The sequence below is a fragment of the Musa acuminata genome, chromosome BXJ2-1 (assembly GCF_036884655.1).
Source record: "Musa acuminata AAA Group cultivar baxijiao chromosome BXJ2-1, Cavendish_Baxijiao_AAA, whole genome shotgun sequence".
Taxonomy (NCBI): Eukaryota; Viridiplantae; Streptophyta; class Magnoliopsida; order Zingiberales; family Musaceae; genus Musa; species Musa acuminata.
In genome coordinates, this window is record NC_088338.1 from 38,890,803 (window position 1) to 38,951,750 (window position 60,948).

At 36.1% G+C, this 60,948-nt stretch overlaps 5 protein-coding genes and 1 pseudogene across 14 annotated transcripts in view; 2 read left to right on the forward strand and 4 right to left on the reverse strand.

Moving 5' to 3' along the window:
- Nucleotides 1-218, reverse strand: part of LOC135599179 (importin subunit beta-1-like) — a 6,923-nt gene extending 6,705 nt beyond the window's left edge. For 3 of the 5 annotated variants that reach the window (XM_065094020.1, XM_065094018.1, XM_065094016.1), the window contains exon 1: nt 46-218. The gene's annotated coding sequence lies outside the window, so the exon portion shown is untranslated. Of the gene's footprint in view, nt 1-29 lie in introns of all 5 variants that reach the window. The other 2 variants (XM_065094019.1, XM_065094017.1) reach the window with 1 other exon arrangement.
- A 4,539-nt stretch (nt 219-4,757) lies between these two features.
- Nucleotides 4,758-21,039, forward strand: LOC135598265 (protein AMEIOTIC 1 homolog). Its single transcript, XM_065091798.1, has 8 exons — nt 4,758-4,890; nt 8,101-8,181; nt 8,274-8,467; nt 18,015-18,368; nt 18,457-19,478; nt 19,571-19,661; nt 20,109-20,816; nt 20,887-21,039. The coding sequence occupies exons 1-8, from the start codon at nt 4,758-4,760 to the stop codon at nt 21,037-21,039; spliced, it is 2,736 nt and encodes a 911-aa protein (XP_064947870.1).
- Nucleotides 21,040-24,906: 3,867 nt separating this feature from the next.
- On the forward strand, nt 24,907-31,253 carry LOC135599181 (cell division cycle 20.2, cofactor of APC complex-like). The gene is made up of 3 exons (XM_065094021.1): nt 24,907-26,699; nt 29,837-29,923; nt 30,965-31,253. Exon 1 carries the CDS (start codon nt 25,240-25,242, stop codon nt 26,521-26,523), a length of 1,284 nt encoding a protein of 427 aa, XP_064950093.1. The 5' UTR covers nt 24,907-25,239; the 3' UTR covers nt 26,524-26,699; nt 29,837-29,923; nt 30,965-31,253.
- Nucleotides 31,254-33,660: 2,407 nt separating this feature from the next.
- Nucleotides 33,661-35,537, reverse strand: LOC135598269 (UBP1-associated protein 2C-like; annotated as a pseudogene).
- Nucleotides 35,538-36,362: 825 nt separating this feature from the next.
- Nucleotides 36,363-50,794, reverse strand: LOC135599182 (zinc finger CCCH domain-containing protein 37-like). Of its 4 annotated transcripts, none has more exons than XM_065094023.1 (12): nt 50,407-50,794; nt 43,868-44,115; nt 41,965-42,024; nt 41,773-41,871; nt 41,602-41,661; nt 41,328-41,522; nt 40,088-40,125; nt 39,948-39,994; nt 39,691-39,821; nt 39,537-39,590; nt 38,883-39,026; nt 36,363-36,667 (listed from the first exon to the last, which is right to left on the reverse strand). In XM_065094023.1, exons 1-12 carry the CDS (start codon nt 50,693-50,695, stop codon nt 36,506-36,508), a joined length of 1,527 nt encoding a protein of 508 aa, XP_064950095.1. In that variant the 5' UTR covers nt 50,696-50,794; the 3' UTR covers nt 36,363-36,505. The 4 variants fall into 4 exon arrangements, with proteins under 4 accessions (XP_064950095.1, XP_064950094.1, XP_064950097.1 ...); XM_065094022.1 differs by having other exon boundaries at nt 41,602-41,667; XM_065094025.1 differs by lacking the exon at nt 41,328-41,522.
- Nucleotides 50,795-51,817: 1,023 nt separating this feature from the next.
- LOC135581061 (uncharacterized) lies at nt 51,818-60,699 on the reverse strand. 3 transcript variants are annotated; one of them, XM_065094027.1, is made up of 21 exons: nt 60,423-60,699; nt 59,201-59,280; nt 58,967-59,053; nt 58,733-58,783; nt 58,504-58,621; nt 58,242-58,346; nt 58,081-58,145; nt 57,875-57,958; nt 57,720-57,770; nt 57,557-57,619; nt 57,417-57,463; nt 57,225-57,294; nt 57,022-57,084; nt 55,373-55,462; nt 55,250-55,288; nt 54,885-55,112; nt 54,719-54,804; nt 54,564-54,612; nt 54,369-54,449; nt 54,201-54,294; nt 51,818-52,335 (listed from the first exon to the last, which is right to left on the reverse strand). In XM_065094027.1, exons 1-21 carry the CDS (start codon nt 60,538-60,540, stop codon nt 52,115-52,117), a joined length of 1,890 nt encoding a protein of 629 aa, XP_064950099.1. In that variant the 5' UTR covers nt 60,541-60,699; the 3' UTR covers nt 51,818-52,114. The 3 variants fall into 3 exon arrangements, with proteins under 3 accessions (XP_064950099.1, XP_064950100.1, XP_064950098.1); XM_065094028.1 differs by having other exon boundaries at nt 58,242-58,298; nt 60,423-60,680; XM_065094026.1 differs by having other exon boundaries at nt 51,973-52,335; nt 58,242-58,358; nt 60,423-60,680.
- Between the last annotated feature and the right edge of the window lie 249 nt (nt 60,700-60,948).

Sequence of the window (60,948 nt, forward strand, 5' to 3'; positions counted from 1 at the left end):
CAGTGAGATCGACAGAGGAAAGGACGAACCCTTGAGATCACTTACGCGGGTAGGTCGAAAGTGTCGGCAGCGGAAGAGGTCCCCGAAGCCGATCGGAGGGCGACGGAGTTGGGCGGCCGCGGAGCAACTCGAGTCGGGAAACCCTAGGAAAGGGGCGAAGGAAAAGCGACGCGGAAGACGTGGACACGCGACGCCCAATTGCTTAACCGGAATTTGGGGGTGCTTTAATTTTTTGGACTTACATAATTCACCCTCTCGCCACTTATTATATTGAGATTAAATTATTGCCAGCGTTTTTACGTAGGCACCCTTGTGAAGTTTTGAAATTACGTATATGCCTTTCTAAATTATCATATATGGATAAATATTTCAGGTATTATCAATATTAGCTAATCATAAAAATATGTAATTTTAATTGATATTCAAACAATGATAAAAGCTTGCAATATATATGAAATTCTCATCCAAATGTGTTAACTATATTTCAAAAAGAACTAGTCTTGGTTATAAAATGTATAAGTATTATAAGAGTTCACGTTAGCACATATATTATTAGGGAAAAATATCATTGTCGTCTTGGCAACCGAACATAGTTCGAACCCGTACCCATATGCGTAGGGTTGTCTAGGGTGTTTTCAAGATGGAAACGTAGAGCTCTTAAGGTAATATCTATACGAAGATCGAGATCGAAAAATATTTCCTAACTCAATCCCTTTTATGCTCAAGTTAGTAAATCGATATCCCCAAATACAAGTTTGAGCCTTCAAAAAAAAGAGTCTCCCCATGTTTGGAATATATTTTTATACCTTAAATAATAAGAATGATATTTGTGATTCATTGTCAAAGAGAAAAATTTTATAATTACCTTTATTATCATAATGAATGAAAAGGAACCTTATATTTTCTTGTTTTTAATCTTAGAATGGTGAGTTAGATCTCACGTGTCGACTGATGATAGATTCACTATCACATATCTAAGTATATTTTAATTGAATTTATTATATTATGTGATTCTATTTAATTTTTGTCAAAATATATTAATTAGATTTTGATTAAAAAAATTTATCAATAAAAATAAAATATATTTATGTTATGATATTTTAGAAGATTGTCTCGATGGGAGGACTCTCTTAATTATTTCTTCTACACCAGAGACATTCTATCGTACCTAAAAGATATGTCCCATCTTTCTTAGACTTATAATATTTATGATTTTGATCCTTATAATAAGTTATTTTATATTAGAGTTTTTATGTTTTTAATTTATATAGAACAATATCATTAGAATTTAAGTTATGATAAATCATTAAAAAAATTAAATCTTATAGTATATTAGATCTATTTTTAATATACCATATTGTTTTTTCTCTTTTAGGCATGCACCACATGATCCATGTCACGCCTCAGCCTTAGAGGCAAAATTGTTTGCATATTTGTATTAACAATCGAACACAACAACTCTCTGTTCGATTGTTGGCAAGGGTGCCACCCTTCTTTAGGTGGCGGTCTTGTCAATGTTAGTGATATGCCATGGGAGGCTTGCTATCCTTGGTGGCATAGCTTGCTATGGTGTCCAACCGGGGGGCTGTGATCACACTCGACATGGCAATGGGATGGGTAGGCGTTGTTATAAATTGTTTAAATTTAAAAAAAAAAGTTTTTTTTTTTTAAAAGAGTTATAACTTGTATTTGAGAGTAAATTATGAGCATCTCTTTTAGATTATTTTTCTTTCTTGATAAATCTGTAAATGGTTGAATTAGACGTTCTCTATTTTGAATATTCTTTATTGTTTATTCAATACATATTTTCTAAAGGCTTATTATATCTATTAAAATTATTTATTAAAAAGATGATGCAAATATCATTTTTAGGAAAGTGTTTATATACGTTTGAAGCTTAAATATATTTCCTATAGTATTATTGTACCATCAAATTATTGAATCAAGATTTTATTCGTTTGGATTGTTTTAATAGAACGAACTTTACCCGTTGGCAAAACAAGATGAAGTTCATGTTGGTTGCTTTGAAGATCTTCTATGTGCTTGATCTAAATCTTCAACAAATTTCTGATCCAACCGACAATAACACTGATGAAGTTAAGACTGAACAAAAGAAGAGAAATAAAGATGAAGTTATGTGTAGAGGACACATTCTCAATGCTCTTTCGAACCGGCTTTATGATCTTAATATAGTGGAACCATATGCAAAAGCAATTTGAAATATTTTGGAATTCAAGTATCATGATGAGGAGGAAGGTATAAAGAAATTTTTAATTTCTAAATATTTTGATTACAAGTTTGTGGATGACAAGTCAATCTAGGCACAAGTGCATGAGTTGCAGGTCATTGTTAATCAACTGAAGACTAAAAAAATTAAACTTCTTAAATCTTTTCAAGTAGAGGCTATAATAGTCAAGTTGCCTTCATATTGAAAAGGGTATAGGAAGAAGATTTTGCATGACTCTAAGGATATCAATTTAGAGCAAATTCAAAAACATCTTCGAATCGAGGATGAGAGAAAGAGTGAGAACTATTTTGACAATAAAACATCTTCAAAAACATCTGTGAATCAGCCTAAGAATTCCAACAAAGACAAGTAAAATAAGGAGAATCATTTTGCCCCCCCCCCAAAGGGATTAAGAAAATTTTAAGAAGCTAAATAGTGGAGGCTATTTTGTTTGTGGAAAATCTAGTCATTTTGCTAGGTATTACATTTTATAGCCATCAAAATGACTTGAACTGAAAATTTATATTATTATATTAGTTTTATAGCCATCAAAATGACTTGAACTAATAAATTTATAAAATTATATTAAAGAATTAGTTTTAAATGATATTAAACAATTATATTACATATATAATTAAGAGATTTAGATAATTTCAAAGGAGAATTTATTTCAAAAAATTATGTGATAAGATAAGATAAACAATTGTTTCATATATCTTGTAGTTTACGGTTGTACATTTGAACATAATTATTATTTTACAAGGATGATATTAATCCTTCATAATTATAAAATTTTAAGCGAACACCAAATATATCAATATTTTAGCTAAAGGTAAAATAGAGATGATATCAAGTTCATTATTTCTTACAAACTTAAAATATTAATATTATATTATTTTTATTATTAATAGTGGTAGTTCATTTATTATATATATATTTTTATGTTTCTAATATCCATATAGTTTATAGATTAAATTATTCTAAGTGAATTGAGCATATATAATTTACATTTATTGTTAAATATTAACCTTATTCGTCGAAATGATCACAAATATAACCACTAAAAGTTATGTGGGATAGATAATTGATTCAAAAATATCCAATATGCTCGGTTTTATGATTATCATTAGTAATATTTTGACTTCATTATTGTATACAACCAGTGCCCTAGAATATTTAAAAACTAATTTAGATTTATTAATAAGTCATTGGTTGACAGTTTAATGAAAGAACGAACTACAACTTAGTATTATAATATTTAAAGAATTCTAGAATATATCCTCATTATTATTGATAAAACTATAAAGCTCAAAATATTGGTTATGATGAGTCATCATATATTTGATTCTTAATTCACTTTCTTCTTAGTTTGACTTATTTAAAATTCACTATAATACTTTAAAATATAAATAAAACTTAAATTTAGCTAATTAATATATGCATTTAGAAAGAATTAATATTTAAGTAGGAAAGACTCGTAGTATGTTGACTACCATTCAAGGAGTAAGTAACAATAAAATAAAGTTGAAGAATAATTTACTAAATAAATCGATGAGTTTGGAAATGTTATACAAACTTATAAACGAAAAATTTTCATAATAAAATGTTACTTCTACTATAAGAAAGATCATGTTAAAAAGTACTATAAGGTTTTGTTCAATAGAAAAGGGTATAAACTTTAATCTAATAGTCATGTTAATATCACGTATCGTCTTAGGAAGGCTAATGTAGTTGCTGATGTCTTAAACAGAAATATTTTTAGTCTTGTAGCCTATATGAATATTCAAAGAAATTCTATGATGATAGAGCATCGTAGAATTGGTAAACTTAAAACTTTAACTTTTATCGGAGATAAATAAAGATTTTCTTGCATGTCTGATAACATAATTATATTTGGTAAAAAAGGTTAAAAAGGGTCAGAAAGAAGATGCATATCTTCATATGATAGTTAAGGAGATAACTCAAGGATCTAGACCCGAATTCCTCTAAACCGAAGATAGTTCTATTACATTCCACAACTGACTTTGTGTTCCTGAAAGCCATCTAGTAAATATGCAATTATTGGAGGAGACACACAGATCAAAATTTAATATCTATCCCGAAACTACTAAGATGTATCGAGATTTATGCCAAAACTACTAGTGGTGTGGTATGAAGAGAGATACAATACAGTTTGTTTCTAAATGTTTGATATGCCAACAGGTGAAAGCAGAACATCAAGTACCTGCGGAAAAATTGCAAAGGATTTCGATTCATGAATGGAAGTGAGAGCAAGTCACTATGGATTTTATGATAGAATTACCCGAATAGATATGACAGAATTTGGATAGTAATATATAGACTTACTAAATATGCTCACTTCCTCCCTATTAACAAGAAGTTTTCATTGGATAAACTAGCGGGCTTATATATTAAGGAGATTATTCGATATAATGGAGTTCCAGTTAGCATTATCTCAAATAGATATCCAAGATTTACCTCTAAGTTTTGGAAAAGTTTACAAATTAAGCATTCGGATGGCGACGACAAGATGCGTCTAGTGGCCGACTTTAGAGTCAGGAAGAACATCCATGTTGATATGACAATCGATGTGGAAGAAAAATCAGTCTTTGCGAAGCAAAGTGGTGTCACCGACGCTCCCGAGGAAGACAGGAGATTAGATGGTTGGTTGTCGAGGGAAAAGAAAAAGCTCACTTCTTTGATACTATAATAGAAAATATGTTTTTATGAAGTTTATTGATATATTCATCTTATTTATATAGATTATGAGAGAGGATTTTTCTCAACAAAGTAGTGAGATTTTTTAGTACCGGAGAAATCTTATCTAAAATTTTATTATTTTATTGAGGGTAATCCTCTATCCTATATAAATAAGAAGAATATATCAATAAATTTTATAAAATATATCTTCTATCAACTATTATTAAAAAATAATTTTCTTTATTATGTGTAGACTGATAGGATGTTCCATCACTGGATGCATCATTAATTATTTGACATGTCCCCCTTTATTCTTTTTGGCTTAGTCAAATCTGCAACATGATCTTAAATATGAAATTAGCCAAACGACAATTATTTGTTCATAAACAATAGAAATCTTATTTGTTACAACACATTTAAACAGTCACGCATACTTGAAGGATTTGAAATCATCGTAATTGTGGAAGATAATCTTTTCTCGAGGAACAAAGCCTTCATCAGGAATACATTTGTTACAACCCAAGTGATCATCACTTTGCATCAGGTACTACATAAGCAACCATAGAGATATCTGTCTCATTAAACTGTGGAGCTTAGACCATTGACCTAAAATATTTAATCTCAAGGTAATCATAATAAACTCATTTTGGTTCTTATAAGTTTTGTCAAGTTTTAATCAACTTCTTATACTTTCTCACCTAAGAGTTCGATGTCCTTATCGAAGATTAACATAACGTATGATGATGCACATTAGATATAACTCGAACTAATATAGTTTCTGCTTAGTAGCAGCTCCATGGTGATGATGGAGATGATGTGCTCTCTAGCTAGCCTCATTAGTAAGTAGTTTATTTCTACTTAAACCTCTCATAATATTGAATAAGCTCTAATATTATTTATGGTGATTTGACTCACAATACAAATTGACTTATTAATTTATTTAGCGTAAACTATAATCAAATCAAATATTTAATTTAATAATCAATTTTTATTTTCTTATTTATCATTATAATTTAAAAAATATTAATCTTATTCCCTTATTTATCATTGTGAATTAGAAAATAACTATTAAGCATTTCAAATACGATAATATCATATTTGTTAATATATTAAATAAAAATAATTTATATTAAATAAACATAAAAATTAAGTAATTTTTTATTTTAATGGAGACTCACCTCGTCCTATCTAAGGAGAGGGGTTTCAATCTTTCATTCATCACCTATCCCAACAACAGGAGGAACAAGGAATTACATCATGTTGAGGAGAGATAGGTTTTCATATATTTCTTGAAAATAAAAGTTTTTATTTTGATTCCTTAAATATTAAAATTTTTATAGTTTTAAAACATTTATCAACCCTTTTAATGTCAAAATATTTATTATTAGATTAAAATATATTATATAAAGCTTTTAAGGGATTCTTCAATCCTCTTTAAAGGTTTTTATTTTGGATTTAAACATAATGAAATTATACTGAATATAGAATATTTAATTTTTCATATTTGGATTAAGAATGTTATTTACTTGGATTGCAGTTTATCTTTTAATCTTATTTGGATTAAAATATACTATGAGTAGTTCAAAAAAAATTTTAATCCTTTAAATATTAATTTTTTTATTGTTAGATTATAATATATTATATAAATTTTTTTATCCCTTTTAATATTTAATTTTTTATTGTTTGATTCGATCATGTTGAAATTATTCATATCATATGTATTGAAAGTATGATTTCTAATTAATTAAGAATATCATTTCCTTATATTAGAGTTTATCTTTCAATTTTATTTTTTAATCTGTTATTATGTTTTAATATATTATTATTAGTGAATATATGTTGTCATAATTCGATATTGATGAAATTCGATAGAAATAGGGTTAAAACAACTCACAAGCCAAACCCAACCTATAGGTCAGGTCATAGCCCATTGGTTCGGCCTAGTCAGCAAACCAAACCCAATCCATAGGCTAGGCCCAACCCGTGGGTTAGGCCCTAGCTCGTAGGCTAACCTAGCCCAACCCAACATGGGTAGTCATGTATGGCGCATATGACCAGTCCATGGGCCAAGAGTGGCCCAACCTGGTGTGATGCACATGACTAGTATATGGGTTGGCCTAGTCTAGCCTAATATTTTTATTAGATTTGAGCCCAAATATTGATTGAAACTAAATCGGACTTGATTAGTCTAGATCGATTCAGGGTGATTCTGAATTGATTGACTTATTCAAATTAGTTTTACCTAATTTGAACCTAATATAGTTCAAATTATACTAGTCTAGGGTAGTTCCAAACTATTTAAATGAGAATTAGAGATTAGTTCAACTAGATTCTAGTTAAATCGAGTTTAATGTGATCGATTGATCTATGATTCAAGTCAATTGAGAGCTATTGGTAGTATTTGACATAAATGATGTTTAAAAGAGATGCTTATGATGTGTTATTTTATCTCGACATAGACATGACCAGTATATGATAATGTTTTACCCTGTTGAGGGTAGGTAAGGCGATTCTATTCGGGGATTAGTGGGCCATCAGACATGACGGTTGGACGATTCCTCCATCCGTTGTTGGGAGGAACGTGTCCCCACTTTGGCAGGTGAGGGACACCACTCCATCCGCTATTAGGAGTGCGATATGAGTTTGCCTCCATCCGCTATTGGGAGAACACAAACTCATCCCATAGGATAAAGTCTCTTTATCTACTATTGGGGGAGTGTTCCTTCGGGTATTTGATATACACTAATGGGATGGTTAATTTTTTATTATGTATTCATTTTGAGTTAACTTTTGAGGTTCCTATTCAGTGTTGTTAAATTTTTTTTATTTTTTATTTTTAGAGCAACCTTCCACTAGCACTAAATCAGATTCTAATGGAGAGCGAACCTTCCTCTACCACTAGGTAGAGCCACTTGGATGATTCACCGAGTTAACATCACTATGTTTACTTTTAAACTTATGATTTGATGAATAAATTAATTATAATAAATTTTTATAAATTATGAATAAAGTGATGTTTATCTACTTAGCTCTGAATGTGTGGAAAGATGTGATCCTAAAAAAAAAATCCTAGATGTGATATCTTTTTATGGTATCAGATCATGGTCTAGAGTCTGTAGGTGTTGAAGTCCCTTGATTGATTTTGACCGATAATTGTCTTTAACCTATTATAGGAGTAATGGAGCTAATTCTAGAGAATAGCGATCTTGTCGGTCAGGGTGCTTGTGGTCACAATGCTACTAGTCTACCACTCGGTGAGATATTCGAGCAAACAATAACTTTGAAGTTCCACGTATCATAGAGCAAACTCAGTCCTCACGTATACTTATCACTGATTATGTGCCAGCTTCTCCGACTTCACAAAGTTCATCTCATGCCCTAACACCCATCAATGTTCCAAATGACATACACAGAGTCCTCAATACTATTAAGGGATACTTTGAGCGTCAAGAGGAGCAAGATGGAGTTCCGCGGGGTGGAAATAATACCTTGGATTACTTTAATAGATTGAGACCACCAGTTTTTGAGAGCAAACCAGATGTAATATTTGCTGGACGTTAGATTCGTCAAGTGGAGAAGATATTCGAAGCTATCAAATGTAAGGAAAATCAGAAGGTGTCTTTCGCTTCTTTTCTTTTGGAAGGAAAAGCAAACACATGGTGGATCTAAGAAATGAGGATGTTAGAGGCTGGAGGTAATATGGTAACTTGGGAGCAATTTAAGGATGCATTTTATGAGCAGTTCTTTCATGATTTAGTTCACTTTGAGAAGCAACAAGAGTTCTTTAGCATCCACTAGGGAAGTAGAACTATAATAGAATATGATCATTAGCTGGCCCAATTCTCTCCACATATTTCTTTCAATGAAAATCAAAGAGCTCGTTATTTTGAGAGGGGACTTTGATCATCAATTAAAAAATCCGTTATAGTATTGATTTAACAAATATATGCTGAAGTGTTAAATCGAGCTCTAGTGGTGGAGAAATTAGATAATGAACTACAACAAGCAAAGAATCAAAAGTGATCTTTTAGTACTACACCATCTGCCTATGTGGGATCACATTCTAGACCCTCAAAAAAAGGCAAAGGCAAATAGTTTGGGCATCAATAAATAGGAGCTCTTAGTAATTAAGTCATCATAAGATGTTATTTCTATAGGAAGATAGATCATGTTTCCACCTCATGCCCCATGGGATAGTATGTACGTTTTTATTGTCAACAACCGAGGCACATGTCAAAGGACTACCCTCGGAAGCAACATCAATACCGAGCTCCACCCCAAACAATTAGACAGCAATAGCTAGGACCTAGAGAGGGAGGTAGATCGAGAGTCTATGCACCGACCCATCAAGATGTTGAACCGTCGGGATCTATTATTTAAGGTATCATCATACTCTATGGTATGCCTGCATCTATGCTTATCGATTCTAGTTCTACGCATTCTTTTATATCACCTTATTTTGCTATGAAACTATATAAGAATCGTGAGACAATCAGTAATGCATTAATAGTAATAACACCAGTTGAAAACTTTTTGACAGTTGATTAGATATATAGAAATTGTATTATTACCATTGAAAGTCACAATTTGCTAGTAGATCTTATTCTATTAGAATTTCAAGATTTCGATGCTTAGTTATGGATTGGCTTTCAGCATACCATCCAAGTGTCGATTGTTTCCAGAAGACTTTCTCATCCCTAGATCAACCACCTTTCAAGTTCATTGGGATTCAAGAAAAGCTCCCTACTATTATTTCAGCCTTGAATGCTATCCAACTATTACCGAAAGGATGTCAGGGGTACTTGGCCTTCATTTCTGGAGAAGAATCTAAGAAGCTAGTATTAAAGGATACCCCCATTGTATGAGATTTTCCAGATGTTTTTCCAGAAGATTTACTTGCACTGCTACCAAACAAGCAGATTGAATTTACAATTGATCTTCTACCTGGTACCACACCTATTTCTAAACCCACATATAGAATGACACTAATTGAATTGGAGTAAAAGAAATAGATCCATAAGCTTTTGGACAAGGGTTTTATTCAATCTACTGTATTACCTTAGGGTGCTCATATTCTATTTTTGAAGAAGAAAGAGAATCCATGCAGCTATACATCAATTATAGACAACTCAACCATGTGACTATAAGGAATAAATATCCCCTTCCTCGAATAGATGACATATCTGATCAAATTCAAGGTACTTAGGTATACTCAAAGATTGATTTGAGATCCGGGTATCATCAATTAAAGATAAAGGAAGGAGACATAGCAAATTGCTTTTAGAACAAGATATAGTCATTATGAATTCTTAGTAATACCCATCGAACTCACAAATGCATCGGTTGCTTTCATAGATCTCATAAATAGGTTGTTTCATCCTTATCTTGATAAATTTATAATTGTATTAATTGATGATGTCTTGATCTACTCTAAAAGTAGGGCAGAACATGAACACCATCTTAAGATAGTTTTGGAAGTTGTAAGATAAGAGAAACTATATGTCAAATTAAGTAAGTGCAATTTCGGGCTCAATGAAGTTATGTTTCTCGGTCATGTAATTTTGAGTGCTGGTATATCTATTAACTCTCACAAGATTGAAGCTATTATAAAATGGAAGCAATCTTCTAATGTTTCAGATATTAGAAGCTTCTTAGGTTTAGTTGGATACTATAGAAAATTCGTAGAAGGCTTTTAAAAAATAGCAACACTCTTGACCAGGTTCACACAAAAAAATATAAAGTTCGTGTGGGATGATAAATGTCAATGAAATTTTTAAGAATTAAAGAATAAATTAACTAGTAGTCCTATCTTAGTGATTTCTTTAGGGGGAGAAGGTTTTGTAGTATATAGTGATGCCTCACTATAATGGCTTGGTTGTGTTCTATTGTAAAATGAGCGGATAGTTGCTTATGCATCTAGGCAATTAAAGCCTCATAAGAAGAACTATCCTACTTATGACTTAGAACTAGCAACTATTTTTTTTGTATTAAAAATTTAGAGGCATTATCTTTATAGACAAACTTTTGAAATCTTCACATATCATAAGAGTCTCAAATATATTTTCATACAGAAATATTTAAATATGAGACAAAGAAGATGGTTGGACTTTTTAAAAGATTATGATTTTAATATCACCTATCATCCTAGGAAGGCTAATGTGGTTGTTGATGTCTTAAATAAAAATACTTTTAGTCTTGTAGCCTATATAAATATTCAAAGAAACTCTATGATGACAGAGTTGGTAAACTTAAAACTTCAACTTTTATCGGAGGAAAATAAAGATTTTCTTGCATGTCTGATGACACAATCATATTTGGTAGAAAAGATTAAAGAAGATAAAAAAGAAGATGTATATCTTTATATGATAGTTAAGGAGATAGCTCAAGAATCTAGATCTGAATTCCTTCAAGCCGAAGATGGTTCTATTACATTCCATAACCAATTTTATGTTCCCAAAAGCCATCCAATAAAGATGCAATTATTGGATGAGGCACACACATTAAAATTTAATATCTATCCCGGGACTACCAAGATGTATCGGGATTTATGCTAAAACTACTGGTGGCATGGTATAAAGAGAGATATAATAGAGTTTGTTTCTAAATGTCTGATATGCTAGTAGGTGAAGGTAGAATATCGAGTATCTATGGGAAAATTGCAAAGGATTTCGATTCTTAAATGAAAGTAGGAGTAAGTCACTATGGATTTTGTGATAGGATTACCTAAGACTGTGAAAGGATATGATGGAATTTGGGTAATAATAGATAGAGTTACTAAATCTGCTTACTTCCTCCCTATTAACAAGAAGTTTTTATTGGATAAACTAGCAAGCTTATATATTAAAGAGATTATTCGATATGATGAGGTTCTAGTTAGCATTATCTCATATAGAGAATCAAGGTTCACCTCTAAGTTTTGGGGAAGTCTATAAAAATCTTTAGGCACACAATTAAAATTTAATATAGCTTTTCACCCCCAAATTGATGGCGAATCTAAAAGGACAATACGAACTCTTTGAAGACCTCTTAAGAGTATGTGTTTTGGATTTTGGTGGAAGTTGGGATATGCACTTACACCTAATTAAGTTTTCTTATAATAATAGTTACTACTCTAGTATACAGATAGTCATATTTGAAGCTCTTTATGGAAGAAAGTGCAGATCACTTGTATACTAGGATGAGGTAGGAGAATAGAAACTTTTGGGACCTCAATTAATTTAAAAAGATACTAATAATATTCAAATTATATGCTAAAGATTATTAACCATTTAAAGTCACAAGAAAAGTTATGTAAATCAAAGGAGAAGAGATCTAGAGTTCAAAGTTGGTGAGCACATCTTCTTGAAAGTATCACCAACCAAGAAAGTCATGAGGTTTAGTCAAAGGATGAAGTTAGCCTCTAGATTCATTGGCTCATTTGAGATCTTACAAAAGATCAACCCTATGGCATACAGATTGGCATTGCCCCCGGTTTTGGCTTGCATCCATAATGTATTTCATATGTCTATGCTTTGAAGTTATATCATGGATCTTTCACATATCATATCTTACCAACCTCTATAACTAAGAGATGATGACACTTTTGTAGAATAACCAATCGAGATCTTGGAAAGAAAAAAATATGTTCTAAGGAATAAAATTATAGATTTTGTAAAGATTTATTGACAACATCATTCAAACCAAGAGGCAACGTAAGAAAGAGAAAAAGATATGCGAGAAGGAAGAAATATAATCAAATCAAATATTTAGTTTAGGAATCAACTTTTATTTTCTTACTTCTCATTCTAATTTAGGAAATATTAATCTTATTTCCTTATTTATCATTGCGAATTAGAAAATGACTATTAAGCATTTCAAATACGATGATATTGTATTTGTTAGTATATTAAATAAAAATAATTTATATTAAATAAATATAAAAATTAAGAAAAACTTTCTTTAATGGAGACACACCTTCTTTTATTTAAAGAGAGGGATTTCTTTCTTTCGTTTCTCACCTAGCCGAGTAGTAGGAGGAACGAGGAGTTACATCTTATTGAGGAGAAGTAGGTTTCTCTATATTTTTTTAAAGTAAAAGTTTTTATTTTAATTCCTTAAATGTTAAAATTTTTATAGTTTGAAAATATTTATTAATCCTTTTAATATCAAAATATTTATTATTAGATTAAAATATATTATCTAAAGTTTCGAAAGGATTCTTCAATCCTCTTTAAAGGTTTTTATTTTAGATTTAAAAATACTAAAATTATACATGTTATTGTTATGTATTGAATGCATGATATCTAATTTTTATATTTAGATTAAGAATGTTATTGCCTCGTATTGTAATTTACCTTTTAATCTTATATGGATTAAAATATACTATGAGTAGTTCAAAAATATTTCTTAATCCTTTAAATATTAAAATTTTTATTATTAGATTATAATATATTATCTAAAAATTTTTTTCCCTTTTAAGATTTAGAATTTTATTATTTGATTAGATCATGTTGAAATTATTTATGTCATATGTATTGAAAATATGATTTCTAATTCTTATAGAATTAAGAATGTTATTTCCTTGTATTGAAGTTTATCTTTCAATTTTATTTTTAAATTTGTTATTATGTTTTAATTTATTATTGTTAGTAAATATATATTGTCATAATATTGATGAAATTGAATAAAAATAGGGTTAAAATAGCTTGCAAGCCAGGCCCAACTCACAAGTCAAGCCACATCCCACTAGCTAGGCCTCGTCAACAGACCAAGCCTAGCCTGTAGGCCAAGCCCAACCCAACATGGATAGTCATATGCGATATATATGACTAGTCCATGGGCCAGGGTTGGCCCAACCTAGTGTAATGCATGCATAATCATGTGTAGTGCACATGACCAGTATATGGGTTGGCCTAGCCTAACCAAATATTATCATTTGATTTGAGCCTAAACATTGATTAGACTAAATTAGACTTGATTAGTCTAGATCGATTTATGGTGATTATGAATTGATTGACTTATTTAAGTTAGTTTTACCTAATTTAGTCCAAATTATACTAGTCTAGGGTGGTTCTAAACTAGTAGAATTAGAGATCGATTCAACCATATTCTAGTTAAATTGAGTTTAATGTGATCGATTAAACTAGGGTTCAAGTCAATTGAGGGTCATTAGTAGTATTTGACATAAATGATGTTTAAAGAGATATTTTTGATGTGTTACTTTATCCTGACATAGATATGACCAGTATAAGATAATGTTGTTACCATGCTGAGGGCAAGTAGGGCGATTCCCTTTGGGGATTAGCGGGCCGTCAAACGTAACAGTTGAACGGTTCCTCTATCCGCTGTTAGGAGGAACGTGTCCCCACTTTGGCGGATGAGGGATACCACTCCATCTGTTATTGGGAGTGTGATATGAGTTTGTCTCTATCTGCTATTGGGATTAGCGGACCGTCAGACGTAACAATTAGACGGTTCCTCTATCCGCTATTAGGAGGAATGTGCCCCCACTTTGACGAACGAGGGACACCACTTCATTTGTTGTTGGGAGTGTGATATGAGTTTGTCTCCATCTGTTATTGGGAGAATACAAACTCATCCTATAGGATAAAGTCTTTCAATCCATTATTGGAGGAGTGCTTATTCGAGTATTTGATACATTCCAATATGTATTAATTTTGTGTTAACTTTTAGGTTTCTACTTAGCATTTAAATTTTTTTATTTTTGATTTTCAGAATAACCTCCCACTAGCACTAAATCGGATTCTAGTAAAGAGTGGACCTTCATTTACCGCTAAATAAAGCCATTTGGATAATTCATCAAGTTAATATCACTTTGTATACTTTTTTTGATGAATAAATAAATTATAATAAAAATTTATAAATTATAATAAAAAATTATAAATTATAAATAAAATGATATTTATCTAGTGATACTGAAAAAAAATAATAAGATGTGACAGAATATTATATTTTGAGGGTATGCAACTAATAAAGAAAAAAATAAAAAAATGGTGTGTTATAACTTTTAAAATATTTGTTCTAAAAATTGTGATAATTCTCATTCTTTATCAAACGTACTCAGCACAAGAACACCTATCATTCTTTTTCAGGATTGATACAAACATCAAACCCGAGTAGAAGATAATTTGTAATGACAGAGATCTTAAACAATTATTTGGTATCTCAATAGCAAAATGCAGTTGAACTTTCTATCTGTCATGCTCCACCAGAATGACTGGAATATACAAAACCTTTCTTTAATGAACTCGCAGAAACATACCAACCAGGAGAATCTCATATCAGTGTCTAGTAAATAGAGCTACCAAAGCTTTTATGATAACACCAATATAATGCTTTCCAGATGATTCAGAAGATTGCTATATGTATTTGGAGCTTTATGCTAAATCAACAATTAACATGGGAATTGCATTGTATAGTATTTTTTTTGAATACTTAAGTCACTAACCATTTCAAAAGTACCCTATAAAGGTAAAACCATCATCTAAATGCAAACTTATATACTGAAATTTAGGCACATAATATATATATTATGAGGAAGAAATAAGTAATCTTGAGTGTAATGATGTTAACAAAAGGTATAATAATGATTATAAACAAGAAATACTGAGAGGTCTATGGTGACTATCAGCTGTAGTAACTTTATTTGTTCCACAATGAAAAAGAATGTCTTTTAACAAATATATATTCTGGATAGTTGTATAATATATTGAGTGTATATAACATCATCACAATGTCTCGGCATTTGTTTGAGCCTTCATTTGATTGTATATAAAGCCATTTTATTTAGTCTTCATTTGATTGAGCCAGCCATCATTTCATGTAACGCATTTGGAGGGGCGAGATCGTAGTTCTACAAGATCTTTGAGGGCAGATCCGTCAAAGATCTTGAGAGCAGATCTTAATTTAGAAAAAGGTTATAAAAAGGCAGCAACGAGGTAGATCTTGAGAGCCACGGGATTCCAAAGAGAAGAAGGAGAACAAGGCAGAAAAGGAAGAGAAAGAAAGGGAAGAAGACAAGGACAACGCAGAGAGACTGTTCTCAATCATCTAGTAGTGTTCTCATCTCAGGTTAGATCAAATCTACAGTAGACTCTTGCTGTGATTACTTGGGGAGGTTTTAGATATTGTGGGCAGTGACGCTCTTGCTGTGATTACTTGGGGAGGTTTTAGATATTGTGGGCAGTGACGTGATCCTTGTATCCCAGTTATTCTCTTGTGGTTGTTGCTAGGGTTTAGGACAAGAGATTGAGATTTGTATATTCATTATTCTCATAGTGGATTATCTCTAGTTTGTCCCGTGGTTTTTACCCTTCACATTGAAGGGGTTTTCCACGTATATCTTGGTGTTCTGTTTGATTGTGTTTCTATTTAATTCCGCTGCGTATTATGGTCTTATAGTATTTGTTCATATACAAAGGTTATTGCTCTATATATCCCTATCATTTGGAGGGGCGAGATCATAGTTCTACAAGATCTTTGAGGGCAGATCCGTCACTTCGGAAGCAAACGATTGCTCGAAATAGTGGCCCCGGCACGTGAGCCTCTGTGCAGCACGTGCGAAAGCGATTCTTCTCGTGGTTTTTCCCGTACCCAACCTGTTGCTCCCCTTAGGTGGGTCCAAAAGAAACTTCATCATTTTGTCTAATCACTAAGCTGGTAGATTAAATGGTATCGGAATACAAGTAGGTGAAGTTCTGCTCTGTGGCGTATTCCTCTATTTAACCGCTCCGCTCCTCGTCTTCTTTTCTCACGTTTGTTGGAAGATGTTTCTGCAACAACCTATAGCTACGAACCCTTCTCTCTCTCTCTCTCTCTCTCTCTCTCTCTCTCTCTCTGATCTGATATAGAAGAAGAAAAAGAGGAGGAATCAAGAGAGGAGAGTTCGTATTTCTTCATCCGGATCGACGAAGAAGCTCCCAAGATTGCTTCTTTCTGCGGTATTCCTCGACCTGCTCCCTCGAATTAAGCTTGATTTCGTATTCCTTTTGCTCCCGATTACAGTCTTGCAGTCTTCTACACTGTGTCTTTCGATCTTCGTTCATTTTTAGCTCTCTGTGAGCTGATAGATGGATATACGATTGCTTTGCTAGTTGGTGGTGTTCGACGGATCGGATCGGATCGTCTTGGATGGAGACGCCGTGGGAAAAGGTCCGTCCGCATCTTTGATCGCTTTGTTTCTGTCCTTTTGTTTTGGTTGATGTGTAGATCGTACTATTTCCGGAGCATTTCTTCTTTCTTTGGACAACTCTAAGCAGATCTCCGAGTTCTTTGTACTGATCATAACGCGATTACTTCATTACGCTGTTCTTTTACCCCATCGATGTCATGCCATTGGATCTGCTCAACATCCTCAAGTTCTCTTCTTAGACCGCCTCTTGACTTCTCTGTTCTTTTCCATTTCTTCGTTAGACTCATCACGAGTCAAGATGAGCTTTCTTTACGACGACACACCATTTATTTGCTTGAAACAAAAAAAGACAAGAAACCATCTGATGCTTCTTTCTTGTCGGATTTGTTTCTCAATTCATACAGAGAGCGTAACAACTGCATTTGTTCCTTTCTCAATCCCAAACCAGAGGAAATCACAGAGAACGTAACAGCTGCTTCTGCAGCTCCGAAGCTCTCTCCCCCTATTTCCCGTCGCAACTTCTAACACTAGAAAAAATCTCTTTTCTCTTCGCCTTTTCCTCAGAGGAAGGGATCGAAACCGTCGGATCAAGATCCTACGGCTGGTCAGCTGTGAATGGACTGTCCCCGCGAGCAATCGCGGTGATGATTTGGGTTCGTGATTTTGGGTTTGTGGCGAGTCGTTATCGCGACGGGAAGATCGTATATTCCCGCAGCAAACGGAACCGAGAGAACGTGTGAGACGACGGGACTTGTGCAAGCGAATGCTTTACCTGCGTCACGATTTAATAAAAAATGAGGTCCATCTGGGTCCCATATGTACGGCAACTGGGTACCGACGCATGGAGTAGTAGGAAAAGTGCAGTTCTTTTCTCTCATTCGTTTGTTCGTTTGTTCCGTTTGCGTTGTCTGATGTGATAATGATATTAATAATGCTGATGTTTGTTTGTGGGGACAGCTGAAGTACTATTACTCGAAAAGGAATGACTCCACCGTATCGAAGGAACGGCAAGGGCAGTGGGCTTTCGGCGGACAGGCGCTGGCGGATGCCACTTCGAGACATGCATCCCCATGCGACGGTACGACCCCCCTTGACATCATCCGACCATCTTATTCGATACCCTGGTGGAGATCAATGCAACAGTGGGATAGGATGGGGGCAATCTGGGTAGTAACCGGTGGTACTCATCGATACATGGCGTTCATACTTTTTTTTGTAGGAGCACTCGAGCTGGACGCCTTCTACAAAATCGATCACGAAAAGCTTCCTCCCAAGTCCCCGATCCAGCTGAAAGCCATTCGAGTCGTAAAGGTTTCGATATTTCTTTCTTTTTAGTTCTTTGTTGATTGAAGCCTGTGCTGTAAATTGTGGTTGCTTAAAGTTTGTAGCTGGAACGTAGGTGTGCGAGGCGACGAAGCTGGAAGTGACGGTGAGCTTTCCGAGCACTCTTGCGCTACGGAACTACTTCGCTCTTTCGCCGGAGCCCGGCCGCGAACCGGAGCTGGACGAGAGGTTCGTCATGAGCTCGAACCAGGCCGCGAGGATACTTCGGTTGCCTGTGCCGCCGTCTGATTTGGAAGTACAGAAGCACTTACTTAGTTTCTGGCTGTCGAATTCCAACCTGTACGATTCTCCTCCATTTATAGGCCCCCCGGAATCGGTAATGGAGGTCGACGAGGTCGATAATCAAACATCACTTTTGGGCCACTGCCTCCTGACCATCAAGCAAGCAGGCTTTGTCGGATGGGGGATACGAAGGAAGGTTAAGTACATTGGGAGGCAGCGGGACATTTCGTGGTCGTCGCCTGAGGAAGAGAAGGAGGAAGTGCAAGCGGACGAGGAACAGCTGCACTCTGAAAAGAAGAGAAAGCGCGAGGTCGTTGAGGAGGAGAGGAAGAAGAATAATAAGAATAAAAGGGGAAAGAAGGGCGAGAATAAGAAGGAGAAGAAGAAAAAGCCCCGGCGCGACAGGGACGACAAGAGGAGGTACGAGGAGAAGCAGCAACAGGGGAAGGGGACGAGGGACCGGTGGTCGTCGGAGAGGTACGAGACGGCAGAGATGAAGCTGCTGGAGATCATGAAGGAGAAGGGGGCGGAGCTCGGGAAGCCCATAATGCGGCAGGCGTTGAGGGAGGAGGCGAGGAAGCACATCGGGGACACGGGCCTCCTGGACCATCTGCTGAAGCACATGGCGGGCAAGGTGGTGACCAACGGCACCGAGCGGTTCCGGAGGCGGCACAACTCGGAGGGCGCAATGGAGTACTGGCTGGAGCCAGCGGACTTCGTGGAGGTCCGCCAGAAGGCTGGGGTGGCGGACCCCTACTGGGTCCCGCCACCCGGGTGGAAGCCTGGCCATGCGCCTGCATGCCCCTGTGATGGTGAGATAAGGCAACTCAGAGAGGAATTATCACTTCTGAAGAGGTGCCTCTCTCTCTCTCTCTCTCTCTCTCTCTCTCTCTCTATACTCGTCTTAGTTGTAAACGTGCTTGACGAAGTAAAAGTGGCGCATGCAGGGATATGGACCATCTGAATTCACTGAAGCAATTGGAGAAGGTAGTTAACGAAGCCCAACCTGAACCTGAAAATGGCGGGAATACTTGGCAGGTGATTAAGCTTTCTTGGGCTTAAAATGTGGAAGATTTATTTCCAAGTTGCACGCAAGTTCACAATACTTGTCTTTAATTTCGAGTTCTTTATTAAAACTTAACTAAGAATAATATACATCAAGAACAGGTGAGCTTGTATCAATCCAGGATTACCACATTCATGCTTTTGCTTCGGTGGTTTATTTATTGTTCTCCTTTACCAATCTCCTTGACGGGTTCCAGGAGAACTGCAGGAGCTTGATGGAAAGGAATACCAAACTTGAAGAAGAAATAAGTGTCATTTTTATTTGTTTGCAGGGTTTGAAGGTACATTTACACGTGGTTTATTGCTTTGATTTCATTCAACACTTCTCCAGATGATTCTTTCTCTCCTTTTTTTTTTTTTGATTAATGCTCTACAGTGTATTTACCATAGTTCATTTCGGTTGTGTGCCGGGTAATGCAGGAAGAGATAAGACTTCTGAAGGAAGAGAAGGAAAAAAAGAACATGGAGATGGAGGCAATGAAAGAAGACAAAGGCGTGCAGTACGAAGGAGATGACACCATGCAACATGATGGAAATGAGAACAAAGGAGATGAGGACGCCAACGACGGCAACAGCAATTCCAATATCACTGACAGTATCATGAAAGACACAAACAACAACAGCAATAGCAACATAAGCAACCTATCCATTACAGCCGTCGATATAACTAAGAGTAGGAGCGCCACCACAAACAGCAAGAGGGTGGCGGCACGCCGGAGTGGGTTCAGGATCTGCAAGCCTCAGGGTACGTTCCTGTGGCCGGACATGTGGAGCAGTACCAGCAGCAGCGCCGCTGATGGTGGAGCCGGGGTGTGGCGTCCGCCGGGTTCGCAGGTGGTCCCCAACCCCATGATGACCACCATGACGACAGCGACCATAGAGGAGCATCTGATGCTGCTGGGTGGGGTCCCCACTCCTTCGTCGGCCTCTACCGCCACCTCGGCGCCCAGGCTCCTGCTACTGCCTTCTCCGGCGTCCCCAGCCCACACACATCCTCCAGAGGTCATGGCGGTCCCCCCGCCTCCTCCTCCACCTCATCATCACAACCACCATTTGCAGATGCTGCAACAAACGGGCGGCTCCTGCGACATCTGCCCTTCCGTCGTGTACCGTCACATGGTGGCACGCGTACTCTCTCTCTCTCTCTCTCTCTCTCTCTCTCTCTCTTTCTAACATTCTGTTGTAGGTTTGGGCGCAGACAACTTCACCAACAATGCTGCCTAGAGTTGGGGGTGGGCCGGAGGGGAACAAAAGATCCGAGGCGGCGGCTTCCTGGGACTCACACGAGGGAGGGAGAAGCGACATCGCCACTGATCTCTCCCTCGCCACGCCCTCCACCACCTACCGATGAACTAGTGCATCTCTTCTAGATACTTGGTGCTTTTACTACAACTACTACTACTACAATACTGCTCTTAGGGCTACATGTAGTACGTACACGTCCAAAACCTTAGGGATCATACCAGCATGCTTCGTTGCGTTACCCCATTCTGAGCATACTCAAATAGAAAGTCCCAAGGGCGGATGTAGCTTCTGTGATTTCTTACATGCATCTCCACATACGCTTCTGGGGCCTTATTAATCAGAACTAGTGCCTCTATCACGGATACAAATTCGTCACTGTCAAAGCACCTTTTGATGACTCTAGATCTGTGCATTTTATATCATCAGAAGAAAAATTTTCCCAGGAAAAAAAGAATAAGAATTTTCTCGTGATCAGAATGGTGAAAGGGGGCAGCAAGAGCATTTGCAGTCTGCTTGCCTGCTCCAAACATGGAAAGAGCAAAAGCGGTGGAGGAAGAACTGCGTAATCTGTTCGGCTGGGAGCTATGCACACAGAAAGCAGGGAACAGCACGTGCCAATCAGGTACGCCCGCAGGCAGACAACTCAGTGTTGCAGATTGCGTATTTAAACGTGTAGGCTTTCTGCGTGCATAAAAAGAAAGAAAACATGCGGGCTTTACTGCCTCTCTAATAATGCGCGCATGAAGCGACGTTAAATAAAATCTTTTAACAGTAATTAATTAATTTTAATTTTGAACCTAACATCAGTAAGTGAAGCTAAGATCTTTAGCGTTTAATACATCGGAAGCTAATAAGAAGTTATATAAAACGATGTCTTGTCCTTTTTTTCGAGCGTTCAAACAGGTAAGTGATGCGTGTCTTCTTTATTCTGATTCCGCTTTTGGCCGGTGATTGTCGAAATTTTTCATACTTAATTAATTCCTTGAAAGGTCCGCAACGATCATATTTTAATTCTCATCCGAGTTTGTTGGGAAAAAAACATGTTAAAGCGGAATATTCTTTTCCCTCTTTGTATATCAAAATGGATTCCTCATTAACATACCAACTTGATATCCAAACGTAAATATCAACCAGCACAGCATAAACAATAGAGCAAAAATCAATCACACAGTGAAACTAAATCTTTAAACGTGGAAAATCCAATGTAGGAAAAACCACGGGACCGTAGTCCACCTTAAACTTCCACTGTCAATAGTAATGATAACAGGTTTACAGTAGGTCTTCTCTATAATAACATCAAGATCATATATCTTGATTCAAGAATAGCATCGTATAGGATGGATCTCCTCAAAAGAGAATTCTAGGTCTCATAGAATGGATATAGCAGAAAAATACCTTAGAGAGGGTAAACTGCAGATCAACACCGTTAGGATTGTAGAGTTTGTTGCAAGGATTCTTCACATAAAATTTGGGCCGAAACTGATAACGTTTGGCCACCGATCATCAAGCAGAAAAACTCAGAAACCTAATCTTTCTCTTTATTTCTCTCTCCTTTTTCTTCTGCACGTCGTCGCACGCTACACGCTCACCTGCACACACGCACGCTACCCCAAAACCTATCTCTCTCTCTCTCTTTAATTTCTGCCTTCAATTAGTGATTTGGGCTTAATAGGTCTAATTGTTTAAGCCCACGTATGGGTTGGACCCAACAAAATTTACTCCTGTTACGGTGGTGCAAAACATTATACATAGTATCTGGATTCTATTGGATAATTTTGAAATATAATTTTTCTTATATATTTAGAAAGAAAAATGTGGTGACTAATTAGTTGATCGTTAAAAAGTAAAACCTTTATAAATTTTTTTCCAGAGGGGAGTGTTGATTTTCTTGATTTAGTTATACATGTTTTCTTTTCGTAATACAAAACTGTTAACTGGCAAGCTTAAGAGACTGGCGTTCATTGAACAAAATCTTAATAGTTTCGTTGTGGGCGGTATTTGCTGATCACAAAATAAATCTGCATGTTCTTTTCCTTATTGTAAGCCAAAACATACCAATCATCGTTTTCTTGTCCCCAAAGAAATTGTCCACACTTGGATAATTCTTCGTTAAAACATTGTAATTGACTAAAAGAATTGGTGCGTGTCCTGACCAATGGATCAGGATTCTAAGTGGATAATAATAGAAAATGTTTTTAAGTGATCCAAATTCTAAACAGTTTGATCAAAGTTAAAATGTGATGAAAAGTAAAAAAATAATAAATTTTGATCAAAGTTTTAAAAACTAAAACAATCTACAAAATATTTATAAAGGTTTAATGTAGAATGTTTTTGATTTGGAGTTCAATCACTTTACCTAAATAAAATTATAATAATTTTATAAATTTATGAAGTGGTGGAATCTATTTTAAGAACAATGTATCTCATATATTTTGGTTCTAACTTTTATAAACTCTTTTATAATCTTTATAAATATTTTCTAATCTATGATGGATTTCATAACTTATAAATTTAATTTAATTTTTTTGCTCTTTTATCAATTATAACACATTTTAATCAAAATTATGTCAAAAATAGCAAAAATGACTTAAAGGATAAATTAAATTGATATCTAATAACAACTATGATTATTTCTTGACAGTACTATTATATTTTTAATAATTCATACTATATTTATTAAGATATTAATTAAAAGTATTATTTTATTATTTAATATATCATTATAGTCGCATTTGGTTTATTGATAATTTTACATTTTCTTTTGATAAAGAGAGAGAAAAGTATCTCAGTCTTTTGAAGCCATCCTTTTCTAGGTAAAAAGGAAAAAATAAAGAGTTTTTTTAATGATCTTATCTTATAAATAAATATAATTTTATTAGTATTATATTTTAAAAATTAAAATTATGTAAAGATAATATTGATATGCATAAAAGATATTTTAATGAAAGGACATGTCTCTTACAACAATATCATTTAAATGTGATATTTGGGTTGCTTTTTAAGCTTTATAAATAGAATTATAAATAGCTATAGTTTATTAATTCATATTTCAATACAATTTCTTCTCTTTATTTTTAAAAATATTATTATTATTTTCTTTTGCTACTTGGTTTGTTAAGAGAGGTTAGTTAACTAACTCTATAATTATGCTCATAAGAAAGATAATATCGATTCGTGTTCGCAAGGATAAGATGGATTGAATATTGAGATTAGAATTTCAATCAATCCCATATGTAAGGATGAGTTTTTCGACATTGATTACATGCCTTTAAGTTTTTTTTCTAAACTTTATCTTTATATTTTTTATTATTTTAATATCTTATTTGTTTCTTCATCAAAATTTGTATATCATTATTTTGCTCCAACAATTTAAGATAAAATCTCAATGAATTTCGGTTAGAATTACAATAATAAATTAATATGATTAAAACCGATTAATTATCATGTTTTCTTAATAATTCAAGTATTTACTTATTTATCGTCTAAATTGAGAATGGCCAGCATTTACTTCTAGTTTTATCTAATTATTCACTATTTGATCTTTGTTGGATTAATTAGATGCATAATTTATGTGAACGAAGATTGTACTAAATTTAACATTAAAATTAAGATATATTATAATTTGAGACTCAAAACCTAGTGTATTAATAAAAATATTATCAGTTTATAGATATTATTTAGAAATTAAAAAAATCTTAAAATAAAAAAAATTCTTTTTTAGAGACAAATAAAAGAATATCATATCTCATTATATTAATGATAATTTTAGTAGTTTAAAAACATTGCTTCGTACAAAAAAAATGTCACGTCTTGTTTCTTTAACATATAGCTGTATATAACGGTGTGATGTCAAACTACCCGCTACGTAGATTGGGTAAATATAACGGAACGATTTTAGAATGTAACGCTTGGGCCGAGTGGCATCTATATAACCCGAAGGCCCACTCTGTTGCAATCACAACAACTTCTCTGCCCTCGCGCGCTCTCCTCCTCTCGGCTCTCGGCGATCTCGTCGTTCTGCGAAGGTCGGAACTGCTCTCCGACGAACACGAACGGGCACAGCTGCGAGGGTCCTTCCCTTCGATTTTTATTGCGGTGATCTCATTCCTTTCTTTTTTCTCTTGTTTCGTTTCGCTTGGTTCTTCATCCGTCGAAATTTTGATTCGGGTTCAGAAATTTTGTTGGTCTTGGGGTTCTTTTAATCGATTCTTGGTTGTCGGCTTTCTTGTGGGAAGATCGATCTTTCTGGTTTTCTCGATCGTTTTTCGTCACCACGCCAGTCTCGTTCTGGTTTCGATTGGAAAATATGTCTTCTTCGCGTTCTAGGCGTGTGGAGTACGACCGCTTCATCCCGTTCCGGTCGGCGATGGACATGGACTACGCACGCTTTGCCCTAACCGGGCCTTCGAGACCGCAGCGTGATGGTTCGAGGGAATCCCCATCGAGCGTGGCGTACCAAAAGCTTCTTGATGACTGCATTTTGAAGAACAGTTCTCGTATCCTCGCTTTCAAGACTGCACCTGAAGCGCCGGTCAGCAAGCTGCCCCAGTTTGACGAGCCCATTCGGCCGCAGAAGAAGCAACAGAGGCGAATCCCGAAAGAACCAGAGAGGGTTTTGGTAATCCACGGCTTGTTGGATGATAATGTTTTGAATCTCCTCGACTGGGGAAGCAATAATGTGTTGGCGATTGGCCTTGAGGACGCAGTGTATCTCTGGGACGCTGCAAACGAGTCGACTAAGGTTCTACAACCCGTAGAAGACAGAGGACCTATCACTTGCGTCCGATGGTCGCCAGACTGTGCAGTTCTTGCTGTCGCATTTGGCAATTCAGATTTAGCCCTGATTGATCCAGCAACAGGACATTTCGTGGATGGGATGGAAGATGAGAACCAGGCCCCTGTGTTGTCACTTGCGTGGAGAAGTAATTCAATCTTGACGGTCGGAAGATTTGATGGCACTATTGTTGATTATGACTTTAGAAAGGATGACATGTTCATCTGTTTCTACAATGGGCATCGGCGTGGAGTTTGTAGTCTTAAATGGTCCGTGTTGTCAGGGCGATATTTGGCGAGAGGAGGGCAGGACAAACTAGTGCACATATGGGATGCCTGCATGCCTGTCTCACGTCACCATCCACGTCAACGTCAATGGCTTCACAGGATCAGCAGCCACACTTCCGTTGTGAAGGCCGTTGACCGGTGCCCAACTCGGAGCAACTTGTTGGCTTCTGGTGGAGGTTGCAATGATCACTGCGTTAAGTTTTGGAACACTATTAATGGTGCTTGCTTGAACTCGATTGATGCTGGCTCTGAAGTTTGTGCATTGCTACGGGACAAAAACAAATCTGAATTACTGACCTCCCATGGTCCGCCGAACAATCAACTCACCTTGTGGAATTACCCATCCATGACGAGAGTGGCTGAGGTTTTCGATCATTCATCCCGGGTTCTTTCCTTGGCTGGGAGCCCACTGGGAGGTGTAGTAGCTTCTGCAGCAGCAGATGAGACAGTCAGGTTTTGGAATATCTTTGAGACTCCCAAAATAATAAAACCTGAACTGCCCTTTGCCCAATTTAATGTCATAAGATGAAAAGGCAGATTGGTGGAAATGATTAAGATTCCAAATGGAAGACTTCTCTAGTGCTTGACATGAAGATCTGTTGTTGGTAGCATTGCGATGGGAAGTTTCGTGGTGTCAAAGAGGCAGCACATTTTCATACAAGCGTATAGATTTGAGATCTTCAAATACGAGCGCTACTGTCTAAGGTAAGTTAGAAGCCTTACAGCCTTTTACAGCATTTTAGTAGGCTTATTTACAACATGACTGTCATTGCAGCTACGAGGCTGATTTTTGTTTCCTATTTATTGTTTATCATTTCATAGTTATCGATATGATTATTGCCCAATTGATGAAACATGTGGTCTATGATTATTGCCCAATTGTTATAATCTAATTATGTGGTTTAAAGTGATTTCAATTTGCTTCTCTTGTGTTTCTTTTTTGTAAGTTACTATCTTTGTCTCATTTTTGTTTTAGAATTTTTGTGTAGACTATATATTTTGTTGTGTATGCTAATCATGCATAATTAGATCAAACTGATAGATGCTTATTTTTTTTTCTTTTTTGAGTTGAGATTTCTTATGATATTCAATATGGCCTTAGTATCACATGAAGACATCACATTGCACACCTAGAAGAGTGTTTGACAATCGAGAAATCTATGCATTATAAGAGGTAATTGCCTATGGTCTTATGTTTCTATTTTTCTTTCCGACTATAGGTTTCCTATGATACAAGTTAAACTTAAAAATTTTATATTCTTTTAGGACTATTAAGAAACTTTGAAGATTGAACTATGTAGCTCTATTGCCAGAACAAAGCACTTGCAATATGGCCTTAAGTATCACACGAAGATATCATATTGCCAAAACAAACTTTGAAGATTGAACCGTATAACAAACTTCAGATTTCCTTTTTCATTTTTTTTTTGAGTTGAGATTTCTTATAACATTCAATATGGCTTTGTTATCACATGAAGAAATCACATTGTATATCTAGAAGTGTGTTTGACAATCGTGAGATCTATGCATTATAAGAGGTAATTGCTTATGGCCCTATGCTTCTTTTTTCTTTTCTAACTATAGGTTTCCTATGATATAAGTTGAACTTCTGAATTTTATATTCTTTTAGGACCATTAAGAAACTTTGAAGATTGAATTGTGTTGCTTTATTGCCAGGCCAAAGTACTTTCACATGATGAATTTAAAATCTTGCTATGTTGTCTTTGCTAAATCTTTATTCACAGATATAAGGATATTAAAGCATCTTTGGATTTGCTTAGAGGGTGAAAATATGGAAACTTATGATATTGCACAACTATAATCATATTCAACAACTAAGAGATCTATGCATAATTTTGATCTAAGATGTAACTTCTTATGTCTTTATTTTTTGGGTGACTAAGGGTTCTTAATGTTTCATTTTATAATGAAGAATAAATTATCTTCACTTCTCCCATGTTCAATTTTATCTTCACTTGTTAAGCTTTGTTCTGTACTGATCATGTAATTTATAGGTGGATGCAACTTTGTTGTCCTTAAATCAGAACATCAATTAGTTGTATATGGAATGACTTTTTGTGCTGTACTTCACAATTTGTTACTCTATGGTTTTATGTGTACTGTTGCAACACATAGTTTATAAATGTTAAGGACATTTCAAGATTGCCATCGTTAAGGATTTGCTATCACTGAGCTGAGTGGGAGGACATGAATTTTAGTTGTTAAACCAAATATTTAGTTTCTTAAGGCTAACTTATATCTGTTCATTTATTGTCTTTATTGTAATTACTGTCAATATCTGCTGCTTTTTTTTTTTCCTTTCACTGGCTTGATTTAAAGCTCATCTCGTATGATCTGATTGAAAATCAATTTTTGACCGAGCACACTGAACTCCTGAGTTCCAACTGAAATCTTTGGACACCTAACTGTTTTTTTTTTATCTGATCAAATTTGAGGGTGGTTTTTTTAACTGTTTTAGCCTTCAGATTTTTTTTATGTTCTTTTAGGACCATTCTAGAACCTGTGAAAACTTTTATTTGGTATAGATCTTATTTCACTACGGAGTACTTCATTTCACTTGAAATAGTATTTTTGTTTTATGTTTATTTGCATATACAAAGATACTAAAGCATCTCAGGATTTTGTTTAGAGGGTGAAAAAATTTGAAAAATTGTGGAGTTACAAAACTAGAATTATGTTTGACAATCAAAAGACTGTTGATCAACCACTCAGATATTGTTAAAAAAACTGTTCATGAAATCCATAATTTGAAATTTGAAATTTTTCAAAAATAAAGATAAGTTCAAGAGTGAAATCCAAGCCTAAAATTTTCTATTTTTAGTAAGATGTGTTATAATTTCTGTAGAAAGCAATTATTCAACCTAAGAGAACTGCAAACCATAGTATATACCATAATAGTAAAGCAATACCAAACAAATAAATCTATGAGCTTGATAAAGGTGAGGCATTGTAATTCTGTTTATTATGGTTTTCCCCGTGAAATGAACAAAAATATCAAATTTATATGTCTTTCCATGAATAGATTAGGTCTTCTGCAACATAGATACACTTTTGATCCTAAGATAGAGCTTGAAAAATGGTGTCAAATGGGATATAATGCAGGTTTTAAATTTTGGAAGTTAGCTTACTAGACCAACAATTCACAAATGCTTCATTATAGTGATAGTGGAGTAGTTCGGGTCCTTCCGATTAATAGGATCTTCATTAAAGATTCCAATTTGTAATTATTTCAATCTATGGGATTTATCTTGCTGAATCAGCTATAGTTGTAGCAGAGTGGTAGCAATGTTCATGAGCTTGATAGACAAGCTTGCTATGTTTCATATAAATGTTCACCAATTAATGACATGGCTACTATTTCAGTATTTTTTCAATTCTACTGTTGTGGTCATTTACCACAAGTTTCAGCATCCAAGCACTATATCTGAAATTTGTCTTGTGTAAGTATAACACCGACCTTTGAGTTGGTATTTCTTGTTTTCAACTTCCCTATTTGTTTACTGAGATTAAGGTAGCAGCAGCGGTTGTGATTATTTATTGCGATTCCAGTAATATCACGTGGTACCAAGTTTGAATTTGACATGATAATTCCGATTGAATTATTTAAGTCATCATTTTTTATAATAATCTATTCATGATCTTGTTGGTTGTAATGGAGAAACAAATTGAATATTGGGTAAGCATTTGAAGTTTCCATCACCAAAGTTATCATCCCTTCCAGCACCTCTACCTCTATGCCCCTTGCCACCGTCATATATATCTTGTAAATTATCATTGACCTTATGGACAAGGCTAATACGGTGGAGATTGATGATCCTCAGAAAGTTCCAGAGCTTGATTGAGATAAATAAGAAGCTGCAGTGAAGCTCATGGCCAAAAGTGCGTGCACCCTTTGCAACAAGGGGAAGGTGCATATACAACCTTCTTTTTCTCTTGATTAATGATTGTTGGTGTTTGAATTATAAAACTAGAAATCAGTTTTATGTTATGAAATTATGCATTTTTTTTATTGATGCGCATATATGGTTAGTTCACCCTTATTATCCAGAATAATAATTATTCATACTGGTCAGATTTTGTTGTTCCCCCCTATGTTTCAAATGGTCTGAATATTTCTACCTGACATGGAGTCATCCATAAAAGATCCTTCTACTAGGTGCTTGTTAGTGTTTGACTTGAAGCCTCACACTTTCAATATAAATTTGAGAGAATATGTACATGAATGAACAACCAGTTTACTTTTTTCCTCAAAAGTGTATGATTTTATATAAAATCTCCAAGCTAATATGCTAGACATTGTTTGTCATAAATGAACTAACAAAATGAAAGAAAACAGGAAGAACTCGCAAGATTGAATGTTACATCTTTGGACAATGTATCATTGGAACTAGAAGCTCAGTTTAAACACGCATAATGAATTGGTCCCCCTCCCTCTTTTTCTGTGCTTTCTGAACTTCTTAATGAAATATTTCAAATTGTTTTGAAGAGTTCAGTTATTCCAAGAATTACTTCAATGCATTTTAGTGATATACTAAGTGAACTGATTTTGCAAAAAATTTAGAAGTCATCTGTTATTTTTTTTGTTGAGCCTGCATATGGATTTTAAGAAGGACACGATTTTTAAGTTCCATCATATTTTTTCCTCTTTTTCACCTTTTCCTTCACAAATTTACGGTAAGGGTCTTTCCATTATTGTCAATATTACAGCAAATGTCTACTATTAGTCATAACTGTCAATATTTTCAACTTCATACAATGAGATTTTGCCTAATGTCACTATGATTATAGATTAAGTTGTTCGCAAATTGCTTCATGCTCAAAGATATTTCACCTCAAACAATTTCCTTATAGACTTCCATTTGTGATGCTTCAGTCATATGTTGAGGCTTACCTTTCATTCATGTTATGATCAAGGCATGTTGCTTTTTTTTTTTTTTTTTTTCATTCAGGGACAAAGAGACTTAGAGCATTGATATTTCACTTACTGCAATTTGAGAATCAGGTTCAAGTATCCTTTCTTTGTTGAATATTTTGGTTACTCCTTTACTAGAAAGTATCTATGGTGGTTTCTCAAATTTTATCATTGAAAAGTCTAGTGCTCTAATTAATTCTCTTTCTTGTCTAACTTCTGACCTGTCCCTTAACATTCTGTAATAAGCAAGGTTCATTACGTATAATTGCACCTTATTATTTGATTCAATTTTGGTAAGAACATGACACCAAAGGAATAGGCACATTATAACGATTAAAATCATGCTCGAAAGAAGATGAGAACCATCATCATTATAAGAGAGCTTGGTAAGAGTTTAGCACCAGATATTATTGATATTGATCCGCAAACCTATCCTCCACAAATAGCGAAGTAGACACGGATCGATGATGCATATACAAAAGAAAAGAAATAGGATATTGGAAAGACAATTGCAAAATAGTTCAACTTCCACAGGATTCCAACAAACACAGCCCAAGATTCATATTATCATAGCATGATCTCCTCTATTCAAAGGGATTCAACCTCTAATGCCGAAGGAGATGCACGACGTATATTTAGATAAGGAGGTGGCAGAACTGAAGGATTAGATCAAATTCTTCAAAAGACAATAGGATGAATATGGGGTGACAGTGATGTATGACAATTGGATAGGGCCAATAAGAATGAGTATCATCAATTTTCTTGTTTATTACAACAAACAGGTGGTTTTTAGTAATGCTTCCGATAAGATTCAAGAATCAAACTATATTGAAAACCTAATGGATACCATATTAGAGGAGATCGAACCGCGGTATATTGTCCAAAAAATCTCCGACAATGAAGCCAATTTCAGGAAGGTCGGTTTCCAATTGATCGAAAAAAAGGAAAACATTATTTTCGACTCCACGTGCAACTCATTGCATTATTTTGTATTCCACAATAGTTTTGAACTCTATAAAAATAAGCAAGCTTCATTGGAGATTCGAGAAGCAAGCATCTCCTCAACAACTACACAAAAGTTAATGCACAGCGAGGAAGAAAACCATATGCACCAAGAATCATGGAATACATAACAAATAAAGAATGCAGGTAGTGAACACAAAGCACAAACAAAAAATCAAGCACATTGGCCATAAAAATAGATTAAGATAGATAATACCAGACAGATAAACCATTAATTTCCAACATAAATATTTCATTCGACAGTACCACAATGCAACCAAAGATTACCCAATTTTATTTTATCAATCAAATGATGCATGGACAATAAGACGAGCCAAGATAGTAGGGACCGACATAGTCTAATACAAAATTTTCCCCAGCAAAAATGACTGCCATTGAGACACTTGGCATCCCTATACATGATAAAGGGTATGCTAGTCAAATTTGTTAGAAGAAATCCTACATCCTCCGATATGCCACATTGATAAAGAATCTAGCTAGATACTTGAATTGCTCAGGAACACATAACCTAAGACTTAATCCAAACCAAATAAGCAATCAGCAAATGAAAATATCTTTTGCAGTTACACAAGCATTAACAAAATCAATGACTTAATTATCTGGCAAAAAAAAGAGAATGCAAACACTTAACACACAAAAATCAGTAAACAAATGTATGTTATAATAAAAATTAGCAATTAACCGTTACAAAAACAATGATAAACAATCTGAATAGTGTTCAACTGTCTCAGTCCAATTCTAACATTTTAACAAGCGACAAGCTATCCTGAAAAATTTATATAGCAACAAAGTGAGTATACAAAGCTCAGTAAGCGACTAATATATCCATGACAAGATATGATAATTTCAAACAAACTTGGTATCAAAATACAAGGCAGTGATATAAGAATTTATAGATATCATTTCATTAGATAAGATACAGAATCACAAATGTCATTTCATTTAAAACATACATTGTTCATAACAATGGAGTAAAGAGTATTTGGAGCATATCAATGGCGTATGAAATATTTCGAAGCATATCAATGACGTATGAAATATTTCGGAGCATATCAATGACATATGAAATATTTCAAAACATATAAATGGCGTATGAAATATTTCAGAGCATATTAATGGCGTATAAAATATTTTGGAGCATATCAATGGCATGTGAAATATTTCGGAGCATATCGAAAGAACAAATAAGAAACATAAGCTCAAATGTCATATTTGATGTTGCATTCATTTCATTCTTATCCAAGACGCACATAAAAAGTACATAACGCCTTAACAGTACCTGCATGCCTCATAATTTATGTAGAGAAAACTGTATCACCACAATCTAAAGTACTTCCATTAAAATCAATAGTAGAATATCATTAGGTTCATCCAAATATAATTTTTAATTTTTTTGAAATCGATATATTCATATGTCACTATCTTCCGACTTTAAGTTACTGTCAGAGACTATCTTCCTGTTTTAATTCTCTGGCAGACACTATCCTCCTACTTTAAGTCCCTAGAAGAAACTATCTTCCTACTTTAAGTCTTTGGCAAACGTCGAATGGCAAGACATACGATCTAGAACGCTCCTTATGGTTTTCTGTTAGGCTAGAAAACCAACCTCCAACAAGATAATAGTCAAAGTCTACTTTCTGGTATCATATAACCTCCAACCATTCTATAGCCAGATTCTTTGGTAGAATTAATCTATTTCCCTTTGCCAATTTGAGGATTAACCACATCTTAGATTGAGTGTGTCTTGACCAACTCTAAGAGGTCACTAAACATAATCTGAAATCTTACGTAGTTGAAAGACCCAAGCAGCCTACAAGCAAAGTAACAATTTGGCACAAGATATTAAAAATGTCACAAATCTGACTACAGTTTCCGTTCTTATTTTGCCACTTTGGATTTAGAAAAGATCATAAATTAACAAAGAAGACTCCAGCCAAAATACAGGGCTTAATCATAAATATAGGAGGAAGTGACTCCAAATGAAGACCATTAAAGCTGACAAAGTAAACATTAAGAACTAGCCATATAAAAGACTGAGAAATGAATGTTATTATGTAAATATATTACCTTAATAATAAGGTGGCACATTTGGATATAAACCTCTACCAGGAATCCTATGTCCACCTGAAGGCATCGGAGGCACGCAATCCCAAGCCTCCACCACATCCTCCACCAGCTGCAGCACCACCAAGCGACGAAGGAACCTGATTAACATAATGACTCGGGTCTGATAGGTTAACTGGCCTATCAACTTCGTTTGGTCTAAACCACTGACCAAAATGCTTAAGACAATCACCCCCACTCAAAGGCTTGACGTCCTCGTCAAGCTCCAACATAACCCAGATCAAACCCTAGCATAGTGCATGTGAGGCATAGCCCTGTGGTGGCTCCACGCCGTGACGAGTCCTTTGACTCCGTCTACGGAGTAGCCCTTTCCTACTCAAGCCCCCCCATCATGCCCAAATGCTAGGTTGGCTCTGATACCAAATATAATGACTCGGACCTGATGGGCTAACTGGCCTATCAACTTTCGTTTAGTCTAAACCACTGACCAAAATGCTTAAGCTGAAGTTGATAGTAGTACACTCATCAGACCCTTATAAGTCAATCTTAATCTTGTCCACTTTCGATGTGGAACTAATCAGGGGTGTTACAGATGGTGTCTCAGTCCAATGGCACCAGACAGCGCACTACCAGAGAAACCACCGAGAAACCACCATGTGAGCTGAGACCACTGCCTGGGCCACCATTCTGGCTCGAGAGAGAAGTCAGCAGCGAAGACTGTGCACCGAGTCTGAGCCCATTAGAACCCATATCAGCACCACCGCCCAATGGCAGGCCCTAGACACTACCCATAGCGACAGCACACGGTGCTGAGGCGCCTGGCTTCCCTTTCTTTCCCTCGATTGAAACACTGCAGACGAAGTGGTGGCCATCGACGTTCTTGTTAGGGTCAACGAGTGAGTTCCTTGCCCCCTCTGCAGTATTGTAGGCAAAGAGAGGGAACCCCCGGAACTTCCCCGTCTGCTTATCAAACCCTAGCGGCCCCTCCTCGATCCCTTCATAAGAGGAGAAATGGGCGAGAAGGCGATCCGACGGCTGTCGGCAGGAACGTTCACGACATAGATCTTAAGCAGGGAGACATCGGCAGACGGAGTGGCGCCGGTTCCGGCATTTCCAGCGGCGGCAAGCTGGGTGACGGCCATTCGTCCGTCAGTCTTCTTGGAGGGCTCCTTCAGAGCAAGAAGGGCACCATCGACGTGGCGGAAGGTGATGAACCCATAGCCCTTGCTCTTCCCAGTAGCCCTGTCGACGATGACGGCAGCGTCCTCGAACTCGCCATAGGCAGAAAAGAGGGAGCGGACGGAATCGGTGGTGGTCTCCGTCCCAAGGCCACGGACAGAAAAGAACTTTCGCTGGCTGTGGTCACGGTCGGCGATGGCTCGGACGTTGGCGACGACGCCGGGCTCGCCGCGGAAGACAGCATTGGCGACGATGTGGCGGAGCCGGTCGAGAGACCGGGACTCGATGATCCTGCGGCAACCGCTCCTAAACGTAAGATCTCGAGCAATAGAAGGAAAGTTGAATTGGATTACGGTTATTTAGTAATAAGAGATGCTCTTAATACGAGAAATTATATTAATTATTTATGTTCGACCTGTTTATAAATAGAGAGGAGCTAAAAACTTATATCGGATTCAATAAATGCATCTCATCTCCTTTATTCTTCCCTTATTGGAAAAAAAGTGAAGAGCTTTCTCTTCGCTTATTTATGTTAGATCTTATTTTTAGTTTCCGTTCTATCGGTAAAAAGGATTATGAATCTTATCTATATTAATCTTTATAGAAAGCGAATTTAGTTATGCGCTTATAGCTCAAATAAAAAAAAATTTTGAATGACATAAAAAAATATAATTATCTATAATTTAAATATTAAATTTTTTTATAATAATAATATAATTATTAGTTTTATATGTTCATCATTTTACTGAGTTAGCTCAGTTCTCTCCATATATTGCTTTTAATGAAAGTATGACTCAGTCAAAGAACTCGTCATTTTGAGAGAAAACTTTGATCATCAATTAGAAAGTCTGTTGCAGTATTGATTTTACCAACATATGCTGAAGTGTTAAATCGAGCTTTGGTTTCAAATTGCAAAGATTGTAATTGGCAAACCCTCCGTGAAATGCTTCTCCGGTTACATGAGATGACGTACATGGAAGAAAATAGAGACATTTATTGACGAGCATTTGAACACTTACGGTGAAACTGAACGCATGAAGAATTACTATCTCAAACACAACCATGTCAGATTTGTTAAGACTGGTCATGCAACACACGCCACAGACCGGACCTTTCCATTAGCCGGAAAGGCAGTCTTCATCCTTTTTTAATAGATAGCTGAAACTACGTCGCACAACCACATTAGCATTACCAAAATAACCAGTACAGTTGTTCAGAGTTCATCAGATAGCTGGGAGCAGCAACGTCTACAGAATTCAAAATGCAGTCCCTAAATGACAGATTGCCAGGCAGGGCGCCGTGCCATGGGCTTCTATTGCTGAACCTCTGGTGCATCTTTCGTTTCCTCTCCCTCGGCAGTTCCTTGAATGGTTGCCATGGCTATAGCCTCCCCTGGAGGAGGGTGATCAAACTTGCATGCGGCGCCAAACTTGCATGTGCCTGTCTTCATGTAAAAGGAACATATAACTGCACCCTGCAATGACATTGGCCTCATCAGCAATTTTACCTCAAAGCGTGGTAGTGCAACTGATACTTGACTACAGCAGATTTGAGTACCCTTCCAATACAATCAAACTTTCAATTATTTGCCATGCTTAAGAACTCATAGCATAATGGATAAATTAAAATTGCTAAAATATTCTCCACAAAAACCAAAGATTTACATATTTGAGGCTAATGCTTCTGTTCATAAAGAGCATTGAATTGGACACTTGTCCAATAATGACGAGCAAAAATCTGAAGTGATGCTAGGTATAGCCAAATGATGGTACCAGGAGTAAGAACAAGACAGATGGAAGTGCAATAACAATCTATGTAAGAACATTAGCATGAAATTTTGGTACTAGGAGTATGTGATGTATATCTTGTGGGAAAAGACATGCAAGTGTAACCAAATCCAATAAATAAAATAACATGAAGTTTACTGACACATGTTTGCAAGCAAGGTAAGATTGCAACTATTTTGTTGGAATCTTAAGTGTAATCACATATTTTCTTGTATTCAAATACAACATTAACTGACAACCGACATAGAAATTCCAGTGTTGAGAATATCGCTGCTCTCATTCATACACTTTCAGTTGCACTTAGCTCAGCACAAAGCTGGGTCAAAAAATGATGTGGGGCTAAACTGACTTAACTAAGTAAACTTAAGCAAGATTATTTAACCAAAGATCTAACCTAACAAGAGAAGGTTAAAATCAAGGAATTAAATCAGGTGGACCAATATGTACTGCCCACTACTTATTGAGCTAAACCGGCATACGGACCAGGGCCTACACAATTAGTTTAGGATTGACTGTAAGAAGTAATTTCATGAATTTAGTTTGGGGCATAGGGTGTTTTCCTCATCCAACATGGGACTAGATCTACTAGGATCAAGCCTTGAACTTTGTGAATCTAGGCTAGACCTGTGAAGTAATTTCATGAATTGAAGGAAGAGTTCATGGTGCCTTGTTTTCTTTGAGGAATTTGGAACCTAGATCCACAAAAATCAAGTCTAGATCTATACGAAATAATATTTCAGTCATGTCATCCAAGATGTGAATCATAACACAAGTGAATCCACACGAAAGGATAAAGAAAAAGGAAAATCAGTTGATGACCATGTGGAGAAGAGACAAACAAATTTCATAATGATGTCAAGTCCGATAGGAATTCCTCGTATTCACAACCTTCTTACTAGCATAGATCTCATGCACAATAGTTTTTCTTGATGTTGGATGCATCATATGACAGTTCCAGTATAGTGATGACAGTTGCAGCTCTGGTATACCGCATCTTGCAGAGTTGTATTTACCACATTCATCCTTGCTTAAGATACCTCCTTCCACATAAGATGTTAATGATGATGATAACTCGATTGTCACTATATTATTACATCAGTGCACATTATCTACCAGTATCTGATGTCATGAGCACAATTCTGTGCACAGGTCCATCAGACCTACATACTTATGTACAATGAAGTCACATCAAGGATTCTGAACCACCTCTCGTTGACTCAAGATGATTAATTTGGTAGTAGTAATAGTTGTAATATAAAAAAATGATATCAAATTTTAGACCAAAAAACTCATGTTTACAACTATCGTATACATGTTTTCTTTAATACAGTTTGTATTCTATATCTGAAACATAACTTGATTAATCATTTATTGTTTTATAGTCGATTTCACCTATATTTTATAATTTTTGGCTTTAATAAGGTAGAAATCATTAAAAAAAATACTTGAGTTTTGTTTGCTCCAACTAGTCCAGACAAGCTGAACCTATGCCAACCAGTATATTGGAATACCATGTGCCTGACCATGTGTCGAATGTCCTATGTACCAAGACCATGTCAATCCCCAACATCAGGTAGGAAAGAATTAATCTACAACACATTGTTCTTGCAAAAATGGCTAAACCTAGCAAAAAGTAAGCAAGTGCATTGACCAAGTAACTTTGCATGGATTAAGCCAACCAAGTCTTCACCCAAAAATCAACCATAACCTTAATAAATCAAAAGCCGAATGGCATATTAGATAACGGCAAAAACCAATGGAAATTCCATATTAAATGTGTAACAATTTTTTCTAAATGAACAAGTATTTGACTAATCACTGAGGAAACTAAATTTTGCTGCAACAGATATGAACCAATCAACTTAATAAAGCAAACATAAATCAGTGGTTCCAACATAATACCTCTCTTCGTGGCAACCCAGCAAGAGTAAGCTTTACTGTTTGCTGAGGAGTCTGCTTCAATACTGAAGTTGGTGCTGACCGGTCAATAGGGTGGTGAAACTTGCATCTTTCTCCAAATTTGCACTGTCCAGTCTTCATATAGAACTGCATCCTCAAAAGCACATGAAAAGATCCTATGAGAAGACTACAATCATAAAGATGATTAAATAACCATGCAAGAGAGAATTGGATAGGAAATGGCAACACTTAGAGATCCTCACTATAAAATATAATGTCTAACCAGGAAAGACATAATTAGATAATCTTAAGCAACATCTGATTATTGATTACTTATGCCATCATAAACATAGGATATACGTATGATTAAATTACAATAAATCCTAGGGTCTGAAGCTAAATATGATATAGACACGACAAACAAACATATTATCTAGGAAAAAGAATCAAATCAATTGAAATGCCATTATTTCACTGAAAAAATTATCCAAATAAAAAAAGTACCATAGAGCTTAGGGACAAAAAAGTTGAGGACTGACAATATGCTACCTATGGAAATAGTAGCTACATCCAGCATTATTGCCAAAGCAGTAACTAATTTGAATGTCATATTAATGGGTAATTATGTGATCCCAAAGGATATAAACAATAACATACATCACATTCCAATTCCCCAGGCCTTTGAGGATAGATTGTTGGGATGACACTGATCTGCATTAGAAAAATTAGGAATCAACATATCTAACACAAATAAGGTTCCTCGTAAGACACCAATGGATGCATCATCAAACACTGGGATTTTTCATCTTACCGATGCTTGGGCTGACCGCAGATCAATATTCTGAAGAAAATTAGCAGCAGGATTTAGGCCACCAAATGAAAGATTGGCTGCTGCAGAAGGCAGAAAACTTTGTCCCAGACCAGCCACCAATGATGGATTAACTGTTTAAGAAAAGAGAAAAGAGAGAGAGAGAGAGAAGTTGCTATAGTATTTTTTTGGCTTCAATAAATCAGTATAATTGTCAATTACAATGCAAAATGTATATGATAAGTGTGAAAATAGCATACTGATTCTTTCAGGATGAGTGTAGCGACAAGTAGAACCATATTTGCAGCTGAGTGGCAAATAAATCATAAAGGCATAATCAGGCTTCAAAAGAAAACCAGAAAGTGAGACGAATAATTATAGTTCTACAGAAGTCCTGTACCTTCCAGTTTTGAGGTAAAATGGGCAATCTGGTTCACCCTACAATATGAGGCAAAATTAAATGCACAGGGATTTAAAATTAATGCATAGATTAAGAATCCAATTCCACTTGCTAGTAGAAAAGCACTCGAAATAAATGGCTACTTATCATAAAAATGGGCAGTCCCAGTGCACAGGACAAAGATCTAAAAAGCTATATAATAATAGATGCCATGGAGAAACTCAAAGTTCTGCTTTTTCAAGTTATACTGTTACCAGTGATTTAAAAAGCACCAGGCGTCAAAAGACGCCAAGGTCCAAAAACGCTTGAGGCGCTAGGCGCTCGCCCGAGCGAAGCGAGGCACTAAAATATAAAAATATATAATATAATTAATAAATATAATTATTTAAATAAAAAAATACTATTAAATTAAAAAAATCAGGTACAAAATCATAATAAATAAATAAATCATAATAGTATTTTTATTTTTTAAATAAAAATACTACTAAATAAATAAAATTTAATAGTATTAAAATCAAAATAATATATTATTAATCTAATAAATAAAAATACTATTATTAGTATACTGTTAATATATAGTTAACAGTATAGTGAGAAGAGTGTGAGAAGACCGAGGCTGAGGCAACGGCAGCGGTAGCAGACAACCGTAGCTAGAGCGAGTGGGAGCGGCGAGCGACGACGACAACGAGAGTGACGAGCGATGACGAGAGTGGGAGCGACGAGCGACAGTGGGAGTGGCGACAGCAGCGGCAAACGATGACAGCAACGGCGAGCAACGATTGTGGTAGCAACAAGCAATCGGCGAGCAACGATTGTGGCACCAGTGAGTAGCGACAGTAACAGCGAGCATCGATAGTAGCAGTGGCAGCAAAGAGCAACGACAGCGAAGAAGAAATCTCGGCAACAAAATCGCGTGTGTTAGGGTTGGGGAAGTCGGGAAAATTACGAGAGGGAGCCTAATATCGGTGATTTAGTTGGTTCGATTGAACCAACTAAAGCACCGGAGACCAACCAGACCTAAAAATCTGGTTCGGTCACCTGGTTTAACCCAGGTGCTCGCCCGAAGCGCCCCGCGCCTAGGCTCGGGCGAGCGCCCAAGCGACGCCTCTTTGAAGCGCGTCGCCTGGAAATGAAGCGAGGCGCTCGGGCCTCGCCTCGCCCGAGCGCCTATTGTAATCACTAACTGTTACTATTAAATATAACCATAAATTACTAAATAAATATGATACTTCAATTTTACCGGACGAATGGGCAATCCTTTTGAATTATGCATTAATGCAGGGGTGAAGGGAACATATGTCTTGCTATTCTGCCCTTGTGGTTCTAGCTGTCCATGCCTCACACTATCTTGTATGTTTGATAGTATTTGAAGATCCTTTGGATGATGAAACTTGCAGCTTGTGCCAAAACTGCATTTTCCAGTTTTCATGTAGAACTGTGGCATAAATTAATTTAGATTAAATATGACAATAAATAATCAAAGGAAATAATGCAATGTGCAAAGAAAAAATTACAGTGCAAACTGGCTCAGATGGCCTCTCAGGTAAGATTGAGATATCAGCAGTTTCAGAAACCTGCAGCTTCGCACAGAAATCATTGACGGAAAGGAGGGTGACAAGCCCGCTCATACAACACATAAACACAGATCAAATATATAAGTAAATAAAGTGGATGGCATCACTTACCTCTGCACCTAGTTCACCTGCAGAAGCATTTCCATTTTCCTTTGGATGGTTGAACTTACAACGAATTCCAAACTTACATTTCTGTGTCTTCATGTAGTACTGCAAATTAAAGAAAAAGAAAATACATGACAAAAGGGCTTCCAGTAACAAGCAAAGCAAACAAATATCATGAATACATCAGGAACTACTAACAGGACAATCAGGTTCTCCTGGTCTCTCTGGAAGAGATTCACTAGTGGGGATAAGTGGAATCTGCAGAAAAGCATAATCAGATAAAAAAAGAATTTCATAAATAATGTAATATCACTTGCACAGTCAATAGATGCCACGGTATACCCACAAAGAAATTTCTATTCATTTTACAGGAATTGTAAGCTCATGATTAAATAATTAAAAAGTTATAAAGTAATTAATTTTCCAAGCACCTAACAACATTGATGAACTGGCTTACTGTGAAAAACCAAAACCATTAGAAAATTTGAGGTAGATCATATGGCATCAGTATTGGTTAAGATGGGAAGAAGAGTAGAAATTTTGTTTGATCAATTACAGAGATCCATTTGATGTTAAAACAACTTAATTAACGCAAACTAGTAACTAATAATGGTCTATTTCAAAAGCAGTGCATCTATGATACAAAATTAAACAACATTCTGATCCACAATTCAATATCTCAGTTCCATTGGTTGAAACTTCCATAGAAACAACATCATTTCAAAGAAACAGAGACCAGATATATATTGCCATCAACTACTTCAAAAACTATTAACATTTAATATATATTTCATAGTAAATTATTGTAGGCAACCCCAACTGATGTATAGCAAAAACAGCATATCGCATCATGCTTTTTAAATTCTTGGCATGTCATGATGTAACAATGGCAAGAAATTAATCCACTGATACAGGTCCAACTCTTAGGGGAAGAAAATACAGGATGTGAACCTCAAGCAAACAATGTGAATATATAATAGCTATGGATCTCAGTGGTTCAAAGAAAGACTAACTCAGTGCAGATATGATAAGTTCCCAAAAACAACCATTTTGTGAGAAAAAATAAATGTTAAAAAAAGTGTTCAAATTGTATATGCACATGACCAAGATAAATGTTCACAAAAAGATATACCCATTAACCATACTCTTAATCACAATTTGATGAACATGTTTTGTCGTAAAAAATTACCTTCACACATAAACAAACAACAAAAATTAAGTATACTTCTCTTTAGATAAGCACTACAAGGTAAAAATCATCTAGATTTACTTGTTAGTAATCATGTATCATGGATCAAGTGGTGAACTTCACAAGAAGCACAGAAATAACCCCAGTAACAAGCATCAAACTTTGACTTAATCTCACGGCTACTATTTGAATTTTGATGCACACAGTGAGAATAATGGCTAACAAAGAGGAAAGCTTCACCTTAAAATGAGTTTTTAAAAGAAAAATGATCTGACATCAGCACAAGTACAGATAAAAATCATATATATCTAGTTTTTGTGTTCTGCTGGTTTTACAAAGGGCATAACACCTTAAAATATGCATTCCTCGTTACTTTTCATCATCAATGAAACAAAATTTAGATGAAATTCGTGATAAATATATATTAACTAATTTCCAGATCAAACAAATCTCTTGGTGAGAACCAAGACTTCCGAGGAAAGATACATTCTGAAGAAGCTGAGTCAACTATTTGTCCTATCAAAAGGACTTTATTAATGGGTATGAAAATACTCACCTTATAGCACCAATAAATATCCAAAGAAGTTAATACTTTCCTGGTACAGAAGGCAGAATTTTTGTACAAATTACATGAGTTCTAGTTTATTAAAATAGAGAATTATACTTATCTTGTATTAAAATATTTAAAATATCAAATAAGTAGATAAATGACAATATAGTATAAGTAACCAAACTGTTCAACACGACTACACATATCCACATAAGGACAATATAGTATAAGTAACCAAATTGTTATACACATATCCACAGAAGAACATAGATTAAATAGGATGTAGGACATATCTACATACAAAAAGATCGTATATGTAGTTATTGCCTGCAAAAGTACGAATAAGATTAACCAAAAGTCACCTCTTTCCAATCCGGTATTCCACCCTCAGGAACCCAAAGAGGATGATCGAACTTGCAGGTATCACCATATTTACAGGTTCTTGTCATCATATAGTAAGCACAATCCTTTTCTCCTGGTCGCTGAGGATAGATTGGAAGATTGCTTCCGGTTTCAAGTCTAGGGCGTTTGATCAAAGAATTTGTAGAAAATAAGGCCTCAGTTTGCCCAATACTGTTATGACTTCCAAGAACTGTCTGATGGTAGAGTGCTATACGTAGATAAGATAACATCGTTATATATGGCATACTTTGTAAATATATGCTTATTGTAGAGTATTAAACATGGGAAAAACTCATATTACATACAACTAAATAATACAAACAATTAAATATAGAAGCTTTACAAAGGTAATGTGCATGCAAAAATATATAGGCCAACATACACAAATTCACTGAACTTATTGTATACTATATGATAGGAGAAAGTTTATCGTAACATAAAAATCTTACATTTAAACCAAAATATTAAATTTATATAAATGCATCTACATAATCAGTAACTTTTAACACTTAAGTATCAGTTAAATATCAAACAACCATAGTAGATAGATCATAGATGTAAGAAATACAAGTCAAATGCACCAAGCTGGAAAGTGGGAATTCTATGACATAATTCACCAAATAGATTCCAATTTCTCACTATAATTCCCAGGGGAGGCCTGTCTTCTTTTTTCAACTCAAAATGCAATGATGGACTTGAACAAATACCATATCTAACACAAATACATTCTATAAGGCAAAATTAAGAATGATACTACAACCTCATTAATCTCTCTTTAACTTCTTGGTGCAAAAGAATAAAAGTGGAAGAGAATATTTGTTATTTGTTTAGGACAAACTTCAAATAACTATCTATTAGTTGACCAATAACCACAGCACTTCACATATGTCATGATGACATGGCACTGTTCCACAATTTGAATAGGTCATTGTCCATAACAGTGATTTTAAAAGCACTAGGCATCAAAAGACGCCAAAGTCCCAAAATGCCCAAGGCATCGAGCACTTGCCCGAGCGAAATGAGGTGCTCCCAAATATTATAATTAAAATAATATGCAGCTAAATAGAAATATGCTAAACATGTTTATGAAGACCTATGCTAGAATTAAACTGCTCCAAAAGCATCTTGTTTAAAGAGGGGCCGCCTAGGCGCTTGCCCGAGCCCAAACGCCAAGCATTTCGAGAGAGCGCCCGGGTTAAATCAGGCAACAGAACCAGCATGTTAGCTCTAGTTTGGTTGCATTTACATTAGTTGGTTCAATCAAACCAACTAAAGCACCGATATCAACCTCTCTCCGCTGCCCCTCACGACTTCCCCGACCCTAACCCGACTCCCGCCACCGACATTTTCTTTCTGCTACCACTATCGCTATCGCTATCACTACTCTCCATTGTCGCTGCTCTCCGCTCTGCCTCTCTCAACTGCCGCTACCGCTACCTTTGTCGCTACTCTCCGCTATCATCACTCTCCGCTACCACTGTCGTTGTCAATGTCGCTACTCGTCGTTGCCACTATTACTGCTCATCATTGCTCTCAGCAATGATTTAAAAAGCATTAGGCACCAAAAGGCGCCAAGGTGCAAAAACGCCTAAGGCGCTCGCTCGAACGAAACAAGACATTAAAATATAAAAATATATAAATTAATTAATTAATATAATTATTTAAATAACAATATGATATTAAATTTTTAAAAAAATCTTATACAATCATAATATCACATTAACAAAAAAACTCAAATTTCAAAACAATAACAATAATTTCAAATAAATAAAAATTAGCAGTATTAAAATCAAAATAATATATCATTAATCTAATAAATAAAAAAATATTGTTACTAATATACAGTTAACAATATACTGTTAATATACCGTTCATAGTATACTATCGAGTCGATGTGAGTAGAGGGAGTAAGAGTAACAGTAGCAGCAATGGGAGCGGGAGCAACGATAGTGGCAAGCAGCGACAGCAGCAATAGTGGCAACGACAACGATAGCGGTAGCAGCGAGCAGCAGCAGCGGTGTAAGAGTAAGACTGAGGCTGCTGACTGAGAGAAGCAGCAACGGTAGTAGGAGCAGGAGCGGGAGCGGCGATAGTGACAACAGCAACAGCGACGACGAGCAGCGACAGTGAGCAACGACGGCAGCGACAAGCAGTGGCAGTTGCAGTAGAGAGCAGCGACAACGAAGACAGGCAACGATAGCAAAGAGAGGCAGCGGTAGTAGAGAGGAAATGTCAGCGGCAGAATCGCGAGCAGGATTAGGGTTGGGGAAGTCGCGAGAGGGATGTTAGGAGGCTGATATCGGTGCTTTAGTTGGTTCAATCGAACCAACTGAAGCACCGGAGACTAAACGAAACGTAAAACACTAGTTCGATCGCCTGGTTTAACCCGGGCACTCACCCGAAGCGCCCGACGCCTGGGCTCGGGCGAGCGCCTAAGCGGCGCCTCGTTGAAGCAAAGCGCTCGGGCCTCGCCTCGCCCGAGCGCCTAAGCGAGCGCCTATTGAAATCGCTGGCTCTCAGTCAGCAGCCTCGGTCTCTTCTCTTCTCACACTCGACTCAGTATACTGTTAACACTAACAGTATACTATTAACAGTATTTTTTTATTTATTATATTAATAATATATTATTTTAATTTTAATACTACTAAATTTATTTATTGTTTTAAATTTTGAGACTTTTGTTAATGTGATATTGTGACTTTATACTTAAGATTTTCTTAATTTTATATCATATTTTTATTTAAATAATTATATTTATTAATTATATTATATACTTTTTATATTTTAGCACCTCGCTTTGCTCGTGCGAGCGCCTTGGGCGTTTTGGAACCTTGGCATCGTTTAGAGCCTAGCGTTTTTTAAATCATTGTGTTAATCACAACTAATAGTCAAACAAAGCTGGTCAATGTCGTAAGCTCACACAACAAAGAAAGGAAGCTACAGACGACGATGTATGGGGAGGAGGTTCGCGATCCTACGACATAGGGCGAAGGAGGCTCATGGTCTAACAGCGTAGGGCAAAGGAGGCTCACGGTCCGATGACATAGGGAGGAAGAGGCTTGCGATCTAACGGTGTTAGGCAAAGGAGGCTTGCAACCGAATGGTGAAAAGCAGAGGAAACTTTCGATCTATCGACGTAGGGTGAAGGAAGCTCACGATTCGACGACGTAGGGCGGAGGAGGCTTGTTGTCCAGCAACGTAGAGAGGAGGTAGCTTGCAGTCTGGCAACACAAGGTGAAGAACTCTCACAATCCGACGACATAGGGTCTAAGCGACTCGCGATAGGGTTTATGATTCCTTACACTAGGTCAAGCATGCCGAGGAGGTAAGTGTTGTAATTAGTTGGTTCGATATTGAGCCAACTATGTGAAATTGGTTGAACCTGAACTCGATTTGATTGAGTGGGCGCCCGAGTTGCCCAACACCGAGGCCCAAGCGCACGCCCAAGTAGCGCCCCCTTCAAACGCCTCACTCGACCCTCCTATTACGAGGCGAGGCATTCAGGCTATTATCATATATCAAGGTTCGTAGCACTTAGTCCTCTTTAAGTTCTAGAATTTAATGACTTCAATCTTGCATTAAGCATTGGGGACTACTTGGCAAAAGAATTAGCATATTAAAAATATATATAGAAAATCTAGAGAGAAACAAAATCATTAGAAAAATGAAACAATGAAATTAAAAAAATAGAGATTGCTTGAAGTTATTATCAAAGCAAAAAAAAAAAAAAACACAATAGATAAGAGAGAACAAGATATAAAAAAAACATTATTAAGGATAGTCCAGCTATCATCATTTAAAGGAGATGTGAATGACCAAGAGAAAGGACAATGTAATGCAAATTATTGAACTAACCAAGTAGGTGTTTCCTTGACTAGATGGTCTACCACTAATTTTTTTATCATATTTATTTTCTCCCAATTAATTCCTTTTGTATCTATCTTTTTAAAGCCTGCATAAATGCCTCTTAACAGTCTGTCCAATTGCTTATTATCTATAGATTCATGATGTAACCATCAGCATATTTATTGTCACTATTCTTCTTCGAGATAGCATGAGCTTTTTACAGATTTGATCTGAGCATACCCTTACTCACCAAAGATATGCAACAAGAAGCTTAGATATATCAAAAAGTAGCAGCCATTAATGTATATTACTGCCAAAAGCAAACCTTCCATAAGCTAAGTTGGAATATCGACAGCAGCTGGGTCAGTTGAAAAACCAAACTTTAGTATTTTCCTGTTAAATTATCATGCAGTGTGTGATACACATCATATCATAAATCTTCTAGGATCTCATAGAAGTCAAATTAGACAATATAAGGTGCCAAAAAAAATTAACCAAAAAAAATAGACTTCTACTCTTCACTTTTTATAAGGTGCAATTATCATACATCCAACCTTTTTTTATAAGGTGCCACCTATACAAAAATAGACTGAACCAAAGGCACTCCTTAGATGATCATAATAGAATTTAAAAAATCAGCAAACTGTAGGAATGGTTTGTGTTCCTCAAAAAGGGCTTTGGAAAAGGAGGAGCTCAGAATGAAAATAACCAAAGCAACAGGCAGTTACAAAGATCTAGAGCATTTGTCAGAGTTTAAGCTAATTTAGTGAAGAAGCAGTGTTTTAAACCTTGAGATAGTCTCAACAACAAGGAAACTGACAAATTTCACTTGGAATTGAAAATGCACCATTCATATTTGAGTACATGTGGAATGGCAGATATTTTTAAATATTTAGTTTGACTAATAAAACATTAAAACTAAAGCCGAAAGGTCACCATTAACAGAGCATCATCATTGGTCATAAATTTTGCTGCTTAAAACTGAAGTATGTCAACTGATGCACAGCAAACAAGATACCATAAAAAGATCCAAGCTGCAAAATGTGCAGATGCCTTGCATAGTTTTTTTTATTTTTCCTGCTCCACACACACACACACACACACAGCTGCAAAATGTGCAGATGCCTTGCATAGTTTTTTTTTTATTTTTCCTGCTCTACATACATACATACATATATATATATATATATATAATATAGGAGACAAAGGTGAGACATGTGAACCAGGAGCTTTCCTTGGATATCAAATCCTTGACGTAAGGGAAAATACTCTGAGATAGCAAACCCTCTAGTTACTTGGATGGTGGTCCTTGCACAGCTTTTACATGTGAAAATTATACATGTATAATAAATTTCAGATATTTGTAGCATGTAACTTCTAGAGAAGTAACAACACAAAAGTTGCAATTTGTTCCTCAAAAGTACCTAAGAAGTAGTTCATCTTAAACATCAAAGGCCTAGTTGATGGACATTATTACTGTCTCATTGGTCCCTTTTCTAACTACTCACAATTAAAACTAGCAAACTTAATTTTACTTGAATCTTTCTGACTATCAAAAGCCATAGAATGGAATAGATGGATAATGTACAGCAGGATCACCATACAACTTACTTGGCTAATCAAAGATTTTGTACAACAGGATTTTTATACAACTTAATTGGCTAATCGTTATCATGCTCCCAAAGATGCTCCAAGAACTGCCTATTCTTCCTGTTCCATGGAAAAAAAATATTTCTCCAAACATCTAGAGCTTATTGTTTATCCAAAATTTCATGTATCTTTGAATCTTGACATAACAAGCCAAATTCACAGTTCAGAAGATATGATTATCAAGCCATCTGAAACCTGTTACTATCTCACATGTCCATAGTACTGAAATCATCTGGATGTATTGGCTCCTTTGATATGAAAATATCATCTAGATATGATATTCCTGACCACACTTCGTCGAGACTATGAAGTTAATATCTTCTTCTTTTTTTTAATAAGATCAAGGTTTATACTTAAGTGAAATTTTTTTGGTTTCACATCTACTTATATTTTCTCCACAATAATTGGAAAAACAGGATATTACCAGGCAGTCAGCCTCTAAATTTCATTTCTGCCTAAATTTCCAAAATGTGCTACCCTTTCACACCGTTGTATAATTCTAACTGTCACGATCAATCACTTCCACTTGTCACTCGTCTAATGCACCACAAACTCTGTTTTGACCCATTTTAATTTTTTTTATAACCCCTTGGACACACATGCAACGGTCAGAGCTTTAAGTTTTATATTAGCTTTTCTAATAGCTTCGCTTTCTGAGCTCATAAACAGCAACACGCTATCAGCCCAAAGCATTCACCAATTTAGGTTCATGTTCATGCAAGCACGACCTCTTGGAATCCACCATAGCCATATCTCGGGAATGAAAAAGCAGAACCCATAGACATCAAGCATCCTGCGATGAGCCTGATCTATTTGGAGAGCAGGTTAAAGTGACAGTCTGTGTTGCAGGTACAATCATGAAACGATGTAAAAAATACTTTCTAAGTAAGCAAATCAAATCAATGCTGGTTTTCGTATTAGTTATTCTAACGGAAGCTATGCTGGTATCAGGATACAGCGACATTGGAAACCTCATCAAACGTGAAATCAAGGAATCCCTAACCTTCCACGGAACGCTTGGGTCCACCGAGCAACGAAGGATCGAAGGCCGAGCTCCCGTACAGCGAGGGCGTCGACATGGCCACCGCGGCCGCCGTGTACCTACTCGAGGCCCCGATCACCTGCTTCGTGTAGGCCGAGGGCACACGGTCGGCGTACAAGGATTCCGTGTCGGAGTCGGCGAAGGGGTCGACGCTGGGCAGGCGCGGGGAGTCACGGTAGGAGTAGAGGGAGGAGGCGTCACGTCCGCCTCCTCCGTAGATGGTGCGGTAGTTGTAGATGTTGCTAGACATAGCGGACGAAGGGCCGAAGGTACGCGAGTTTTCGACTAGGGTTTCCGACTTCCCATTCCAGGAGGAGAGAAAGGGAGCGAAGGTGGGGTGTGGGAGGAGGGTGAGGGTCCGCAGAGATAGATGTGTTAGGTTTTAAATACTGGCAACTTCTGAACCCGACCCGTTAGCCAGGCCTGGTAAACCCGGATCCAATAATTAAAAAAACCACCCCAACTATTTATGATGGATCCTTATTGTTATAAATAGGGAGGCAAAAGCAAAGGTTTGAAGTGTAGGTTTATACCAAAAAAAAAAAAAGAGTTTATATATAAATATATATATATATATATATATATATATATTACTCTACTAAAATTCAAATCTAAGTCATTAAAGGATTTTATTTATTTTTTAATTTTTTTTCTTAATTTTAATCGGTTTGAAACCAAAGATTTCAATTTCGGTTCGATTTCAATTTTCAGGAACCGTAATTAAACCGCTAGAATCCGATCCCGACTTAGAACCGTTGAACCATTGGTCAGGTTCGATTTTGATTCTTGAGTGTGATTTCTATTTGAATTCTCGAGTGGTTCGTTTAAACCCACTAACTTCAATTTGGTTTGCAGCAAGGTTCGCAATACCGTACCGTACCGATATTTCGACCTGGGCTCGGTACCGGTACGGTATACCGAGCGGTACACCCATGTGTATTGAGCGGTACATCCAGGTGTGCCGAGTACTGTAGCACTGCTATAGTGCTACAGTGCATTGCTATAGTGCTATAGTGCACTCGGATCGATAACAGACCGATACGTACCGCCCGTACCGGACGGTACGGTTCGGTACGTCAGACCCTGGTTTGCAGAACTTCCTGCCATCTACAGTTTGCAGAATTACACATTTAACAAGCTGAATAAGAGCTCAGTTGAAACTTGATGCATTCTACAGTCTGCAGGAGTGCAAATGAATCTCCAATAATGACTTGAAATATACACTTTAATCAGATATTACAAGTATGATAAGAACATAAAATATACTTTTAGTCCACCCTATCTGGAAAGAAATCAAACAAGGATTACTCAATTATGGCCCTGCACAATCTGGAAAGCCAATGTTTTCAGCATAAGAAGAACACAAACCATGTGAAGGACCAATAATTAGTGATAACCGATGTTAAGCACCAATGAAAGACAATTATATATTTATCTTCCTGAAACATATGTACATAGATGCTGCTAGTAGGCTTACAGCAGACTTAAAATGCTAAGAAAGGCGTTCTCGATATAAAGATCATGAAAGCAAAGTCTTTTAGACGAATGCACAACATTTTCCAACCTATAAAGAAAGCGAGATTAAGTAAATCACTCGAGTTCTAACTGGCTGAAGGAAATGTATGGTTGTCCCCTGCTAAAACCCTGGAGCGAGAACCATTCCTGCAGCTTATTCGTCAGAAACCATGGTTAATTCGACATGAACACCATTGCCGTTGGAGTAGAGGTTCCTATCCGGCAGGCTCTTTACAGGCTTCTTCAAGTTCATGTTCCTGTTGGATTTCACAGGTGAGAAGCTGTTGCTAAAGATATGTCTTTTTGTTGGGTTGCGACAATGGCTGGGATTTTGCAGCAAAGTATCGAGTTGCCCACATGCAGCTCCAATGAGTCCTGCCAAATAATTAATATTGCTATGATCAAGAGATGCTAGACTCAACTTCATTCTCCTGACATGAATGTGGAATCAGAAGAAAGGCATGAAAATAACATAAGTGAGATATTCACGGATAGTATTCTGAATTCAAACAACCATCCGAAAGCCGAACAAGAGATGCATGCATTAGCACTCAACCCTTCAGAAAGCTTCATATAAAAATGGAATTGTGATAACACAGCCAGTGCCACACAAAGCAATATCAATATAACACTTTCTCATATGGAGTAAACTATATGACTATAAACATCCACTGTAACCTTGTATAATGAACTTAAACAAAAACAAACAAGGAGGACATCCAAAGTTCATTACCAAGAAAAGCATATAATATTTCTACAAAAGGCGCATGATAAACATGCTCATCTGCTCGACGTACAATAAACAGCCATAATCATCGAGTCATCATCATGCTTGGAAGCAATAGCAGAAGATGATCAGAGAAAAATTCTCGATTGTACTGAAAAGCAATTGCAAATATACAATGGAGAGAATATATGAGCCTGCCTATCCCATTAGAAGTTAATCATAGCATCTAACACCAACAAGGCTGAAGTGCAGAGCCCAAGCGGTGTAATTGCCCTCTTATCATTCTCTATTCATTTCTCTGCCTTACCCACAGGTGGTCGGTGACACAAAGGGGCATTCCTTCTTACTCACCCTTTAAACATGATTATTAGTAGCTAATTTATATTTAAAAAATAAATGTATAATATATCCTTATTATTATTTCACCATTTATTTACTCAGATTCTTTCTTTTCTGTTCATTGCAATAGTCTTTGGTTTTCCTTTTTCTCTTCTTTTCACTGCATGCTACAATCTTAAACTCAGAAATAGATATTTTAATTTTGAAAAAAAATGATCTTTTAATGCATACAACAACAAGCCATACGAAATTGATATTTTAATAATTACATTAATTACTGAAAGAGAGTTGAAGATTTGAAGCTGACAGGAAGGTCACAGAATGCCAAAGAACAACCAATCTAACGGAATATTAATGTTGATTCCAGCTTCAATGTAATTATAAATACTAGTAGTCAATTACAGCTATGAACCACAATGACATATTTAAGTCTTTGAGTTATGCAGGAATGCACATCCTAAATCTAAATTTAGATTTAGGATGTGCGTTCCTGCATAACTCAAAGACTTAAATATGCTATTGTGGTTTATAACTCAAAGCTTCAATATATATACACACACACACGTATTTCCCTTCAAAGTTAGTGATTTTCATTTTTGTATCTCTATATATATAGAGAGAGACACAAATATGAATATATATTTTGTGATTTCATATTAATATATATATATATATATATATATATATATATATATCAATATGCAATTTTGCCTAAGAATTATTGCACTTCAAATATAGTGGTTACAGAAACAAAATCATCTCTCCAATATGAGTAGAAGTGTCCAACTAATAGACCCATCAGCATTGTGCATGAAACTAAAAGTATTTGCTAACACAGACAGCATCTGAGTTCCAAATTCAGTATTTAGAGGAAAGTAAATGAGAATTGATGGGTTAGAAGCAATAAGTTGGCAATAGGACAGAAAAATATTTTGAGAGTTGGTAAGTTTTTCTCCTAAAAGGAAAGGAAAAATGATGAAACCATGGATTATGAAATCATTAATCTGAAAAGATGAGCAGGTCAATTATGTGTAGACTTGTTAAATGAAAATTAAAAAAGACATTCCAAGATATAGTGAAAGAACAAGGACCATTTCTAGGGTGAATTTAGACTAGAGGAAGTGCGGCATATGCTGCTACAGACAAATGGACATGTTTCTGAGTGAAGCATTACCTAAAAATAGGGCAGAGGGTTTTCCAGGTCTTGACTTGAACTCCGGATGAAATTGCACACCAATAAAATAAGGATGAGCATGGAACTCAACAATCTGCACCAGATTATAAATATTTAAAAGAATTCAAAATTTTCACAAAATTCAGGTCTATGCCATCGTATGCATACCTCCATTCGTCTTTTGGTTTCATCTTTACCAACAAAAGAGAGACCAGCCTTTTCAAGTTCTGCAACCATTTCAGGGTTTACCTGTGGACATAATAATCCAGCATAAACAAATTTCCCAAAACTTATGTATCTATTTAAGCATCTCAAATTAGAACATTATACTGAAGTTCTCAATTTATGTGTAAATAAACAGACCTCATATCGGTGTCGATGTCGTTCATCGATAAAGCTGACATTCCCATACCTAAAGAGAAGGTGAACTTCACTTAGATTTATGCTACATAAGGGCAATGCAGAAAAATGAAAACAGAAATGGGCATAAAATTTTAGAAGCATATTTGTCTGCTTACAACTTAGCAGATATACAGTCAGGAACCTCAAAAAAGGTCCTCCTTGATCCAAGATGCATTGTAGCTCCCTTATGAGTCTTAGAACCCTTTATTTGTCATAATAAGATATGTAAAGCTGCAGAAGATTCCTGATAGAAATAACAAAAATGATGGCCAAACCAGTTACCTCTGGCATAAAAACAATACATGGATTTGTTGTGTCAGGATCAAACTCTGTGCTATTTGCATCTTGCAAGTTCAGAATAGAACGGGCAAATTCAATGACAGCAACTTGCATGCCAAGACAAATTCCAAGAAATGGAATATTGTTTTCACGGGCATATTTAGCAGCTAGAATTTTTCCTTCCACCCCTCTATCTCCAAAACCTCCTGGGACTAGTATGCCATCTGCACCCTGAGCTGAAGATAATTAGATAGCTACAGGCAAAAATGTATAACCTACTACTGTTGTTAAAACTACAGCTAAAACCTTGAAAATGCAGATTGTCTCAAGAATCTAAGACCAACTATATAAATGAGAATTACACTCACCTTCAACCGTTTCCATGCTCCTCTAAAAAGATCAGGTGTCTGTAAATGAGATTAATCATATAGTCATCAGTTTCAAATGTGAACCAGCAACAAAGACTGAAGGATTTTGAAAAATAAACAGACTTCTATTGCCGCACTGTCTTCAAGGTCAGAAGATCGAACCCAATCCACCACAAGTTTCTTATAACAAGCAATAGAAGCATGCAGAAGAGCCTGCAAATATATTGATGATACAATCAGGTACAATTTATAAGTTGGAGAAGCACATATTTAATGAGATCAACTAATGGGAGGAACTTATCGAATCTTCCTTTTTAAATTCCAAAGAAAAACATGGGACAAAATATCAACCAAATTTTGCATCTTTATGAAACCATATTTTGTAAAAAGAGTTTAAAGCACTCACAATGACTGAACTTTTGTCTGATTAAATCATAGATTGCACATCAGAAATATGGATAAATCCTCTAAAAGAACTAAATAGCCTGAGCATGTTTGTGCTAATAGTTAGATTTTATGCTTAATGCCGAGCCTCTTCCTACATGCCAAAGCTTTTGGGAATAATGTTAACCCAACCATTATTATCACAGTACAAGAGCATGCCATTGATTGACCGGCACCCTCTTTTCCACCATTTGTCCTTTGCTCTTGCCCTGGATCAATGTGCAGTGACTTTTAATCTCACTTGGATCCTCATTACAAGTCCATTAATCCTTCATCCACCTAAATGTGATAGGTCTTAGAGCATGTATATAATGTTTGACTCTTTCCTGCTAGATGAATTACAGAGACCCAACTGTAATTTATTATCACTAATAATTAATCAAATCCGCGTTAGATCTTCTAAGCATTAAGAAAAGTAGTAGACACAACTGTCATGCTTTTAAACCATTTGAAGTATTAACAAAGAACCTTTCATTTTATGTTTCCTACTGGTGTGATAAAGGCCAAGAAGGAGCCCAATCAGGCGGAAAATACATTGTATGCCAGGTCAAGCTATACAATTACCATATTCTTCCTCATTTTGTGATACAATGCAAAATTGGGGAAATCCATTAAACTTAGATTGTGATTGATTATAAGTCCTAATACAACATGAGTATCCTATCATCTCCAGGCAACATGGATGAAGCTGAATACCAGCCAGGGATTGATTAATTTCCAGATATTATTTCCATATGTGTTTTGTGAATCCAATATCAATTGTTCTTTTGCTACATCATATAATGCATAATAAAAGCAACAAATACTTCCTAGTCAAGTACTTTCTTAGCTACAGTTTCCCCGAATAACATACTTGCATTCCTCAACCGATATTTCATCCTAGAAAAAAGTTTGTGGTCTTACCATTATGATAGACTGCGAAGTAGAAATGTTTCTGAATACAGGACGAAGACAACATACATATTCTAGAGATAGTGGCATATGCATTTTATCTGAACTCAATGTGCTTTAATGTGAAACTATGTACATGTAGAATCCATGAAGAGTTATGTCAACATTTAGAAAAGTTTACTGTCACCAGGCATCTAAAGTACATAAATATACTAATCGCATGATCATCTCTTTGTTGAATCAACTATTGCAACCAATAGTTGCAATAGATAGACCATAGAAGTGGAGATAAATTAAGAACTATCTATTTATCATGTCCAGCTAATGGCAACAACTAAATAATTCAAATTAAATGATCAATGCAAAACTTTCCAGCAAATACCAGAGTTCAGAATTTAGGAACATGGATATATATCATTGAATAAACATGTATTCACCTCCAATACTGAGAGATAAGAATCAGACTGGCCAGTATACTTTCCAACAATCACAATCCTAACCTGAAAATAACAAAATGGGTCAAACTGCAAACAGAAAATAACCAAGGCACCTAACTTAGGAGTAAAAGAGAAAGGGGAGAGAGAGAGAGAGAAAGAGAGAGAGAGAGAGAGAGAGAGAGATAGAGAGAGAGAGAGCTCACAGGATCATGCAAGGTGTCATAAATTCTGGCTCTACTTGTCCATTCTTCCAATGCAAGTTCCTTAGCAATCCTATGCAAATAAAAAGTGAATATTTATATCATGCCTATCTATATTTAGATATCATTAAGCAGAGATCAAGATGATGAACTATCAAAATTATTGCAATAGAAGGACAAGTTAATCAGACCAACCCTTGAAGATTCAATAGCTTTATAATAGTCTCATGTGCCTTTTGCTCCTACAGGGACAAAAGTAATGTTTAAATGTACAGGAGTACATATTTCAAAAATATAATAACATCCACAATCTTATTAGAAACAATAGACTCTACCCCCAACAATAAAGGAATGTGCCAAATATTTGTAACATCATTGAGAGTAATGATATCTGCCACCTGCAAAAACAATTTATTGATCAAGTAGCATTCGGGGTAAACATATATTCATTTATTGCAAAAAGGTTAAGGAGAAATAATTAGAACTTAAGAAGAATACCGGGACATGGCAAAATCTTGAAAGTTTCTCTTTTATGTTTTCATCCAGTGCCTAACAAAAGCATAAGAATTGGAACTATCATAGGCTAAAGTAAAATGATAACTAAAGAAACTTAAAAGGAGATGGTGGATGGAGAAAAAAAATTGAGTGGAAACCTTAGTGCTCTGGCAAGCTAGAATGTCAGGTGCCAACCCAAGTCCTCTTAGGCCCCAAACACTATGTTGTGTTGGCTTAGTTTTCTACAAAGTTTTTTAAACCAAATTATTATCAAATTGAAAGACCACACTGAACATATAGACTGCAAGATGAACTGTTGCACAATTTTGTGTATGGAGTATGTATACTATGCTACACCCCTAACCTGCTCACCGACTTCATTTAGAACAGGAACAAGACTGACATGGACCACACAAAAGTTATCAGGACCTGTAAGAAGATTGATTTGGAGAAACACTCGTGTAAAAATGACTGAGATGATAAGTTGATTGTAAGAGATAGTTGACTCTAAGCAGGTCTCCTCACCTACACGGTAAGAGAACTGACCCAAAGCTTCTATAAATGGCATAGATTCTATATCTCCTGCATCAAGAATTCCACTGTCGTTATGCCGTGAAAAGATCGTGGTCCCTGCACCGCATACTTACACCACTATGGGTAACATCATGAAAAATCATAATTATCCATAAATAAATTGCCAAGTTTCTGGCTGATATATATAAATATTATATATATATATATATAATATCTCATCTTTGTATGAGGAAAATCAAACAAGATGATATACCTATGGTTCCACCCAATTCTATTATACAAACATCAGGAGGCCCTTCTTCCCCATCCACGGGTATCATAGCTGCACGTTCTATCCACTCTTGTATGGCATCTGTCATGTGCGGCATGACCTTGGTACAACAAACATTGAGAGAAGTTCAGGACTACTAGGATAATAACCAAATTATGATCCAAACAGATCAGATGATTTTTAAGAGAAAAGCTGCAGGCAGGACTCATACCTGGACTGTCTTCCCCAGATAGTCTCCCCTTCTCTCCTTGTCAATGACAAACTATCACAAAACAATAAGAAAATAATGGTAAGTTCATAGAGTAAAGATAGACAATGTTTGCAAAAGAAAATTCAAAGATGAATGTAAAAGTACAAAATATAGTTGTATCATACATGTCAAAGTAGTTCATAAATACAGTATAGTTAGACCTGTTAATAGGGAAGGCATGAATAAATTTGGTACCTGATAGATCTTTCCAGTTGTGATGCTATTGTCACAAGTTAACTTGACATCAAGAAACCTTTCATAGTTTCCAAGAACGAAGTCCACCTGCAAAAATAAATCTTCAGCCAAAGCGAAACAAAGAAGAAAAAGAATTATTTCTAGAATAAAAATCAATAAGATATAACAGTTGAAATAGAAGGCATGTGGGACAAAGATAGTAGGCACAAAAAAGTAGCAAGAACTATTACTTACCTCACCGCCATCATCTAAGACAAACACTTCGCCATGCTCAAACGGGGACATTGTCCCAGCGTCAGTATTTAGATAAGGATCTGCAAAGAATACCACGAATGGAAGGTAAGTCATCCTTGGCAAAACAAAAGCAACAAAGTGACATTGTGAACCACACAACTGAGACTCTACTATTAACACAGACTTCAAACACAATAACTTCAGAGCACCATTTAATTTTATTTGTCTGTGAAAGAAATTGAAGGGGAAGGGTGATTGTTTTGCTAATTGTTCCCTTTTGCCATCACATATGAATCTGTTTTGACTGAATCCTCAGCCTTCTAGATTGCTTAAACAAGAATTAGAAATAAATGAATAAATGCAAGGTTCGCCGTACCATACCGGCGTTTCGACCCGGGCTCGGTACGGTACGGTACCGGTGTACCGGGCGATACATCAGGGCATACCGAGTGGTAAACCCTGGTGTACCGAACAATTTAATATCTTTTTCATACTGTAGCAGCGCTACAGTATAGTACTGTAGCACTAAAACGGTACCGGGTGGTCCGCGTACCGGTAACTTGTTGGACCGGTACGTACCGCCCGGTATGGCAGACCTTGAATAAATGCTTGTTTCAATATGAATTAAGTGTTCCCAGTTTTAGTTATTGAAGATAAATGCTATATAAGTTTCAAGGTTGTTGTTATTCTCATCTTAATGACTGAAAATCTGCATGATATCTCCCAAATTAAAAGGCTACAGAACTACAGCAGAGTTGAAAAAAACTTAAAGATCCCAAAGCAAACGGCAAGGAAAATAAAATCCAGGTTGACAAAGAACTGAAGAACAACTGTTGCCGAAACAAAAATAAACAAGCTGCCCTATTTCACAAGTCATATTGTGAACCAGCGGCCCTAAAGATAGACAACGCAATTACCATGCTAAAAATGATACCATGTTGGCATGATTGTTCCTCTTGTAAATGAAAAGCTAGAGATGATGGTTTGCCAAAGTGAGAACAGATTACTCTCCCTGGAAACCAGTGATGAAAAGATTGTTCCTTCTCCAACGAGAGACCAGACCGACCATCTCTGAGTGAAACATCCGCAAGAAAAGAGGCAAAACAAACGGCAATTTTAATCGGTAAAAGGGAAAGCTGACGCCCCAAACAAGCCTCATTTCCGAGACAAGAAACTTCTCGTATCACTTGGAACAGAGGCATCAAAGAGAGGAGAAAAGTACCAATCTTTATCGCCGTCAGTCGGAGCCCGCATGCCTTGAGGAGGACTCCAATGCTGCTCGCCGTCACCCCTTTCCCCAGTCCACTGACCACTCCCCCCGTCACCAACACGTACTTCATCTCTCTCACATACACACACCCACAATGAAGAAAACGACTAGTAAAGAAGCTCACTCGAATTGAAAAGCGAAAATTAGCAAGCGGAACAATTTCCTCTCTCTCTCTCTCTCTCTCTCTCTCTCTCTCTCTCTCTCTCTCTCGTTACGGCGAAGAAGTGTGGGATGAGAAGAAGCAGAGAAGGTCAATATATACTTTCTTCCAAGCTTTAGCTGAAAGTTACATTTTTTTCATTGCCACTAAAATGTAAATGTGACATTTTTTTCCACATTCTTTTTCCTTCCCTCTCATAAACCCAAAAATTAATCTCTAAAAAGAAATCCAAAAAAATAACGCATCGCAACCGATGCCGTCCTCAAAAGAACATCATGCTCGCTCTGCTTCTCTACCATTTTAATGAGAGCTTTACGT

What these genes read in the sequence shown, in the direction of transcription:
- LOC135599181 (XM_065094021.1), top strand. Translation starts at nt 25,240, where the DNA reads ATGTCTTCTTCGCGTTCTAGGCGTGTGGAGTACGACCGCTTCATCCCG.
- LOC135598265 (XM_065091798.1), top strand. Translation starts at nt 4,758, where the DNA reads ATGCGTCTAGTGGCCGACTTTAGAGTCAGGAAGAACATCCATGTTGAT. An exon ending in TGCTACTAGTCTACCACTCG is followed by an intron (nt 8,182 to 8,273) that starts GTGAGATATTCG and finishes ATTATGTGCCAG; the next exon opens with CTTCTCCGACTTCACAAAGT. An exon ending in ACCGTCACATGGTGGCACGC is followed by an intron (nt 20,817 to 20,886) that starts GTACTCTCTCTC and finishes GTTTGGGCGCAG; the next exon opens with ACAACTTCACCAACAATGCT.
- LOC135581061 (XM_065094026.1), bottom strand. Translation starts at nt 60,540, where the DNA reads ATGAAGTACGTGTTGGTGACGGGGGGAGTGGTCAGTGGACTGGGGAAA. An exon ending in TCTTAGATGATGGCGGTGAG is followed by an intron (nt 59,054 to 59,200) that starts GTAAGTAATAGT and finishes TTATTTTTGCAG; the next exon opens with GTGGACTTCGTTCTTGGAAA. An exon ending in TAAATGAAGTCGGTGAGCAG is followed by an intron (nt 57,959 to 58,080) that starts GTTAGGGGTGTA and finishes AAAACTTTGTAG; the next exon opens with AAAACTAAGCCAACACAACA.
- LOC135599182 (XM_065094022.1), bottom strand. Translation starts at nt 50,695, where the DNA reads ATGTCTAGCAACATCTACAACTACCGCACCATCTACGGAGGAGGCGGA. An exon ending in CATCTGAGCCAGTTTGCACT is followed by an intron (nt 41,523 to 41,601) that starts GTAATTTTTTCT and finishes TTTATGCCACAG; the next exon opens with TTCTACATGAAAACTGGAAA. An exon ending in TTTTACCTCAAAACTGGAAG is followed by an intron (nt 39,995 to 40,087) that starts GTACAGGACTTC and finishes TTTGCCACTCAG; the next exon opens with CTGCAAATATGGTTCTACTT.